Source organism: Gymnodraco acuticeps, unplaced genomic scaffold (genome assembly GCF_902827175.1).
Source record: "Gymnodraco acuticeps unplaced genomic scaffold, fGymAcu1.1, whole genome shotgun sequence".
In the NCBI taxonomy this organism is placed as follows: Eukaryota; Metazoa; Chordata; class Actinopteri; order Perciformes; family Bathydraconidae; genus Gymnodraco; species Gymnodraco acuticeps.
In genome coordinates this window covers 886,202-958,290 of record NW_022989867.1, presented here as the reverse complement: position 1 = coordinate 958,290, position 72,089 = coordinate 886,202, and the positions used below count along the sequence as shown (strand labels likewise).

At 41.2% G+C, this 72,089-nt stretch overlaps 1 protein-coding gene across 3 annotated transcripts; it reads left to right on the top strand.

The window, feature by feature from the left end:
• Positions 1-31,419: 31,419 nt before the first annotated feature.
• Positions 31,420-58,682, top strand: pard6a (par-6 family cell polarity regulator alpha). 3 transcript variants are annotated; one of them, XM_034196841.1, is made up of 7 exons: positions 31,420-31,438; positions 33,101-33,228; positions 39,499-39,721; positions 54,718-55,007; positions 55,830-55,955; positions 56,133-56,332; positions 56,826-57,123. In XM_034196841.1, the coding sequence occupies exons 2-7, from the start codon at positions 33,133-33,135 to the stop codon at positions 57,121-57,123; spliced, it is 1,233 nt and encodes a 410-aa protein (XP_034052732.1). In that variant the 5' UTR covers positions 31,420-31,438; positions 33,101-33,132. The 3 variants fall into 3 exon arrangements, with proteins under 3 accessions (XP_034052732.1, XP_034052731.1, XP_034052728.1); XM_034196840.1 differs by lacking the exon at positions 31,420-31,438 and adding an exon at positions 32,794-32,993; XM_034196837.1 differs by lacking the exon at positions 31,420-31,438 and having other exon boundaries at positions 33,085-33,228; positions 56,826-58,682.
• The last annotated feature ends 13,407 nt before the right edge of the window (positions 58,683-72,089 follow it).

Sequence of the window (72,089 nt, the reverse complement as noted above, 5' to 3'; positions counted from 1 at the left end):
CCTTGTTGCGTGCTTACTGTACTGAGCTAGATGGAGACTGGGAGGAAGGTCTTCCTTGGTTGATGTTGGCTGCAAGGGAGGCGGTACATGAAGGTACAGGGTTTAGCCCTAATGAGTTGGTTTTCGGACATGCTGTACGGGGTCCCTTGGCAGTGCTGAAAGAGGGTTGTGTTGACACTGAGCCACCACGGAGCTTGGTGGATTATGTGAATGGCTTCAGACGTCGTTTGGGTGTTGCTTTGAGTATGGCACGGGAAAAGCTGTCAGTGTCTCAAAGTAACATGAAGAAGTTCTATGACCGTTGTTCGGCACGACAGGAGTTTAATCCAGGTGACCAGGTTCTATCACTTATGCCTATTGTTGGTTCCCCATTTCAGGCTAAGTATTCAGGTCCGTACACTATCATTGAGAAAACTTCTGACCTAAATTATGTTGTGGCAACACCAGAACGAAGGAAGACCAAACGCCTCTGTCATGTAAATCTTCTGAAACCCTACCACAAGCGGGAGGTTAACACAGACACAGAGGTGGAGAAGGATAAAGTGCAGCCGGCTGTGGTGGTGACACATGGTTTGACGCATGAGGGAGATATAGTGCCCGAACCTGATGATAGTTTGCTCTGTGGTCGTTTGAGAAATTCGGAATCGCTAGATAATTTAGACGGGTTGTTGTCTCATTTGACGGCATCAAGACGTGAGGAATTATCAGCATTGGTACACAAATATCTGTGTCTGTTTGGAGACACTCCTTCGCAAACTGACTGGGCTGAGCATGATATTGATGTTGGGGACGCTCAGCCGATTAAGCAACATTTTTATCGCATGCCACCAGTTAAGAGCAGTCGGTTGGATGCAGAGATTCATTACATGGTGGAGAATAAAATTGCTGTCCCATCAGCATCTAGTTCTAGATTCTGTACTGATCTAAGAAAAGTGAATGCGGTGACAAAATCAGACTCTTTTCCTTTGCCACGGATGGATGACTGTATAGATCAGGTGGGGTCTGCAAAGTATGTTAGCAAATTTGATTTGCTTAAAGGGTATTGGCAGGTCCCCTTGTCTAAGCGGGCACAGGAAATAGCAGCATTTATCACACCATCTGGACTTTATTCATATAAGGTAATGCCGTTTGGGTTAAAAAATGCTCCTGCTACATTCCAACGTTTGATGAATCGCGTGGTGTCGGGTTTAGAGGGCTGTACGGTGTATCTAGACGATTTGGTAATTTGCAGTGATACTTGGACGGCTCATGTTCAGCGCATCGAGAGGTTGTTTGAACGGTTGACAGAGGCACATCTGACTATTAATTTGGCCAAATGTGCCTTTGCAAAGGCCACAGTGACATACCTTGGTCATGTGGTGGGTCAGGGTTGTGTGGCTCCAGTTCTGGCCAAGGTCAGGGCAATATCTGAATACCCACAGCCCACAACCAAAAAGGAACTCCAGAGATTTTTGGGTATGGTGGGTTACTACAGGAGGTTCTGTGAAATGTTTTCCACTACAGTGTTTCCTCTGACGGAACTTCTTAGGGCTAAGGTCAAATATACTTGGTCGGTCGACTGTCAGAGAGCGTTTGATAGTGTTAAGTCTCTATTGTGCTCCTCTCAGGTGTTAGCGGCTCCATGTTTTGATCGTCCTTTTAGTCTCCAAGTAGATGCAAGCCAGGTGGGAGTCGGTGCGGTTCTGCTCCAGGTTGACAAGGGGGGGGTGGAGAGACCCGTCAGTTTATTTTCAAAGAAACTTAACAGTTACCAAAGGAATTATTCGGTGATTGAGAAGGAAGCGTTAGCACTCATTTGGGCGTTGCAGCATTTCACTGTATATGTGGGAGCAGGAGGACCAATTTTGGTTTACACAGATCACAATCCCCTGACCTTTTTGCATTCAATGAAGTGTCCCAACCAAAGGCTGACTAGGTGGTCTTTGTTTCTTCAGGCTTACAACCTTGATGTTAGGCACATTAGGGGATCCGACAATGTTATTGCTGACGCGCTGTCACGTGCTCCATGGCACTAAGCAGTTATTAGTTTGACCTTGATGTGTATATATATGGACTGTCATACTGTGATAACTCTTTCTCGCTCTGCCCATGTTTTTTAAAGTGCTTCTCAGATACTGGTGTTGCTAAAGGTGTGGCAGGGTGCTGAAGGCGAGGATTGCTGTGTGAAGGTGGTGTATTTCATTGGGGTTCTGGGGGAGTGCCATATGTGTGGTTTTGTTTTCCATGACTTTTTCCTTTGGGATGGGGTTGGTGTGTGGTGCCGGTGGCCCTGGGGACACCGACTAAGGGGGGGGGGTGTGACGACCCCTGCCTCACTATCTCTGGTGGTGGGTATGCGTGTGTGTGGCCCTTTAATGACTCCCCCTCTGTGTGTGCTCACGGGAATTGAGGACACCTGGCGGCTGGAGCTAGCCGGATAAAGGACCGGATCTCTCTCTCTCTCTCTCTCTGGCAGGAGGACGCAACGTGAAGAGCCGTCACGACCAGCTGACCTTTTGTTTCGCCTGTTTGTGTCCTTCAGCAGCAGCCAAATAAACTCTTTTTTTTCTATTCACGCTCTCGTTTCTGTCGCGCGTTTGTTGTGGCTGAGAGCCAAGCCATGACACCAGCAAATATCTGCAGCCACCTGGTGGAAGGGATATGAAGGGCCGTGTAGGCCAAAATTCAAACTCACCTCGCACACACACTACTGAAAACATCTCGCCTTGCACACACACACTACTGAAATACTCTCACATTCACTACTGAACACCTCACACACACACTACTGAAAACATCTGGCCTTGCACACACACTACTGAAATACTCTCACATTCACTACTGAACACCTCACCCACACACTACTGAAAACATCTGGCCTTGCACACACACTACTGAAATCCTCTCACATTCACTACTGAACACCTCACACACACACTACTGAAAACATCTGGCCTTGCACACATACTACTGAAATCCTCACACATTCACTACTGAACACCTCACACACACACTACTGAAAACATCTGGCCTTGCACACATACTACTGAAATACTCTCACATTCACTACTGAACAACTCACACACACGCTACTGAAAATTAACGTCATACACACACTATTGAAATCCTCTCACATTCATTACTGAACACCTCACACACACACTACTGAAAATTAACCTCACACACACTCCTGAAAAACATTTTACTGAAAGGTTCTCAGTAGGGAATGTGCATGTGTTTCACCTATGTGTGTGTGAGGGGATTCTTGCTGTAACGGAAGTCATTCTAATGTAACGGAAGTCATTCTAATGTAACGGAAGTCATCTGCTAGTGGTCTCTTTGCTAGCCCCGTTAGCTTCATTAGCTCCAGGCTGCTACTCGGACGTGTTTGTTGTGTTGATGCCTGGTGGAGTATTCTTCATTGAAATATCGCACTTATCTTATGGCTCTGCGGTTCAAACAGACCGTCCATGAATGCAGTTTATTCGGTAAGTGAAATTCAAGCACTTTATTTCTTACTTGTCTTTTTATTCAGCTAACAAGCGAGACGAAGCTACATCTATGCTAACGATGCTATCCGTAGCATACAAGTTAAAACATAATGGAGAAGTGTAAAACATTAAGAAGGATTATACTGTAAAACATAAGGCTTCTCGGTGAGGTTGGTAAAATAAGGTCATGCTTGTACATTAGTTAGTTTGCTAGTTAGGTAACTGTATGCATTGTTATTGTTAATTTAAAATAGCTATGCTCGACGATGCAGACAGCTAGCGTCACATTAGTGTTGAAGAGCAGAGTACGGTATGAGATTAACCCATAGATTAACCTCACTATAAGATATGTGTATCTGAAAAATATGAATCTCACATTTCCAGTTGGTTCCAGAAATAACGTTGACGTAGATATTGCAATATGGTTTGTTGAGCTGGAGTTGATTGTTGAAGCTTACTGGTTAACGTTCATCATATTAAACGAACGAACCCAAACGTTGTTGTTTTTATTAATATTATTACCAATACTTACTTAGCATTTTATTATCATAACACTGGAGAAACCGATTTATTGTGGCAGCAGAACGTGAACATGTAACTTAATGCCTGCATTTGAGGACGAAAAATAGCTCAGTCAATGCTTTAGGGACAAGGAAATGATTTGTTTAAATATTAGATATGACGTTATGTGTGCTTCTGTGACAATGAAGCTTATTCATTGCATTACATTTGTTGAAGTTGTTTGTCTTTTACCCTTACATGTGTGTGGGCTTTGATATCCAGCACTTTTTTTTAAGGATAACAAAAAGATTATCACATGACATTTGCATGTAAAAAAAAGTCTGTGACCAACACATTGTTACTTTACATATACATCTGTTTGTTTAAAGTTTCCAGGTGATGCAGACAGACCAGAGGATGCTGACCACGAGAGACAGACCTATTCCTAACATCAGTGAACTTCAGCATGGACTCAAGGTACAAAGACTCCTTTCATACTGTACAAAGAATCGAGAAACGTTCTGGTTTAAATAGATAAAGTAACAACTATAATCAGCTTTCACATTTCAATGTATTTAAGGCAATTATTATTTTACATTGTGAGAATTGCTACCATTTGTCTCTACATATTGTCTGTAAAAGACGTGGTAAAAGTGGTTCTTGCAGTGAGACAACCGAGCAGTTGAATATTATTTAATAAGATATTTTAATGTTGATTAACTGCAGACTGTTCATTCATAATCTGATTATCTTTGTAGTACAAAGTGATGAATTAAAAAAACACATTAAAATTAAAAAAATACATTATTTCTACAGCCGCTAAATAAACAAACCTTTCATAAATAACACACTTGCTCTGCAATAATGTCATATGTTTGTCATTTCTGTTAGGAAAGGACATACCTGAAGGACACAACTGCTTCACCGTTTTCTCAGAGGGGCAAGAAGAAAATGAAAAGCTGATTTCAGATTAAAGACCAATACAGGACATTCACTAAGAAACTACACTTTTATTGTGAACACAAAGTCAAACAGGACCATCATTTGTTTGTGACAGCTGAGCCCAGTATGTGCTCACAGATGCAGTTAGGGGGTTTCTTCATCAGGCCTGGTCCTCCTCCCAGAGAAAGACCTCTCCACCTCAGTCCTCTCCAGCCAAACCCACAGACAGGACATCCGTCATGCTGAGGTTTCTCCCAAAGTCTCTGCACGCTGTCTCAATTGATCCACACTGTGAATATGAGGGGGAAATGTGTGTCATAAATGCTTTAGACAATAAGAAATATGAAGTTAACTGTAAGGAATGGCTCATTGTTTTTTAAATAGACAAAACTATTACTGTATTTCAATATCTCATGTCTGAAAGTTTAATTTAAAAGAAGAAGAGGCCCCAAAAATAAAGATTGGTATATCAATAAATGTAGTTGATTTTGTCTTTTTAATTGTTTAAAGTAGATAGAACTGGTGCTTAAGAGTTTGAATACAGTCTGGTTGCGGAGGAGGCACACAGGTAAGAGCATATAGCTACCATCACATGTAACTAAGCTTGACTTGAATTTATTAAAATTAAGTAACAGCAACAAATCAATAACAAATCATGCAAAAATGTGAATCTTTGCTGGGTCCACTGTTGAATTTACCACATATTGTATGTTTTAGAAACCTTAAGGCATTTATAGATTTGTATGCAAGTAACATCCCAAAACTCAATACCTTAGATTATTATTGAACGTTTTGCTGACTCACTTTGGGGTCCTTTTTATTTTAGAATCGTTTTTCATGAGACAGTCAATTTAAATATTTGTACTATGCCATATTCACATTCATTTGTAACACACACGTAAGGGTAAAAGACAAACAACTTCAACAAATGTAATGCAATGAATAAGCTTCATTGTCACAGAAGCAAACATAACGTCATATCTAATATTTAAACAAATCATTTCCTTGTCCCTAAAGCATTGACTGAGCTATTTTTCGTCCTCAAATGCAGGCATTAAGTTACATGTTCACGTTCTGCTGCCACAATAAATCGGTTTCTCCAGTGTTATAATAAAATGCTAAGTAAGTATTGGTAATAATATTAATAAAAACAACAACGTTTGGGTTCGTTCGTTTAATATGATGAACGTTAACCAGTAAGCTTCAACAATCAACTCCAGCTCAACAAACCATATTGCAATATCTACGTCAACGTTATTTCTGGAACCAACTGGAAATGTGAGATTCATATTTTTCAGATACACATATCTTATAGTGAGGTTAATCTATGGGTTAATCTCATACCGTACTCTGCTCTTCAACACTAATGTGACGCTAGCTGTCTGCATCGTCGAGCATAGCTATTTTAAATTAACAATAACAATGCATACAGTTACCTAACTAGCAAACTAACTAATGTACAAGCATGACCTTATTTTACCAACCTCACCGAGAAGCCTTATGTTTTACAGTATAATCCTTCTTAATGTTTTACACTTCTCCATTATGTTTTAACTTGTATGCTACGGATAGCATCGTTAGCACAGATGTAGCTTCGTCTCGCTTGTTAGCTGAATAAAAAGACAAGTAAGAAATAAAGTGCTTGAATTTCACTTACCGAATAAACTGCATTCATGGACGGTCTGTTTGAACCGCAGAGCCATAAGATAAGTGCGATATTTCAATGAAGAATACTCCACCAGGCATCAACACAACAAACACGTCCGAGTAGCAGCCTGGAGCTAATGAAGCTAACGGGGCTAGCAAAGATACCACTAGCAGATGACTTCCGTTACATTAGAATGACTTCCGTTACAGCAAGAATGACTTCCGTTACAGCAAGAATCCCCTCACACACACATAAGTGAAACACATGCACATTCCCTACTGATAACCTTTCAGTAAAATGTTTTTCAGGAGTGTGTGTGTGAGGTTAATTTTCAGTATTGTGTGTGTGAGGTGTTCAGTAGTGAATGTGAGAGGATTTCAGTAGTGTGTGTGCAAGGCCAGATGTTTTCAGTAGTGTGTGCGTGAGGTGTTCAGTAGTGAATGTGAGAGGATTTCAGTAGTGTGTGTGCAAGGCCAGATGTTTTCAGTAGTGTGTGTGTGAGGCTTAATTTTCAGTAGTGTGTGTGAGGTGTTCAGTAGTGAATGTGAGAGGATTTCAATAGTGTGTGTGTGAGGCTTAATTTTCAGTAGTGTGTGTGTGAGGTGTTCAGTAGTGAATGTGAGAGTATTTCAGTAGTGTGTGTGCAAGGCCAGATGTTTTCAGTAGTGTGTGTGTGAGGTGTTCAGTAGTGAATGTGAGAGTATTTCAGTAGTGTGTGTGCAAGGCCAGATGTTTTCAGTAGTGTGTGTGTGAGGTGAGTTTGAATTTTGGCCTACACGGCCCCTCATAAAGGGACTTTGTGGATCTGAGGCCCTTGCACCTGTAGCCTCCATCATCCTCCAAATCCCACCATCATCAGCCGCCTCCGAGCGCAACTGGTCACTGTTTGGGAACACACACACAAAGGTTTGCAACAGGCTCACAAATGTGAGAGTGGAAAAACTGGTTGGCATCCGGGCAAACCTAAGGGTCTTTGAGCCTGACACAGAGCCATCCTCAACCAGGCTGGACAGTGACACTGAAGAGGAAGACTCAGAGTGTGATGAGGCCCAGGAAGAGCCTGTTGACTGTTTTTGGTCTTTAATGTAACAAATAAATGTTCAATAAAATAATTAAAACTTGTTCTGTTCTACTTAAAAAAATAATTTAAAAAAATCTGTTTAATTTTGCATCGAATATTCCAAAATTCCCCAGCTTAACTTTCCATGGAAACTTTCTGGAAATGTACCGGAAAGTTTTCGCCCCTTTGCAACCCTACTCTCAAAGAACATCAGGTGAAGCAGACACTGAGGTCTGTGAATCCTGGAAAAGCCGCAGGCCCTGATGGAGTACTCGGAAAAGTACTCAAAGCTTGTGCTGACCAGCTTTCAGGGGTCCTGACCAGGATATTCAACCTGTCCCTGTCACAAGCTTGCATTCCATCCTGTCTGAAGACGGCTACCATCATTCCTGTCCCCAAAAAGACACCAGTCAGAGAGCTCAACGACTACAGGCCCATAGCCCTAACATCGGCGGTGATGAAATGTTTCGAAAGACTGACATCAACTACATCAAAGCCAGCCTCCCACCCTCCCTCGACCCTCATCAGTTTGCTTACAGAACTAACAGATCCACGGATGATGCCATCGCCACGGTCCTTCACACAGCTGTGAGCCACCTAGAAGGTCCAGGCAACTATATAAGGATGCTGTTTGTCGATTTTAGCTCAGCTTTTAACACCATCATACCTGACATACTAGTGGATTAACTGTCAAGCCTAGGTTTCCCCTCCATCTTATGCGCCTGGATAAATAATTTCCTAACAGACCGTCCTCAGACAGTGAAAATAGGCCCTTATTGCTCCTCCACCCGCACCCTCAGCACTGGCTCCCCGCAGGGCTGCGTGCTGAGCCCGCTACTCTGCATACTCTACACACACGACTGCTCTCCCATTCACCCCTCCAACTCCATTATAAAATGTGCAGATGACACCACTGTGGTCGGCCAAATATATAAGGGAGACGACGAGTCGGCATACAGAGGCGAGATCCTGAAGCTGTTCATCAAACAATCTGTATCTGAACACAAGCAAAACTAAATAAATCATCATAGACTTCAGAAAGCACCGTCCAGAACACGCCCCCCTTCACCTCAATGGAGAGAGAGTGGAGAGGGTCTCCACATTTAAGTTGCTGGGGGTTCACATTTTGGAGAGCCTCAGCTGGACATCACACACCACTGCAGCAGTTAAGAAGGCCCAGCAGCGACTACACTTCCTGAGGGTGCTTCGGAGAAACCGACTAAACAAGAAGCTGCTGGTGTCCTTCTACCGGGCGACCATCGAGAGCGTGCTGTCATACTCCATCTCGGGGTGGTATGCAGGATGTTCAGCTGCGGACAAGAAAGCCCTGCAGAGAGTGATCAGGATGGTAGAGAAAACCATCGGCTGCCCCCTGCCCTCTCTGGAACACATCTCCACCTCCCGCTGCCTCAGCAGAGCTAACAAAATAATAAAGGACAGCTCTCACCCAGGTCACAGACTGTTCTCTCGCCTGCTTTCTGGGAGGAGATACAGGAGCTTCAAGTCACGGACAAACAGACTCAAAAACAGTTTCTACCCCTGGCTGCCGACGCAGACAGCGCGCTAGCTGGGAGAGATAATATATTTGTTTGTCTGAACACCTTGTTTCTCTTGTGCATTAAGAACACTTGTGTTAGGGCATGATTTAACAATAAATAGGTTATACAGTATAAAATACCACGTACTGTACGTCCTCCCATGCCACCCTGGCATGACCTCTTGCCCCCCCTTTGCCACCCCATGTAAAATGTTCTAGAACCACCAATGGATACAGCACATAGCTTGACATGTCCTTTCTTAAGTGTTTACCGCTAGAACACTGCCATTATATGTATTATATACAGTGGCGTAACAAGGTTGTGATTGGCCTCGGTGCAAATATTGTTTTGGGCCCCCCCCCCCTCCATCGCCCCAAACATAAGGGCACGCTGATGCGCTCACACACACACACACAGACATACACAACCACTCAGAAGCGGAATATGTATAGGCTATCAACAACAGCCTGCCCTGGTCTCAGACCACCACAGCCTGACAACGGCACAACGAACTAAGAAGAGGATTAAACCTGTTTCCTTGATGTTTGTCTCTGGGGAATGGGCCGGTAGGCCTACATAGACCGGTTGCTATAAAGCTATAGCTTTTGATCTTGGCGTTGGGGGTCTCAATAGCGCCATAGAGTCCCTTATCGGTTGGGGCCCTTGGGGGAACTGTTGGACCACCGCCGGGCACAGCCAAATCCAGCCTCTCCTGCTGGCTGGCTGGAGAAGAAGGTTGCACAGCCACGGCCACCGATACAGCTTCACTTGTGGAGCTAGATGGCAATGATGGTGGTGAGCTATCGTTAGCCTCCGGCTCCGGCTGCCGCTGCACGTCAACATTGCTAACGTTAGCGCTTGTCCTTTCTCTTTTGAGCGCTGCTCTTGTGCTTTGGTTTGCTGTACATTATAAATGCAAGCTATTACATTTTTTATAATGCTACCGAACTTGCTGCTGCTAGCTACAGTACAGTACAGTTTGATTAAACGGTTCGCTCGTCACGCAAGGTATCACATGACATGAAAGGGAGCAAGGTCATTGGACAAACAAATTAATATAGGTTGCTTGGTTACTTTTAAGACTGCGTGAACGGGTCAATGCTATTGGGGCCCCAAAAAATATATATTTAAAATAGGGCTGTCAAACTATTAAAAATGTTTAATCAGATTAATCACAGCTTAAACATTTATTAATCATGATTAATCACCATTCGAACTATGTCCAAAATATGCCATTTCTTTATGTATATTGTTGTGGGAATGGAAAGATAAATGAAAGAAGGCGGATATATCCATTTAACATACAGTATGTATTAGGGCTGAACGATATACCGTGTCATGGCGATAACCGCGGTATGCGCATGCGCGGTATTCACACCGCAGGGACGTGCGGTTTTATTCATTTTTTTTAAAAATGCTAACGCACTTTAGCACAGAATTCTAAATAAAGATACCCTTATTACTTATCGAAACTGCACATACAATATATCCGATTAAAGCTGAGACTCCACAGATCATTTAAGTATAGTATCTAAGCGATCCGATCTCGCAACAGGGGAAGCAAACACAGACATCACAACACGTACCTTTTACGGAGCTTTTACGGGAGATCGTCTCACCGTAGCTGTCAATCTGATCAAAAGACGTGTTCAATGGCATTAAAACGAGAAAGAAAAAATGCGGCTGAATCGGTTGATCCATAGGTTGATAATGTATCTGTGGCTTTGAAGCAATTGTTTATAATCCATAATTCCATTTTTATGTAAAAATCGGATCACAAAAGTTAGCTGCTAATGGTAGCCACCTTGGTGGTATGCAGCTTCCGGTCACTCTCACTCCTTATTTGTTCATGTGTTGGTGTGTGTAGAGCTTCCCCTGATATTTGACCTTTTTAGACAGATTTAGCACAACAAAAAACCTCTTTTGGGGCCATTTGGGTGGATTTTCCATATCTCTGGCCCACCTTGCTGGATTTTGACATGTGACATCTCTTTCTGACCGTCAGAGCCAATGGAAGCGAGGGGAAATCACACAGTCCTTATTTGGTAATGTGTGTGTGAGAGACTTCCGCATTGACCGGAAGCAGCAGCCACTCTGGTAGCTACCATTAGCAGCTAACTTTTGCTCTGCGATATTTACATACAAATGGCATTATGGATTATAAATTAAATCATTTTTTTATACAGAGACGTTAAAAACCTATGGATTAACCGATTCAGCCGCGTTTTTTCTTTCTCGTTTTAATGCCATTGAACACGTCTTTTGATCAGATTGACAGCTACGGTGAGACATCTCCCCTCGAAGCTACGTAAAGGTACGTGTTATGTTGTCTGTGTTTGCTTCCCCTGTCCGAGTTCAGATCACTCAGTGATGATACTATATACCTAAATAATCTGTGGAACCTAAGCTTACGGCTACGATAAGTAATAATAAGGGTACTTTTATCTTGAGTTCTGTGCCAAAGTGCGTTAGCATTTTTCGCTCAGGGGTCATTTAGATGCTTCTTATGAGACTTGTGTTTTGTTTTGGTATAAAATGGTTTGTATCGTCAGTTAGCTGAGATTATTTCCATTAATCTGGTATAACACATTAATAGGTTCTTAAATATTACGATCCCCTGAGACACTGTCGTGAAAAAAAAAAGTAAAGTACCCGCCGGGACTTTGGGGTTTAACAGGTTAAAAAAAACGCAATATATACCGCAGGGGGGGGAAAAACCGCGATGTCAGTTTTTTTCAATACCGTGCAGCCCTAGTATGTATGTTTATTATAACATGTGTGTCAAAATGAAAGACAGCCCACACACCTATCAATCATCAAACCGTGGGGTCTTAATTCATTACGTGTTGATTTCTATCAACGGGGAGTACTTCAGGAAAGTCGACGGGGGGGGCTAGGGGAGTACTTCGTGACCACAGAGTGTGAACGTTGTGATCAGCTGTTTTAGCGCAGTTCTCCAGTGAATGGGGGGGAGTCTCCCTCCGCAGCCGGTTGGCGTAGTTTTGGCACAATTCCGTTGTACAGACCGACGTTAACAGCAGCCCTGTCTGTGCACACGGAGACCGACTCTGTCGTCCGGTGATCTAACCGCCTTTTGTGACACAAGTGACGGTACGCATTTCAGATTACGCACATAACCTGCGTACCAGTTATGTGCACCCCTGTACTACAGCAAAAGTATTCTCCGTCGGGTCTTCCTGCAACAACACCACGCCGTTATCTTGATTCTGATTGGCCAGAAGACATTATCAAAGATGTTCTATTGAGAAGACGATCACTACGTGACAAAAGTTTTCAAAACTGTTTCTGGTCTTCGGTATTTCCAGACAAGTGGCTACTGAAATCAATCTTACTAACTGCTGTCTGTGCAATTTACTCCGCGCGAGTTGGCGGACTTTATTTTGCTTACTTTAACATAATTTTTCATGGTGGGGCTAAGCCATTTCTTGGTATGGGTGTAGCCTACCCAGCCATACCCTGGCGCTGCCACTGGTGGGATGTATGGGGCGGGCCATTCTGCACATGCGTTAAATGCGTTAAATATTTTAACGCAATTAATTAAAAAAATTAATTACCGCTGTTAACGCGATAATTTTGACAGCATTAATTTAAAAGAAATATATATATTTCTTTTTTTTCATGGGCCCCTAGCCGGCTCTGGGCCCCGGTGCGTTGCACCGGCTGCACCGTCGATAGTTACGCCACTGATTATATATAACTATAATTAAATATGTTACGTGTACCGGAGACGATAGGTTGGGACGTGTCACGTCGGCCGGATGTCGCCAATGACGTAATAGGAGCGAAAATTCTGGATCTCCTTGTTAGCACCTGTTAGGATTTCTTAAACCCCGAGACCAGGATTAAGTGAAAAGAGTCCAAGGAAGCTTATTTAAAAGTTAACAGCATTTAATTTAAACAAATTATATGACGATACAAATGAAATGTGCAAGAGCGGCTGCTTCCATCAGCTGTCCCTGTCGCGAGGGGTCAGCCGGGTGAAAGAGGTTGATTTCTCTCTTTCTTCACGGGTTATCAACTGTAGTCTTCTCCTATTGGCCGGCGTCGACGGGGGCTGGTCCAAGGCACATCCTGTCGTTTCTCTCATGTTACATTTTACAATATTCTAATGTCTGTGGTTATTTAAACATTCCCTAATGATAGTATTTGCAGCGTCAATAAGTAATGGTTAAAGACATTGTGTTGCCAGCGTGTTTTAGGAAGGATTCCATGTTGTTGCATGTGGCCTCCTTGAGATACAGTATGTTGATTGATTGAGCGTCTCCTCCTGCAAGCAGACAGTTAGCCAACACAGATAGCAAAAAAGGTTTGGCCCAGATTCGACCCACACGAAACACCTTCATCTGGCCCATATACCGCGTGGAATGATGGCACTTGGGCGCTCTGCTCCTGTTTGCCAGATCTGGGCCACAAGCAAGCCGTAGCAATGCCACATGTCAACCAAAAACGAACCACATAAACCATAACTGGCCCTAATCTGGGCCACGGTTAGTTTTCATTCTGGCCCAGATCCGGCCCACATTCCATATCCTTATCTGGCCCAAATACTGCATGGAGGGATGGCACTGGGGCGTTCAACTCGTTGGCCAGAACTGGCCCTATTCTGGGCCACAGTTAGTTTTATTCCGGCCCAGATCCGGCCCACATTCCGTATCCTCATCCGGCCCAAATGCTGCATGGAATTATGGCACTTTGACGGTCGGGTGATGTTTACCAGATCTGTGCCACAAGCAGGTCACAGCATGGCCACATGTCAGCCAAGAATTAACCAAATAAACCAGACCTAGCTCTAAAAAGCCATTACAACTTTGGTGACTCAGTAACTGAATATCAATGACACTGTGGATTCTGCATCAGCAATATTCAACATACAGTAAATACAAATGTCAAAATGGCCTCCCAAAAGTTGCATCAATAAATGTTCAAATAAGTTACAACAGATGAACCAAACTATTTTTTTAATGATTGTATCATCATTTATTAATATTGGTGATGAACTAGTCACTGCATCATTACATTTTCAAAATAACTACTGGGATACAATCCAACCATGCCAAAATAACAGAAGAATAAACAAAAACAAAATAGCTGTATAGTAAAGTAACTTTGAAAAAACTTAGCTCCCCAAAAATAAACAAACTCTTCTGCAGACTATTTATTTTCTTGTGAAAACAGAACTAGAACAGAGTAGTTACTTGTAAAACAGTTCTTGAGGGCATCCCAAGGGAATTGATCCTATGCTAAACCCCTTCCAGAACACCAACTTTATAATACCTTAGAAACTACAACTAGGCGTTGGCATGAATGTAATGCTTCAGCTTCCTACAACTTTAAAGCTGTGTGGATGTGGCTCTATGAAGAGTCGTTAATTTTTTTCTCATTCATTTCATAAGTTTAGAAGGGGGGAACATAGTCTAACAACAGTTCGCTTTTGTTAATGTTACCTCGAGCCAAACTTGTGAGACTTGTTTCTGAACTCCCTTTCTCTTAAAGTGAATATATACAACAAAAAAACACTGGATTGCTTGTCTAACATGACCTAGTCCATAAATGTTGTAAGGGTGGGAACAATCAAACGTACCCTCCCAGGCACTGCGTGTTAGCTAAGTACAACTGGAAGAGGAATATATACTTGGTAAATTCTTAATAAAAAAGCAAAAGTAACAAATTGAGCACTTGAGTTTTCATTAGCAGCGCCTAGCTACAGCTGCGGAGCTTCGGTCAACACCGCTAACAGCCTATTTCCTTAAAATGGTACACATCGCTAAAACTACATTTTCATTTTCAGTTGATGAAATCTTCATAATGTCCCTGTACAATAAGATTTGAGCATTTTGTAATCCAGTGAGGAAATTCAAGACCAGTAAATATTGATTGATTAAACAACACTAAATAAAATGTTAGTGTTTTCTTCAAACTCAGACTCTCTGCTGCGGCTGTACCTTAAAAGACAAAACAATTGTCTGATGATCTTTGTTGAACAAGGTCTGATTGTCCTGTACTTGTACAATGTGGGGTATTTGTAAATACTTTACTAAACCACATTCAATATTATGTTAGACACAAGTTAGTTATTACTCACATATCAAGGTCTTTTCATCTGCAAGATGGAAGAATAGCTGGGTGCTGCCTGGAGAGACTGATGAGGGGACACAGGCTGGCTTCAGCAGCTTTCCACACAAAGCCATCACATCTTCTCTTCCATAGTCCTCACTGTCCACTAGTGCTCTGTCAAAAGAGTGAACATCACAGCTGTCATGTTAAACCCTTTGTTACACAACAACCAACATGCGTCAAAAGTGACCCGAATTAGTTTGTAAATATCTTTGCAATAAATTACTTTAACCATTCAGGATTCCAGGTATTCCTCAATTAACATGTTTCTGATCCACACCAATTATAATTTTAACTTTCTTACTTTTTGAATAAAAATCATGTTTGTATCACTACACTTCTAAGGCACAACATGGGTCAAAAATTACCCTGATTATTTTCCTATGTTATTTCATGCATGGCTTAGTGTTTCTTTACATTTTCAAATCTATTTCTTTAGTCATTGATATTAAAGTATTTAAATACCTTGTTTTTGATTACCACAAATCATTATTTGCATTCTCCCGTTCTTAAATTGATTAACTAAAATAGTTTATGCCAAGTGTGATACAAATGCAAAAACAAATAGGCTACATAGGCTACTATAATGATAATTTTGTTAAAAATAATGATTTTAGCAGTGATTTGGACCAAGCATGTATGATGTAGTAATAAAAAAACTATTTTAGTTCATACACTGTGACATTAGCTAGTCATGTTAGCTTGTAATATATAGAGCAGAGCTAACTAGCAAGTTAGTCAAACGTTAGCGGTTAGCCGTTTATGCTATGCTAGCTGTTGGCTACTGAACATTAACAAACTGGATTCCGCTGTACTGTAAGAAAGCTATGAAACTTTACAATAAACGTGGCGACAACACTGTGACACCCTGCTGCAGATTTATGTGTAATTCTCCCGTGTTGGAGACGAGAGGGTGGGGGCAGCACAGCAAGAAGCTGTTAGATAACGTTAGCAGTCACCTTGTTAATTCGGACATAAACGCGTGTGACGTATAACCAGATGCGAGAGAGAGAGATCAGCACCTGCAGCTTTGCCCGCTGTGAGGGACCGGTGAGGCACTGTGGTATACATTGAATTATTCCATTTGATAATATGTAATCAACTTAGGCACCCCAACCATATACAGTCTATGACCCCAACCAAAACAATTAAATAAAAAGAAGAATACAAATATTCATAACTCATATTCGAATACCTGAATAATCTCGAATATTCTATTAATCGTTCCCATCCTATGTACGCACTGCTCTGGTATTAATACCAAATATAATTGTAAAATGTAAGCCTCGCTCTTGTCGTCGTTCAGGCTTTGCATTTGAACTCCTATGACTGGTTGCAGACTTGAAAGGGCCTTCCTGACATCCAGGAAAATTGTGAGATTCTAATCCATTTCAATGCCAAAAGCAAGTTATTGTTTTTAACTTTTTTAATATGATTTTTTGGGGGAATTTCAGTTTTATTGGACAGTAGAGATCTACATGCATGCACGTGCACGGTTAAAATAAAAAAATAAAAACAGTGGAGAGGGAGGAGATGATATGCAGCAAAAGGCCCAGCCGGATGGTTGCTGCTCCGTGTGGAACGTGTTCTATCAGGTAAATCACTGGTACTCAGTTATGTATGGTATTGAGTTTGAATTTAGCCTTTGGAATGTAATTTCCAACAGTGCATTGTAAAGACTGAAAAAACAGGCTCATGTTAAAGCTCGACATGATTTGGTATTTTACTTAAGAAGATGTTTGTCCTCCTGTGTGGTCTTATTTCCTTATCTTTCTTTCAGGTGTAACATCTACCAATGGTTGTACATGACATATACCTCCTCCACCTCTTTGCTGTCCTACTAGTCAACCCTTCTGATCAGAGCCTTTCCTAAATAGTGGTAAGTTGTTTTACAGTTCAGTGAACTTGCTTTACTGCTGTTGAATAAACCCTATATTGCTAGTGATTTTATTAAAACTATGATTTGCAATCTTTTTGATTCCAATTACAATAATCTTTTTGTTATAATTCTAAAACACATCTTAACATCCATCATGTACACTAGCTCTATTTGTTTTTGCCATTGTAATTCACCATAAGTAATTGTTGATTGTAACGTCTATGCCAACCGACTGTAATTTGCAATGTATTTTACCATGCTTTAACGGTCAAGTTCGAGCAACCACAGCAGCCCAAATGTCAACGTAAATGTCAAGTTTTCTTTTTACAGTGTACTTATATCTGTACATTTATTTTCAGTTTGCTTCAAGAAGTGGCTTCAACAGACAGAAATGCAGGCCAGATTGGGAAAGGCTGGACGCTACACAACGGGAACCATTATGGACATGAACAAGGAAAAACAAAAAACACTTTCTTTGTTGGCTTTTTCTTATCATACATAGTGTTACTGTTTTTGTTACCATTTAAATATCGAATTCTATTTATTACTTTTATTTTAAATCAAATGCACCTGTTTTAGATAATATATTTATTTTGATGTGTAGGTTTATTTGCAGGTTGGTTGTTATTTGTTATTGTTACTGTGTATTTTATTATATTAACTAGCTATTTATTGCTATTTATTACATTACAATTGTTATGAACTCTATACAATGTCTTTATTTTGGTAGATACCAGAATATATGACACAATGAATCTTTGTAATATATTTATGTTCTCTGGTTTAAATAATCATACCAGTATTTAAACAATGTATGCTGGTCACCTGGAATCCTGGTAAGCTTCCAGCATGGTATATTTAATACTATTATTAAACATAAACTGGTGATAGATGGATGCTGGTGACAGGCCAGGATGGCTGGTTTAGCTGGTGCCCAGTTTAGCATGGTTTAGCTGGCACCAGCTAAACCAGCTAAACCAGCTATCCTGGCCAGCTAAAGTGTCCAAAACCCCTCTAAACCAGCCAAACATTCCAGCCTAATATCTACTGGCTGGTCAGGCTGGTTGGAAAACTATCATTTGTTATTTTGTGTCACAGCTGACATTGTTAAAGTCAGCAGCACTAATTTGAGAACAGTCAGGAAGTAGCGGTACATCAATCATACATTTAAAACAAATATTTAAAATGTGATTATTTTGTGATTTAATTGAATGTTAGTTATGTTTGAAAGATTAGAGAAATTGGGTAAAATAACAGACTCTCTTTTTATTGAAATATTAAAATATTTCTTTGAAATTATTACATTTTTGAAAAACTAGGTGATTTTAGACCAATTAAGACAAAAACAATAGTACAAACATACAAGATTACAGCTGGCAATGCCACGATACAGTTATTCAGATATTAGGGCAAACAGGTTTTAACTTCAATGTTGCTTCTCAAAGGATTTTGGCAGTGGCAACACCTTAGTCTTTATTGCTTGTGTTATTCATTTAGCAAATTGCTGAACGTTTATGAACAAAGAAAATGTCCAGCGTCTTCAACAGGTCCCTGTTTTTCATCAATTGGATGGAATGAGTTGGACTGATAAGCACACTCCAGACTCAGAGCTGCAGATGTGGCTCACGGCTACAGGCTGCTTGTGGAGGAGGTCTTGGTTTCCACCGATGCAGATTTATCTTTAGACCAACGCTTTGAGCACTCACTGCCCACATTGTTTCACCGCTGATCTTTTGCTCTGTAGCACAGTGCACATTTCTTTCTGCAAACACACTTTTCCTCACACAAAACTGATGTTAGCTTAGCAGAAAGAGCCAATGTGGAGAGTGTGCTTCCTCAAAATGTGTCATTATTGAGCTCAACAGTGGATGTTTGACCAGTGGCAAGCTTTCAGGATTTAAAACTGAGTGTGACTCATTATAATGATTGCTGAGCTATGGAAGTCCTTTAATCCTCTAATGACAGCACGCTGCACCTCTACATTTTCACTGTCTTTCTGAAGTTCAGTTTGCTATATCCAGTGGTGGAATGCTATTAAGTGCATGGAGTTAACTTAATTGAAGTTCACTTTCTTTGGTACTTCAGAATCAGAATAACTTTATTCGTCCCACAGAGGGGAAATGTACATTTGTTACAGCAAGTAATATAAAAGATAGCTTAGTAATTAAGAAGCATGCAAAAAACATTAAAGATAAAAGTATAGAAATTACACAATTAGCAAAATACACATCCAGTGTACCAGTAACAGTTTTAAAATATAGCAGTCAGTTGAAAGTATTAAAGATGGAAGTATATAGGTGTCTAAACTTAAGTTCAACCATGTTATGCTTCTATATACTTATACTCCACAACATTTTTTAAGCCAATATTGTCATTTTTACACCTATACAATTATTTGACAGCTTTATCTACTTTACAGATTACGATAATTATCAAATACAAAATATAAATCAAAATAAATGAACGTATTGATGTATAATTATATGTAGGCTTGTGATTTTCAGCAGCAGTATATAAACTAACTAAAATGAAATCCACATTTACCAGCTGTGATGAACACATCAATGCATTGATAATAATAATAATCCAGTCATTCAATATATATTAAAAGATGGACCATAGCTCATTATAAGTAGTTTTACTTTTAGCACTTTTAGCATATTTGATGCCAATATTTTTCTACTTTTACTTAACTTATGCTTTATACTGTATATCTTGAAGTCTGAGAATGTTTTGTTCGCTGTAGCCTTTGATTAGATCAAATTCATATTGTAATTCATTACTATTCACAGTGCATTGTATTTTATTTTTTTTGTCATACCTGTCTTTTTCTAGTTCAGCTTATTTGTAGTTGTATTCTCTTTCCTTTTTAATGTTTCTTTTTCTAAATGCTATCAATGTGTTTTGTAAAGCACTTTAAAATGCCTTGTTGTTTCTTTACAAATTCATTTTTCTTGCCTTTACAAACAGCTCTCAGAGAAAGAGGTGTGTACATTATAAACACTGCAGTTCCTTCTCTCTCCTCATGGTGGCAGCAATACTTTAATGACCAGTCACTGTGGAGCTCTGTGTGGATGCTGCCACTGAGCAGTCGGTGCTGGGATAAAATTGCAGGGAGGAGATGATGATAATACTGTTGATAATGATAATGGTAACTGATCATAATCATAAAGGTGATAGTTGTAATGCAGTTTTGTGTGTGTGGTGTGTATACAAAAGTGTGGAACAGCAGCGGCAGTTTCACAGTTGGAACATGACATAGTGTTGTTCAATGTGCATCCACCTGCAGCAGAGTCTCAGCACCAGAAGGGTTTATCCACTAAAAGGTCTATGTCATCATTACTAAACACTTCTCATACGTGTGTGCTTTTGAAAACCAGTTTAAATATGTTGTAATATCACATGATATCATTGTGATGGCGCTGTTAATCCATATTTTAATCCGGCTGAAGCTGCTATTCTTCTGTTCACACTACAAATGTGCGGAAGCAGCCTAATTAGTGCCAATGTTAAAGTATTATGCATTTTTCCATTGGAGGCAGATGATAGTCTTTGTCCACTTTGTCAAACATGTTTCCCTGTTCTACATTCCACCACTGCCCATGGGGGCATTTAAGTAGTGCAAGAAAAAAGACAATAGGGGATGCTCCCAATTTTCACTGATGCATTTAAATGGATAACAAAAGACAAAACAGAGTTAATGGAAACCATTTAAATACGTCAACAGTCCAATGCAATAGCAAACAAAAAACACACGACATGGAGTACATATTTCTTTCTTCCACTCTTTGTTAGAGCAAATGTTGTCCCAATGTTATGTTGTGTTACCTTTCTCCTTTTCTTTCTTTCTTTCTCTTCTATTTTTCATGTGATCCTGTGTCCTGTCTTATTATTATTCCCCTGTCTCACTTATTCACCCTCCTGCAGGGGACGTATACAGTCACTGCTTTAAATGGAAACCACTACTCCATTACAAAGACAATATTTGGCATACTCGAGCGAGGCGAGACTTTATGAAGACTTTATTTAGTCCTGTGAGTCACACGCCTCTCAGTGCAAGGTGCGTTGAATCATGACCAGCTCATGTATGCCTGTAATGTTCGGTATGCCGCGGCCTCCAGTCAGGGGAGCTTGTTTTGTGTGTCGGGTGTGACAGGTGGTGACGCTGAAGGACAGGACAGGTTTTTATCTCTGTCAGGTTGCCTTACTAACTTCTGGTTAGCTTCCAGAGTAACAATACAGGGTGGATCAGACACACGCACACGTACGCACGCACGCACGCACGCACGCACGCACACACACACACACACACACACACACACACACACACACACACACACACACTGGAGCTGCATACCAGAGTGTCTGCCTGTACTAGATGACTGACAGATTGCTTTATTGGTTGTTTTAGAGGCCAAAAATGTGAAAAATAAAAATATGGAAGCTGTACAACAATGCTGTCTCTCAATTCGGATACCTCGCTTATATTAGTACACTTAGTACACTTTGCAGTGTGTGACTGCCGACCTTGTAGTGTCTGAAATCACACATGGTTGAAGTGACAAAGCATCTATTAGCTAGCAACCTATCTAGCAATGATCGTTCGATGTAGAACTACATCGAACAATCCATTTTATAGGATTTGTTTAACTTTACAGACTGCTAAACTAATCCTATACAATTAAGATAGGCTTCTTTTTGACACCACTATAGTGGAATGTTAATTAAATAGTATTAAAAAAATCACAAAGGTTTACTTTTTGAAAAGTGCTGTGTTTACAGGAGCAACCACAATCATAGCTAGCCTTGTAGCCTCCGTAACGTAGCCATGATGGGGATGGCTTAGTATTAGAAGTGTCCACAAGAAGTGTGTTTCACACTCAACTGTGTTACTGTTATGAGTACATCTTTCGGGTACTCTTAGTATATTGCATTTTTCTATACTTGCCATAAGAAGGCACAAAGTCAACTTTATTCTCAATTCCTCTATTTGTGTTTCACAGATCGAAATTCTGTTTCTCACCATCCCAGAGAATACAAATATATAAAAATGTATATTTACATACTGTATGTATATATATATATATACATACATACACACCTTTACACCAACTTAAATATATATACTGTATATACACATACAAGGACACAAATATACATATACACACATTTAGAGGTAATAAAAAAATATCACAAACGTATATGCACTGAAATCAGAAAAAGTAAGTACAGAATATATGCATATTGACACACTGCACAATTCAAACTTGCATGGGCATGAGTGTATTGGATATGATCAGGTTTTTTAAGTGTACTGAAACTTTCAAAGTTCTGAAATAACAAAAAAAGTACAATTGATTAGAATTAGAACAATTGATGTATATGACGGCATTTAACTTGCACTCTGTAAAGATTTTCTTTTTTTGAGCAAAGTACATGGACAAACCAAGTTAATAAAAGGGGGGGTGGAAAAGAGCTTAAAGATGGGAAGTGAAATAACGATGAGGAGATGAAAAGGGGAGCAGAAAAATAACACAAAGAGTGTTGCAAAAAAATGAAAGAGATAAGTAATAACATTAGGAGCAGAGCATTACATTAGAGCAGTAACAGGTTGGCTCAGTCACTGGACTGGTTCACATAGCTCACATTCCTGCTCTCTCTGTCTCTCTCTGTCGCTCTCTGTCTCCCTCACCTCCCCAGAGGAAGAGGCAGGAAGAGCTGAGGTGTGTGTCAGGTTTGAATTCATTAAGCCTGAGTTAGCTGCTTTCCTGGGTGTGTCTGCAGGTTACACTACCTCTTTGTCCCGTCTCACATAGTAAACATACTTATTTATGTATGAAGTGTGGTAGTAAGAACAGATGTTACTCTATTTCTGGTTAAAAAACATGTTTTTGTAGTGTCTCGTGCACCTATTCATAATTCAATGCTTTAACAGAGACTGCAGTATTGTAGTAAAGGCTGGATTAATTTGCGAGGGGGCCAAAAAATACCTTTGCCTGAAACTAAAAACACTGTGGACCCCTATTGATCCCCCTATACCCGCCACTCTCAGTCCATTATGTATGTGTCCTGGACCTTTAAAGGGGCAACGACTCAGCATGCTAAAGGACGTTTTGATCAGTGTGTGAAAAAGGTTGCTCTGCCTAAATCAGAATCAGATCAGGATTATTGCCAAGTATGTTTACATATAGGCTACAAGGAATTTGCTTTGGTGTATAATGGTGCATACATAAACACATTTCAAAAAGTTGTAAGAATTGTATGTCAAAATTAAAACTATTTTATAGCTATTTTTCATCAGGCCAAAATGTACTAAATGTCAGAGAAGCAGATAGCCATGAAATCTACTTTGTATCACTTGCTCACCAGAGGATGAACCTGTGTAAATACCTTTACCTGTGTAATTTCCTCTATTGTCAAAATGTAAACTTTGATTTCCTTTTATATTTGATGTCATAACAGGATGTACAATTTTACTGAGTACACTGCTGCTCTCCAAGTGACAATCCGCCTTATCTTTATCATAATTGACAGGCAAAACTACTTTGATATTCACCAGTATCCTCTCATCGTATTCCATTAAATATTTTCATGCTAATCAATTGTCAAACTTGTCATAAGCAACCATACTGTATGAGTAAATGTGAAAATGAGGAGAACCATTCTCCAGAGTTCCTTTTAGATTTCAGCTGCCAGCGGAATCTTGAAACATCATCAAGTGATTCAAAAATGAGTCTGAATCACTGCCATGTTTAATGATGCATATACACCCCCACACACACCTACTGTGTGTAAGCATCACAGTTTTGGATGGCTGTATGAGATCACCCTGTCAGTCCAATCCTCCCTTTCCCAACTCACATTCCTACATTCCACCATTGATTAGAGGAAGAGGGCAAAAGGTAGCAAGGAAGCAGAGAAAAGAAGAGGTGAGGAAAGGGAGGGAGGATTGTGAGAGAGGGAATCAACAGAATATTCTAGAAGACCTGAGCGTTTACAATAACATGTTTTGCTCTCTCCTCTTTGGAATGCATCCTTATCTGGAAGGCTTGCATGTTGTTGGTAGCTGCAGCCTCTTACATAAGCATTCATGTAGGGGTCCTGCCATGGCACACACACACATATGCACACACATATGCACACACACACACACTGGCCCCAGTACTGGCACCGGCTGGTACTGAAAATGATTAGAAGGGGTGAGTGCAGGGTACAGATCTGAAGGAAGTGGAGGGGGGGAGGAAAAACGGGGCTCAAACACAACACACATAACTCAAACTGTGCTCTTACCTCACAGTGAATCATGTTCACATCTAACAGTGTGAATGCTGATTATAGTATGACATGATTTGAGTGATGAACTCAGATACACTGGGTGTTACAAGTTAGTTTATTCTAACTTACATTCTAACTAATACATAATGTATGTATGCTGTATTTGTTCTTAAATGTCTTTTGCTTTTAATCTGTAAAGTACTTTGAATTGCCACGTGCTGAAAAGTGCTATATAAATAAAATTGCCTTGCCTATTCAGTGTGATCAATAAATCAGATAAATATTTCACAAACCCAAAGTTCAGAGAGAACAGTGCAGCATTGGTCATCATTTCATATTTTGCATGCATACCTGTTATCAAACTGATTGAGGTCTGATCAATAAAAGGCGTACCATGAGCCAAAGCACAGCCAGAGGAATGCATCAAAGACTGCAGCCATCACTTGGAATATCATTCATGTAACATGGACTAGCATAACAAGCTACTCGAGTTAAGCCCTATTCACAGTGGACTAGTATTACAGCAGCTTTTCTCCTGTGATTTGCTGAATTATTGAGGTTTTCTGTCGTCAAAATCATGTTTACAGCAGCAAGGATTTTCTGGGTTAACTTCCGTAACCTGTTTTGCTGGCAGAGGAACAGTAATTGTTTCTATTGTTAGTTCCCAATCTTGTGGATTTGGTTAAGGAATTTGACAAAATCACAGATGGGCCTTAATTCCTTTGCCCCCAGGGAATTCTAGTCAAATTAGAGTGAGCCCTAAAAGTAATAGTTTAACACATTGGGAAATATTCATATTTACTTTCTCTCTGGAGTGAGATTGTCAGATGGATCACTCTCATGTCGTTGTGTTAAATGAAGTTAATTTGTTAACTTAGGTTCAGGAGCATGGCCACGCCTCAACCCCATCTCTAATCAAGGTTGAGTCTATTTATATCCGGCCAGACACTTGTCTCCATTCTCTCAACCCACCCTCCCTTTCCCTTCCACTCATACATTCATACTTCTACTTCATCCTTAGCCAAACCCCCTTCATCCCTCCAACCATCGACCCCTTATCGATTCCTCCCTGCATCCATTCATCCCTCATCCTTACATCCCGACATCCTATACCCGCTTATCCATTCAGGAAGGACGGATGGCGGCGTGTGTGCATCGCGAGGCTCAGTGTCTGACTAGTTTTTGCAAAATAGTGCTTTTGTACCTAATTATCTCGTGTGTGTTCGCTCGATTCAGCTGGGCGAACTACTCATACAGCAGACAGTCACTTCTGGATATAAATCATCGATGTATCAACACAGTTTTGGACTATCAATTCAACTTCGGCGAGCTACCACCGGAGTTGGTAAAACCACCGGGGAGCCGCAGAGAAATCCATCCGACCGGAAGTTCCCGGCGCCGGCGTCGAGATCGTAAACAAAGATGGGGGAAACGCGGAGGTCTGCGTGCTAAGCTAAGGCTAAATCCACACCGGTCAGCACTCCCGAGCATTTCCCTCGCCAATGTACAGTCTCTGGCGAACAAGCTGAACAAACTCAAGGTGTGGTGGACCTACAGGGACGCACTGTCTTCAGGGCAGACAGAGTAGCAGCAGCTACAGGTAAAAGCAGAGGTGGAGGAGTGGGCATGTATGTGAACAATTCATGGTGTACGGACTCTGTCATTCTTGATAACCACTGTTCTGCTGATCTGGAGTTCCTGATTATTAAGTGCAGGCCCTTCTACCTACCACGTGAGTTTACTTGCATTGTTGCTGCTGCAGTTTATGTCCCTCCGGATGCTAATGCTAAAGTGGCTATGAAAGAACTGTGTGCTGCTATCAACAAACTGCTAACCATGCACCCGGATGGGACCTTTATTGTCGCTGGAGATTTTAATCACTGCACCTTACGATCTGGTTTCCCAAAGTTTCATCAGAATGTCTCCTGCATCACAAGGGGACAAAAAACATTGGATCATGTTTACACCAGTGTGGCTGATGCTTACAAAGCCACACCACTCCCCCACCTCGGACAGTACGACCATCTCTCTCTGTTCCTGCTCCCCAAATACAACCCGGTCATCAAACGTGTGAAACCCACAACAAGGATCGTCAAGGTCTGGTCTGAGGGTGCTGACTCCACTCTACAGCACCAATTCCAACATACAGATTGGTCTTCGTTTTCTGCCCAGGCCACCACGGACTCTCAGACAATTACTAATATTGACATTTTCACCAACTCTGTACTGGACCACATCAACAGGTGTGTGGACAAAGTAACATCATACAAAAAAATAAAAACGTTCCCCAACCAGAAGCCCTGGATAAACAGTGAGGTTCGCCTTCTGCTCAAAGCAAGAGATGTAGCCTTCAGGTCTGGTGACCGGGAGACCTACAGCCCAGCCAGGGCCATCCTGAGGAGGGGAATCGCACAGGCAAAATACTGTTATAAACAGAGGATCGAAGAGCACTTCAGCTCCTCAGACCCCCGGCGTATGTGGCAAGGCATACAGACTCTCACCAACTATAAATCACTATGCAACATGCCCCCAACAAGCTCCGCCTCCTTCCCCGAAGAGCTCAACCGGGAGAACAAGGAGGTCCCCATCAAATTCGACCTACCAACAGATGAACCGCCACTCACACTCTCCATCTCCGATGTCTACTCCACCCTGAGTAAGGTGAATGCTCGGAAGGCAGCTGGCCCTGATGGAATTCCCTGTCCCTGGCCCAAGCAGTTGTTCCCACCATCTTCAAGACCACCACCATCGTGCCAGTGCCGAAGCTCTCAACCGCTACGGCTCTTAATAACTTCCGTCCCGTTGCACTCACCCCCATCATCGCTAAGTGCTTCGAGAGACTAATTATCTCGTACCTGAAATCCTGTCTGCCTGCTACACTGGACCCATACCAGTTTGCCTAATGCTGCAACAGGTCAACAGAGGACGCCATCTCCACGGCACTCCACTTTGCCCTGACCCACCTGGATAGCCCCAAATCTTACATCAGAATGCTGTTCATAGATTTCAGTTCAGCATTCAACACTGTGATCCCCTCCAAGCTGATCTCCAAGCTTCGCCAGCTTGGTATCAATACATCGCTCTGTAACAGGATGCTGGACTTTCTGACTAACAGACCCCAGTCTGTGAAGTTAGACAACCTCTCCTCCTCCACTTCTACCTTGAACACCGATGTGCCACAACGCTGCGTGTTGAGCCCTCTCCTGAACTCCCTGTTCACCCATGACTGCGCTGCTGTTTATGATTCTATCACCATAATAAAGTTTGCAGACGACACCACGGTGGTAGGCCTGAACAGAGGTGACGACGAAACGTCCTACAGGGATGAGGTACAGCACTTGGCCTTGTGGTGTTCTGACAACAACCTGGCTTTTAACACCAAGAAGACCAAGGAGATCATCGTGGACAGGCGGGACAGGAGCCATGCACACACCCCCATCTGCATCAATGGAGTTGCAGTGGAACGTGTGTCGAAGTTCCTTGGCATTCACATCTCCGACGACCTCACTTGGTCTCTGAACTCCTCCATCCTGGTCAAAAAGGTGCAGCAGCATCTCTACTTTCTACGGGGCCTTAAGAAAGCCCACCTTGGTCCCAGGATCCTGGTGGACTTCTACCGTTGTACCATCGAGAGCATTCTCACTAACTGCATCATAGTGTGGTACGGCAACTGCTCCGCCTCAGACCAGAAATCACTCCAACGGGTAGTAAAAACTGCCCAACGGATCACCAGTTACCCACCATTAAGAACATTTTCCTCAAACGCTGTCCGGGCAAATCCAGGAACATCATCAAGGATGCCTCCCACCCCAACAACAGACTGTTCACCCTCCTTCCATCCGGTAGGCGTTACAGAGGCCTCCGTTCCTGTACCTCCAGGCACAGGAAGAGTTTCTTCCCCGAGACTGTGACTCTGCTGAACTCCTCTCCATTACTCACTAGCATCATTGCACTCACCTGCACTGATTAAATGTAATTAATGGACAATCGTGTTACTGTACATATAACCATTTTTTAATTCTTCTTATAATATCAGTTTGTACATAAAATCTGCACTTGCACTCTGTTAATACTCTGTCAATACTTACATCTGTATATTGTAGATTTTATATCCTCATTCAATGCTCCCTGTATTGTCAGTATTTATAATATGCACCTTGTTTTTATTTATATTTGTATTTATTTATAGAAGGACCATGCATACAAAAACATATATATATATATATATATATATATATAGCACATCTTGCATTTCTGGTTGGATACTAACTGAGTTTCATTGGCTTGTACCTGTACTTTGCACAATGACAATAAAGTTGAATCTAATCTAATCCCTAGATCCCTCCATCCCTCCCTTCCCTTATCCCTACATCCCCTCATGCTCTCCACCTGTCTCCATTCATATTCAACTTGTGCATATTTTAAAATGTCTCATTCTATTTATTTATGCATGTATTTAACAAGGACAGTGCACATTAATCAACATTTCAGTAAATGTGCCAGAGTTAGCCAAGAGGTTATTTTCATCTGTAGTCCCTGGACAGATTTTGTAAGTCAACCTAAAGACACATTTCATTTTAAACAAGTAAACACAATCAAATAAAAACATGCAACATACAGTACTGGAAATCTTAATAAGAAAAACTAAACAGAACAATAAAACAAAACAAAACAAAAAAGAACATGTTAAAACACAGGCAGTGTAGACAGACAGTAGGATGTAAGGTGCACACTTTTGTCAGTGTGGGGCGGGCAGAGCTGATTCCTCACTAACCAGGTTTTGAATTGGGACTAAATGTTGTCTGCTGGTCTCTGATTGTAGATGGGATTGAGTTCAATTGCTGAGCAGCTTTAACAGAAAATGAAGACTGACTGAAATACATTTTCCTGAGTGGAATAATGCAGTCTCCTCTCGCTGCACCTCTTGTTATCTATGTGCAGTTGTCCGTATGATGATAAACTGTCTGAGAGGAGATGAGGTAAGGCTATGGATAGTCTTGTAAAAAAGGAAAGCATTTGCATGTTTAATTATGTTTTCCCAGCTCAACAAGTTGTATTTTTTAAGTATTTGTCAGAAATACGAATAAACAGATTTCTTGTCCAGTATTTTGAGTGTTTGTTTGTACAATTACTCCAGTGGTTTTAAAGTAGTTGTACTGGCATGTGACCAGGACATTAAACAGTAGGTGATGTGAGAGAGAACCATAGAATCTAGGAACCGTATGGGGGTCCGTAATTAGCCAGAGTGGAATCCTTCTGGAGACAGAAGCCCCACTCTGAGTCTACCTCTGCCCGGACCATAGCACGTCCTCCCAGACCAGACAGTTGACATGTCATTCGCCATCATCTTCTCCATCTGACAGGAGGGAGCCTCGTTGAGCTGCGAGTGTCATTCCACTGAGTTCACTCCGTCACGGAGGGAGAGTGTGTTATGTAGGGATAGGGTGTAGTAGGGCGTAGGGTTTTGGGATTGGGCCTAAATCTACAAACATCATACTGTTGTGGCACGGTCCTTGCTGAAGTATGAAGTTAAGGACATTGTTAGCCTAGCTTAGCATAAAGAACGGACACATGCGGCAGCCATGTTGGAAGACACTGAGGTCAAGACCTTGTCACCCAATTTTCCCCAAAAGATTATCCTGAACCTCATAGCTGCACGAGGCTGTTCTCCTAGAATGCCATGCAGTGCAAGAAAAGTGTATTTGCATAGTGCAATATTACATACAGAATAGATCTTTTTCCCCAACTGTTAACATCTTTTAGCCCAGCTGAAACTGTCTGACAAGACGAATCAGGTGCCCCGTTTAGATGAAACCAATCCTGAAGTGCTTTAAAATGCAAATTCCATTCTCTTCATTACTAAACTGTGTGTTAACTTTACAGGATTAGACATTACAATATGCAATAAGGGGGACAGCTGGGTGCAGTTGGCTGTTGATGTAAGTGACACAACATGAAAAACAATTGATGAAAAATGCTTTAAACATAAGCTTTTTCATGTAAAACACAAGGAATGCACCTACATATTTGTTATTTTGGGCGATTTTTGACACAAGAAAATACACATTTTATGGTGAAACATCCAAATCAAAACCAAAATGCTACATCAAACAAACAAGTAGCAAAGCATATTAGTTGAATTTGCTTACAAGAAGTTGTTGCTACTTCTGTTCATTATTATGAATAGGCAGCAGAGTAAGTAAATAATTACACGTACTGTCATTATTGCAACAAAGTTCTGTGTGTTCGTGTTGTAGGCTACTTCAATACATTTCAAGGGGCATCTGACAGTATAGAGGTCCTTTTATTTTGTAGCCTAATGGTGTTCTTTACTGTTTCTTTTTAAATTGCCAACAAGCCCTTGTCTATATTGTTGCATTAGTGTCAATACAGTCTGCTTTACCAACATGCATCCTGGGTTAACAGTTAATCTCACCTCCAAAACTTAATAATAACACTTCCAAATAACTTTATAAATGTCTCAAAATAAGCACATTCTCTCTCAGAAAGCATACATCGTCAATTATAACTAGGGATGGGTATCGTTAGGATTTTATCGATACCGATACTGCTTATCGATACCGGTATTTTTCTATACTCTTATCGATACTTTGGTGCTCAAAATTATAGACATGATTACAAGATGTGAACAGTCATTTTATTGTAATTTATTTGTATTTATTATTTAATGTAACTTTTTCAATGTCATACCAAGCAGGTATAAGTGTGTTTGACAGTGTGTCTCTGGAAGGGGGGCGGTAATTAGGGGCAGTTCATAAATCCATGTAAACATGACCATTATTCAGTTAAAACGAGACGCTGCATGCGCACCTCCTGAACCGGAAGCTCCGGTCGGCTAACCATTATAATCCGTTTATTATTTATAATTGTAATGATGGATTATCAGTAATCATTTTAAAGTTACACAGAGACATTGGATTAACTGTTGTTATGCCCTTAAACACAACTTTTGATCACAAAACAGCAAAGGTAAGACATAACTATCATCATGGCTATGTAAAGTGAAGATGTTTTCTTGCTCTTTCCTGGCTGCTAGTTCAGTGAGTTTTGGTCGTACAGTGATGAGACTTACACCAATGGAATCAGCTTTCATGTGATATGTTGTTTGTGCAGATACAATTACGTAGAAAAGATCGGTTTTGCCAGTTATGTGCTAAAGTAGCCGTTAGCCCCGTTAGCCCATTTTGCTAAGTGTTGATTTAGACTCTTGGTGTTGGACTTCTGTTCCGTGTAGGTAAAATGGTTAATATCGTCTGTTAGCTGAGTTTTTCCCGTTAAGTGGCTATGCATCATTAATAGGTTGTTAAATGTTAAGAAGCCTTGAGACGCTGTTTCTAGCAAGATGTTGCGTCTGCCCCTATGGTCTGCCCCCGGGAGTCTCACAATAATAAGAGCGCTGTTAGGAGAGATGACGAGTGGCATTCACAGTGGCCAATCAGTGGTACTCAAGCCGGATACGTCACACGGGATGAGGGTTCCCAACCAACCAGAATTGTTTAAACTAAGGAAGTAGCGTAATTCATACCGATAGCAGCACCGTTTGTCCAGCGGCTTAACGGTATACCAATACCGTCCAATCAGGTACCGGTACTGACTTAGTACCGGTTCTCGATACCCATCCCTACTTATAACACACTGACCTAAGTGTAAAAGCATTGATACATGATTGAACTAGTTCAATTGCCAATTTCTGATATCAGTAATTAAATTGTTGATATCAGAAATACAATTTGAACTAGTTCAAAATCCGTTTTTGATATCAGGAATTCAATTTCAACTAGTTCAAATTGTATTTCTGATATAAACAATTGGCATTTCGACTAGTTGAAATTGAATTCTTGATATCAGAAATTGGTATGTTTACTAGTTCAAATGTAATTGTAACTAGTAACAAATGAATTACTGATATCAGAAATTGGCATTTGAACTAGTTCAAATTCCAACTCCCATTGAAATGGATGAGAAAAACTATTTAAATCTCACTATTTAAAATCGCATTTCTGATATCAGAAATACACATTACAACTAGTTACAATTGAATTTGTGATATCAAGAATTTGCATTCAAACTAGTTCAAATTCAATTTTTTATATCAGAAATAAACATTATTACTAGTAAGAATTGCATTTTTTATATCAAGAACTCGCATTCTTACTAGTAAGAATTGATTTTTTGATATCCTCCAGAAATGAATAAAAGCTAAATCGGCTTGCCATACGACCCTGCCTCCAGCTGTAATGTCGTCATGTCCCGCCCCCTCCGCTGTGTCCTCCGTGTCGTCACTCGTCAGTCTGGAGGGGGAGGAGAGGAGGAGGACAGGGGGACGGGTTACACCGGTACCTCACATCCCATACCGGATTTACCGGACTCCACCTGTCGCGAGCGCTGTTTTTTCCCTGTCCGTGTCGTAACCGAGTCATAACCGCGCGCGCTGTGAAGCTGTGACACATGACGGCACGAGACACAGGCGCGAGACCTGGCTCTTGTTTATTTTTTTGGGAAAGCAGGGGAAATTAACCGACAGGTGAAATGACCGCTTCGGCTCCCTTCGCCTGCTTCATGTTTTGAATTGTTCCCAAGGACCGAGGAGGAAACGTCGACCATAATTCCGGTGGATGTTTTTATCCGCAGTGCCCCAGCCGAGCAGCCAACCGGGGAGCAGAATGTCAAGACACCAGCAGCAGCAGCAGCAGCTGCAGCAGCAGCAGCAGCGGACGACGTTAAGACTCACTGACAACGTAGTGGAGGTCAAGAGCAAAGTGAGTGGTGGGCTAATGGGGACTCTTCATTACAGCGTTAATGAGAGGACACTGCGCTCACTGACGGTGCACTGACAACACAGATAACCTTCCGCTGTCGTTCAAATAACATAGGGCGACGTGATGTCTCCCCCCTCCGCACTCTCTCCAACACACGAACCGACACTACGTTTAACCGTTTCCCACTGCTAATTCAGGGGGATATTCTATTATGGAGAAGCTATGGGGGGCCTAGGCTACCCGACCCCGGGCCGCTGCTACTTTATTCCGCATCTATTCTGTCTTCCCCCCGGTGTCAAAACACTGACTCTGCTACTCAGCCTCCACAATCTGTTCCTCTCTCTGCTGTTTCCCTCTCTGTCCTTACACTTCCATCCAATTACTGCTCTGTAACAGACTCAAGGATACGCAGTCACCTCAATTAGTAGTAGTATGTTGTTGGAAGATCAGAATCCTTATCAGGTTTATTGTAAAGTAGTTTTACACATAAAAGGAATTTGCTTTGGTGTGTAATGGCGCATACATAAGGCAAGGCATTCACACATACAGTAAAAGAGATTCATATAAAGAAAGGTTCAAATAAAGCTATTATAACAACTATTTAGAAAACATAGATCTACAAATAAAAATACATGTTAACAAGACATACACATAAACAAAAATAATGCATTAAAACAAAGTAAAACAATATTACAACAAGTTATAAGGAAAAATACAATGCTATTACCAGAACAGAAATTAACAGAAATGTGCACCAAAAAAAATACAAACGAAATTGTATCCAATAGAAATGAGTGGTAGCCATGTTATTCGATTAGGCTTATTTCTGTTAGTATTGACTAATTTGTCCACTTATTGAGGACATCTGGCAGCTGTATATTTGTATTATTACAGACAGAGCACTGTGCTGATAGTACTGTGTCAAATAGTTTTGATTTTCATACTATGTCATGATAATAAACACTAAAATCACTACAAGCAACACATATCAGTATATTGATACGGTGGTAATTGTATTTCTTTGCTTGATTTCTGTGCTTGAAGTTCCATAGAGTCTCAACCAAAGACAGCACAGATATTGTGTCCAAACAATAAGACAGTATGTTCCTCTTGTAGAGACTTATACTTAGAGCAATGACAGGATCAAAATACCTATTACATACAAATGCCTTAATAATGTAGCACTGTGAAAAGAAGCCTTCTTCACAGCGAGCCTACTTAAAGTTTCGAGTCAAATATTTCAATGACTTAGGAGCGAGAATAAATATGGTCAACAAATATGCAGTATTTGTAGGTATGGAGTATAGTCCTTTTACTTTTTGGATATAACTTAACAGGTATTTTGAACGCTCCAAATCTGAATGTTAAATATAGCTTCATAACCACTTTGTCATTTCTGGGGTGAAAAATAAAAGCTGAAGGAGGATCCTCATTTGAGCCCCCCCTAATAATGTTCAGAATATGTATTGTTTTGCAGCTTTAGGGCCCTTACGGAGTGCTGCAATTGTTTTGTTAACAGTTTCTTACAGTGAGGAGCATGTACATGAAGAAAAGTGTTGAGAGGCAACCTGTATGACTAGTTGTGTGACTAGATTGTGTGAGAATGATTCGTGGAGCAGTGCTGCTCTCTTGTAGGGAGAGTAGATCCTTTCTCTGTCATTGACATTTACACAGTGTGTTGTTGACATGGCTGAAACCGGAAGTGGTACTGTAGTGAAGCTGTGAGTTTCTCCTGACCTGTGCTCAATCTCTTCTAAAGGATCACAGCTGCATCGTGTATAGACTTTACTGAAATATTGAAAACAAATCACTGATCTGATTCAGATTGTCAATACTTGCTTTATCACCATCTGAGGGAAAGATTTTAGGGTGTGAAGGGAATAACTTTCTCAGTACCAATTCACTATGCATGGGACAAACATGGGTTCACTCAAAGTCCGTAATGACATCTTTAATACCCTATCGTTGATAATCTCATACACAAAAATATCAATTTGAATACTTACAAAACAATAAGATAACTTTGTCTCAGAGTCTCTCTCTCTCTTTTGTCACTTGACTTTCCTGCATCTTTATCAGAAAAAGTATTGACAAAGAAATGTATACAGTACATTACAATAACAGCTAGGAGTTCCTTTAATGAAAGATACATTAAAGTAACTGGAGCAGATTTCAGTGTTAAGCATAATTCATTTTTGCAGGCAATTAAATAATTATAAACGTAATATATATAAATAATATTCTTAAATTGATATTATGCAATGCTACAGGATAAAATGCAGCCCACTACATCATTGTCATTGCTTGTCAGTAAATCCTTTATACTTACCTGTAAATATGTCGTTTTACTTGTTTCTCTCAAGTGGAGTTAAGTGGTGACTATTTTGGTGAATACTTTGGCAAGCCCATTTGTGTTGTAACCTTTTCTAACAGTATCTTGCTGTGGCAGCTGTTCATAGAACACAGGTTGTCATTGAATTTACATAAATATATTAACCTATCATTATGCATTGAGCTAGACAAAAGTATTCCCAGTGTTTTGATTGCTAGTTTCAATCTCCCAACCCTAAACAACATATTTCCTTTGTGGTACAATCACACCTTGTCAAATAATGATGAGCATTTCTTTGCTCTAACATCACATCATTGGATTGGTCTCCAAAGGCCTCTCTCTACTTCAATCACTAAACGCTATGCTTCACTTTTCATTTTAAGGAAAAGTGTCAAAAAACAGATGTTTAGAGATTTAGAAAATACGTTTAGAATGGAGCTGTGTACTTCAATATTCAGAAAATACCTTAAACAAGGCCTTGTACTTTTTTGAAAGAATTGTGCACAAGAATGAATCAGTCATGAGGCATAGTAAATTGTGAAACACAATTTGATGTCAATTGTAGGCTATACATGTGGTACCTGTCCAGCTAGCTCCACAGAACAATAGACATGTCACCACCTGGAAGGACAAACCAGCTTGTGTCTTGTTAACAGCTGTCACAGATGCTTTCCAAATTCACCAAGATGAGCTAAAAACAGGCCTAACCTGACCAGAGTTTAATCATGTTCCTAATAGAGTGGTGCAGGAATGAGTCCTAACACCTGGAAATGAGTTAGCATTGTACCACTTCCTATTCACACGTCTCAAAGTTTTAGATGCCTGAAATAAGGTCTGTGTTTAACACAAGCTTAGCCAGTTGAGCCCCAAGCCTGTTTTTCAGGCCTCAGGCATGAAAATGATATTCCCAGAACAAATGACTATAACTTCACTTCTAAAAGGGGTAAATGAATCATCTTTTTTCTCAAAGCAATGATAAACCTGTGAGTTGGATGTACTCACAGTGCCTCTGATGCCTGAGAAGTACCCGTGTGTGCGCTCAGAGCATGCGCAACTTTAGCCACGCCCCCCAAAAGGCTTGTTTACATCAAGCACGTTGAACGAGGTGGCCACGGCAGTTAGCAGCTAGCAGCTAGGTAGTAATTATGCTAATGTTCACATAAATCGTTATGTACTTTTATATTACGCTGATAACAGGATCTAGTGATATATAAAAGCATTTATTTTAATTGTGTAGCACTCAGTTTATAATTTTGGCAGGACAGTTGAGCACTTTGAAAATGTATTTTCATGCCTCTGTTCAAGGCAGAGTCTTTCTATCTGTATAGCCACTGGTGTAAAGTAACTAAGTTCATAAACTCAACAAGTACTATACTTGGGTAAAATGTTTAGATACTTGTACTTTATTTAAGTGTTTCAATGTTTTGCTACTTTGTTCTTCTTCTCCTCTACAGTTTAGAGGTACATGGTGTACTTTTACTCCACTACATGTATTTAATACCTTTAGTTACTTTACAGATCTGGATGAATGATGTGAAATATAATCAAGTGTTAAATCAGACTTTAGTTCCACCTGGAGTAAATCCACAAGCTACCCTGCAGTATACAAAGTCATTCAAACTAGCTGCACCTTTACCAGCTTTGAGAACACTTTTATGATCAATCATTATAAAACATATCATATATATTATTCTGAAATCTGCACAATGACTACTTTTACTGTCGCTACTTTAACAATATTTTGATGATAATACTTTTCTACTTTTACTTGAGGAACATTTTGAATGCAGGATTTTTACTGTAACAGAGTATTCCTACACTCTGGTACTTCTACTTTTAATCAAGTACAAGATCTGAGTACTTCTACTTTTACTCAAGTACAAGCTCTGAGTACTTCTACTTTAACTCAAGTACAATATCTGAGTACTTCTACTTTTACTCAAGTACAATATCTGAGTACTTCAACTTTTACTCAAGTACAACATCTATACTTATACCACCTCTGTTTATAGCCTATGAAAAAAACTATTAGAAAACGAAGGCTAAAGCTAACGTTAGCAGATAGTGACAATGTATGCTAGCTAGCTAGCTAGCTCAACGATTCCTTAAATAATATTGCGACAGAAATATTTTTCTGTTCACATCACGCTCTGCCGCTCCGACAGGGAGCTCTGCTCTGAACACCCGAACGGTAAGGCGATATGGGTCAGTTCTTATTGTGCATCCATGGGTAAAGGTAAAACACATGTAGTACTGAACACGTAACATGAACGCGCCGGGCGGCGCGGTCCCGTGGGTTAGATGCGCGTTCATAATGCCGAGGAAAATAACTCTCAGAATAACGTTATTAGCACATTTTCCAACTTGAGGACCGAATGTTTTTAATAAGGGCTATACAAACGTTCATACTGGGTAGTTTATTTAGTTTAAAAAAAATTATCCAACGATTTACAGACCACTCTTTCCCCATGTAAGTCAATGGGAAAAAGTGTTTCCGGGCCCAGCAACCTAACGGAAGTGTAGTACCGCCGTTTGGCCACGACGAATATTTTCCTCAGAGTCCGGCGCACATCCTGGGGGCTTGCTGAAAAGGGGTGAAAAGGTTCGCAGGAACTAGGTTCTAGTTCCAGATCTTTTGGTGTGAAAGCAAAATCCCAAGAACTATCGGAACTATTCCTGGTAAAAGTACTCCGGTGTGAAAGCGCCTATTTGTAGGCCTGTCGCGATAAGCAATTAATTGACTTATCATACGATAAATAAAAATGAACTCGATAACTTTTCTGACCTCGATAAATTACCGTTTACATGCGTGTTTGTTTACATAAAGATGTGACCGGCCACTCTACCGGCCCGGCACGCTGTGTCTGCCGACCAGGCGCGCTGTGAGGTAGAAAATAATCCCATTGAAAATAGCTGTCTCTGCGTATCAATATAAAAAACCCAGTTATTTGGAGAAAGTTATCCTAGTTAAATATTTCATCTTGGCGTGGCTTTTTTTTGGCTTTCTCTTATTTGGCATGTGATGTGTTTAGACGGTGTGAGTCAGAGCCCGAAAGCAGGTGTTTGACGCCAAGTGAGAGTTGTCTTTGTTATCCCAGAATGCTTCTCTGAGCTGGGATACATGATAACACTTCCACACATGATGAAGGGTGACGTAGGGATGATGTATTTTTGTAGGACGACCTGGAAGTAAGCAGCGAAAGGGCTCTCTTGAAAAACCTCCAATGGGATTTCTCATTGGGTTTTGTAATTTTGCAGAAAATAACATCTGTGGCATTTATGATACTTACACACTTTGCAGGATCATTTCCACATATAAACGCCACTTTTATGATTTTTTAAGCGTAAATGTAATCACCAGAAGAAGAAGAAAAAAAACATTAGGCTATAAACTACATCAAGGCTGCATGACTTCACATAACCACTGCTAAGATAAAGGTGGCTATAGGTGTGATGACATTTAGTAGTGTTATTTAGCATCTTATTTAGCAGCAACAGCCGCTTTTATGACACACAAGCTTCAGACATTCACTATTGGTGTATTTACTGACATATTTTATATTGTAGATCAGATGTTAAAAGCTCTTCAGTTTGTGTAAACCACATGTTCAGGCATCTAGCCAAAAACATTTAAAAAACACTTTTGACCTTGAGAGGTGGGAACAGAAAGTGGTAAAATGCTAACATATTTTCGGGTCTAAGGACTCATGTCTGCCACACTTCATTACTAAAAAAGTCATCTGAAAGTATGTATCTGACAGTTTTTCCGTCCTGGTAGCTGCTAGATACACATTTAGATCAGTATGTTTACTTTAAAACGGCTTTATCTCTTTTGTCTCAGCTGTCTGTGTATTAAATTACACGTCGATCATCTCCTAAGCTGAGAAACTGCTGAGGGGAAAACACCATCTGATGTTTGTGTTTGTTCTCTTCCTCAGTTTGAAGCAGAGTACCGTCGCTTCGCTCTGAAGAGGAACGGCCCGGGAGGCTTTACAGCGTTTTACCGCCTCCTCCAAACCATCCACCGCATCCCTGGTGTGGACGTGCTGCTGGGCTATGCCGACGTCCAAGGAGACCTCCTTCCAATCAACAATGACGACAACTTCTACAAAGCTGTGTCGTTAGCCAACCCGCTGCTCCGCATCATCATAACCAAGAGAGGTAAGACCATTAGGGAGGGACTGAGGGAGGACATGGAGAAGATATGAATCAGAACCCGGGCATCTCTTTGTATTAACCACTCACTGGAGCTCTCTGAAAATAGATGAGTATTGTTTTAGATGTGTGAGAGCCAGGGGTTTTGCACAGCTGCAGGGAAGGTCCTTGTTCTCCACATCAAACATGTTTTATTCTTTATACACAGCACCACCTGAAGATTCTCCGCCTGCCTGCTTCTCATTTCTGTTTTCATGTAGTTCCTCCTCTTGGTAGGCCATGTTGTGTGATGTTTCTTCCACTTCATTAGACACAGCTGTCTAGGGAAGCAAAGAGCGATTGAAAAGAGACTCTTTTACACATTGCAAACACATCACTTCAGATGATTTCACCGTGTGTCAGAGGTATAAATCCCTACTCTCCTGGGACTTCATTCTCTCCTGGTAGTACTGATGCTACCCTCTGTCTCGGTGGGTCGCACCAGGACATGCTTTCTTTGGTACAGCATCACCAGTGGTGGAAAGTAACTAAGTAATTCCATTTTCACTACACTTTAAACACCTACTACACTAATGACATAGTTGACAGAATGTGATCTTTTTCAGTCACAGTAGAGGCACAACATTCAATTATGAACCTGAAAAGTATCCTTTTCAATTCCATATTAAAAACATTTGTCCATGATTTTTAACCATTTCCACTCAAATACAGCTAGCTTCTGTTTTTTAAATCGACGTGTATGTCCAGTCCACAAATTGTCTTTATCCGTTTGAGTTTAAACGAGCTGGGTATACTTTTAATTACTTTTAACAGTTCAGCCCAGTGGAATTGAAAAAGCAGAAAATAATTGTACTTATCCGATCAATCCCTGGTTTATAAATCTACTTATACCACCAAGGAAAGAGTAAAGTGGCATTTGACTTTAATGTTAAAAGTTATTCTGTCTCTGCAGGGTCACTTCTATATAACCAATCTTATTTTAAAATGAGCACCATGTACATAATCTGTTGCAGATATGGTACAAATATAATCTTATTCACATGGAGACGTTAAGGTAGTTTTAAATAATCATAATGTCAGCTGAACATATTATTTAATACTTGGACATACTGTGCGTTGGATTAGATAAAGAGTTCATATCTAGCTGAATAAGTGCACATGCTATTATGTATTATCTGTGTGATAATTATACTGATGTATACTGACACTCTGTTGTGGGAGAGTGCTCCCTCTCTTGCTGTGTCTGTATCTTGCATAATTCACAATGTTATGATGCTAATCTCCTGATTAGCAAGGCGCTATTGTTGCCACAGAATCACAGCTGCTAGTTTAATAAGATTAACTCAGTGGTCAGGGAGAGGGAAGGAGAGGAAGAGAGCTAGGGAAAGTGAGATATTTAATACACAGAGGACTGAGAGAACAAGAAGAAATACATTTATATATTTTTTAACATTGTGTAAAGCAGGGTGATTTATTTCATTTGCTAACCCAAGACTCATACCAGAGACGAACCTTTCAGGAGTTCATCAAATCCATTTCTTAAACACACTCACACATGTTGCATTGGGAGAAATGGGGTCATTTCATCTCCAGTGTGCATTAGCCTGCACGTCATTAGTGAGGATTAGGCCAACTAAAAATCTACCCACCCAATCAGGTAATCTTTCACCCCCGAAGTGTAATCCTGTTTATACGACACGTCCACGTGAACATAGACACTCTAACAGCTGATAGAGTTCAGGCGCAGGCTGTTCTCTCTTGGTTTGGGATGTTCAGGCTACAGGAAGACACTGATAGAGTGAACAGGTTGTGCTATATTTAGAACCATCAATTATTTTAGTCTTAGGGACGCTGTGGCTCAGTGGATAGTATGCTGGACTTCGAATCAGGGGATAGCAAGTTTGAGTCCCACTGCAGTCAGCATGTCGTTGTGTCCCTGAGACACTTCACCCCAAACTGCTCCTGTGGGGATTGTCCACAGTACTGAATGTAAGTAAGTCGCTTTGGATAAAAGCGTCTAACAAATGACATGTAATGTAATGTAATCTTAGCAAGATAGAGGGTCACTGAAGTGGCTTATTGTAGTTTTAACTTCCGACACACATTTCCCAAAAAGCACGGATGGAGAAGTTGTTTAATATAGCCAAGAAAATTATTTATTTAACAATAAACTCTGGTTAACTCAAAATATTGTGTAAAATAATGTGTATAGTTGTGCATATAATAATTCAACCAATAGTATATTGGTTGAATTATTATATGCACAACTATACACATTATTTGAAACATTATTTTTACAATAGATTGCATTTACTAATTAAGTAATATTTTGAGTAAAACTGTAAAACTGTAGTTTTCTCACCAGCTAACTCGAGGACACCTGTCTATTTAAAAATCACACTCACACAAAACAGGTTGATCGCTAATTCACAAAAAAGGTGTCTATCATCTAAATATATTTACATAAATAGCTTAACACTTCTAAATAATATATATCAATAAATTAAATCATTATAAATCATATGTTCAACTATAACTTAAAGTATATATTTTTAGATCAAAATAATACATGGCGCTAAAAGTCACTATTGCACTGAATTATGTCGGGTTGTGAGTGTGTGTTTATGTACGTCCTCACAACATGCTGTGGGACCACGGTCCTCACAATTACAGCAAAGTGTGTACAGTATGTGTGTGTGTGCTAGTGTATGTGTGTGTTTGTTTGAGTGAGAGTGGAAGAAGCCCATATGCCATAAGCCATTATCCGCTGAGTGGGATCATATTACTTTAAAAGACTTCATCAATCATATCAGCTCCACACACTGACACCACTGTGTGTGAGTGTGTGTTTGTATGTGTTTCATGAGGTCTGAAAGCATTACATAGAGGAGGTTGATGGTCTGATACAGTAAATGAATTATGCCTTTCTGCATCAGTAATGCAGCGATAGCCCAGGGAACAGTCTCATCCTGTGTGAATGAAAGAGGTAACCATGGTAACTGTTTGAATTAATACAACGGTGGTGGTTTTTCACGTATTGTAGTACTGTAGTACTATTACCATGGCTAACACTATAGAAGTACTACATTGTAAGCTGTGGTAACGATGATGTGTTATCCTTACAGCTGTAGCCATAGTAACATTCCAACAAGAGTAGTACAGTGGTAGTTTTGCACAAACTATCCATAGCCACAGATATTCATTAAAGAGGCCCTATTATGCTCTTTGGGTTTCTATTGGCTAGCGCTCCAACAAATGTTACATGATAGGCTAAGTGGTTGACCAATCACAACAGAGCCGGCCAGCTAACCAATCAGAGCAGACTGGGCTCTGGTTTCAGACAGAGGGTGAAAAGAGGTGCTGCAGCACAGGCAGTATGAGAGAAATAAAGAGCTTTTTGAACATTAGCGCATGGAGACATGTCACAGTAGAGGAACAAAATACTAATATGAAGCTGAAAAGTAGCTCTTTAAAAACATGTTGTACATTAGGTGCAACTTTCCTAATAACTGCCTTAAAGCAAGAAATATGACATCACTTAAAATGTATAAAATGATTAGGGCTGAGGCAGTGAACATGGAAATATTTCAAGTTAAACGATTATCCTGGATACCTCCTTATAGTCTATTTGTAATGTTAGGGACTAAAGAGGGATCTGCATTTCCATAACTGTTGCCGTAATGTTTAATGAAATAATCCATGATATGCCGTGGCTGGTAGAGTATTATTAGTGGGTAGCCTACAGTTCCCAGCATGTGGAGGGTGTGGAAATGAGCAGGTGGAGGGAGGGAAGGGAAAACAGAGTAAGGGATGAAAACAAATTGGGGCCTTATCTTCTCCCTGCCAGAGGCTGCCACAGAAATGACTTTCCAGAAATAAACACACACAATACTGCCCCAGTTGCAGACAGGCTTGGTTCTATAGAATGTTCTCGCTGTGAGTGGCAAAGCTCCTCCAGTCCTGTGAAATCTCAGAGCTGCGGATGGAGCTGGCTTTAGACGTCTGAAGATATCTGTGTGTAACATGATGAGAGGAGGAGGAAATGAAATATGAAAGCACAGGCAGCGAGATGCAGGGATGTAGAGAAGGTGAGAGAGTGTGAAACAGAGAGCTGCAGAAGAAGAGGCTTCCTGTCAGCCTTCTGTCCTGATACCCCCCCCCCCCCCCCCCGTCGCAGTCTCTAATCGAAATGACTCATTTGGAATGAATCTATCCTGTAGGACTTGTAACATAAGGAAGACAGTCAATGTTGTTGGTGGGGCTCTGTCACTGCTGGCACAACAAGTGCACACTGCTCACTGGAAAAAGACAGGAAGTAGAGGATCTGATGCTAAGAAACCTTACTATTTTACTCCAAATAAGGCAAATTGTGTACAAAGTGCAAATGTTTTGGTACAATACAGCTACAATACATCATAATCAAACTATCGTGTTCTGAAAACTCAACAAGTAACACTTTATTTGTGACATCAATGCTAATGAATAAGGGGACTAAATTATTAATAATGCATTTAAAGATAGGAATAATACCTGATTGGGCTGCAGGAACAATTATTTTCTTGATTAGTAGAGTAATCGTTTAGGCTATAAGCAGGACTGTGCGGTCCATCGGCTACCATCAGCTAATAGCTAACAGCTAAGGCTAAACATCTCTTCTCTAGCCAATTTCAACACAAATGTGATGATCATATTGTAGCATTATTAATGATTCACTCAAACAGAGGTTGCTGACGAAATCTCATGGTCAGGAATGAAAGATTTGAACAGTTTGATTTGAACTAGCAATGTTGTGGTATGGAGAGGACAGGATGTTTAGATGTTGTTCTGTGTCATATGACCTTTGCAAAACAATAATTGCATGTTTAACTAAACCTGTAAAACTGGTTTAGTATATTCTAATTTAGTGGGCTCCAATCCAACTTGGCATCTTGTCAGTGCGTTGGCAGAAAAACAATGTGTGTGCAAATGATTAAATGAGATATATCCTTTACTCTCTATCAAATGACACTTTGTGATCTTCATTTACTTAATGTATTACCTGCTTCACTATAAACAATCCAAATGGGCCGCCAGATAGCTCACCTGGTAGAGCTGGATGCCTATGTACTAGGGAAGTGGTTTTCAACCCTTTTTGAGCCATGGTACATTTTGTACATTAAGAATCCCAAACAGTTGTAGCCTATATGAGTTCAGCGGCTAAGGAACTAGCTTTGAGAGCTCTCTCACTGGTGTGCCACGAGTCCACGACACAGTGGCTGGAAATCACTGCACTAGGGTTCAGTTCCCACTGATTCAATTCCAACTTGGGGGCCAGGTACGCCTGTCATCTCCCCTTCAAATCTGTTTTTATAATAAAGGCATTGTGGGTCCAGAACAAATCTTTAAAACATTGTACTGTAGCACAATGAACCAGGCTGATGGGGCTTTATAAAATGATGTCAACCGGCAGGAACAAAAATACAATATGATATCTTAAAGAGAAGTGTGGAATTGTATTTCCCAGTTGTTGTTTTTTGTTGTTGTTGTTTTTGTTGGTGACTAGATGGTAAGGATTAATAGCTCAAAGCCTCACAGCATGATGTGTGCACTTTAGGTCATGTCGTGCCCTGTCTGTGTCTCTCTGTTTTACACAAGCCCATTGTAGACCCTCACAGTATTCAGCCATATGGCAGCCTACTGGCTCCAGATGGTGGGCACTACAGGGTGAGGCTACTGTTACACACACACACACACACACACACACACACACACACACACACACACACACACACACACACACACACACACACACACACACACACACACACACACACACACACACACACACACACACACTCGTATATGATGCATTTGGGACAGACATACATGATCCAAATTAATATTTTATGAATGATTATCTATTAGTCTGCACCCATTGTTACAGTCAGTCACTAAATCACTCTCTAAGCTGCAGGAGCCTGTCTAACTACATTCATTCTTACTTTTATACAGATCAGCTGGCCACTATAAAGCTTACGTTTCATTTAAGTTATTCCCATACCCTGTTCTTTAATAAATTGCAGTGTAATGTATTGTCACAATGTAAAATCCAGTAAGACTGACAGTGAGCACAGTCACAGGCTGCGTGTGTCAGACAGATATAGGTCAGACCGTCTGTCAGTGTATAATCCAGGCAGTAGTTATTATTGTTAGTACTTATTTATTGTTCTCAGTGTCTGCCAGGGAAGAATGGCCTTCATACCAATAAACCAAGCTCCAACAGTTATAACATAGAAACATCTCATTATGTTTTCTTTAATATCCTTTGACGCTGGGACTTTAGGCTTATTTAACAAAGAGCTTATTTATATTTTGAATATATATTATTATTATTCCTTTTTGCTGTCCACAGTGCGTCAATATACTACTGAATGTGTATTCACACATGCATAAACACACTTTCTAATGTGTGTTACCTTATTTCGGTTGTACATTGTCAGCATTCATTAGCTATCCCCCTAATCTAACCACCAACTACAACTTCATGAATTTTCATCTTACTATAACATTTGAATAATATGTAGGTTTAAAATGAACACCAGCACAATCTCTTCTCTTCAAACTCAGGTTAAACATCATTGATTCACTTAGAGATGGAACAACACACACATCAAATCTATAAACATACAATATCAAGTTTCACCTAAGCCCACATGGAGCGTCTTGTGCTGGCAGACTGCGTTCACATGGGAAGACCCTAACCCAACATTTACAGTTATTCTCTATCCATTCACTGGCAACACCTTATACAGTAGTGCGGTGTAGGATTGTATCCAATAGAGTTGTGCAGTGTTAGTGTATTTCTATTTTTGTGATACATAGAAGCTTCAGATATTCACCAGTGGGATATTACTGACGTTGTATATGACAAAACGTAGTAATCTCTAAAGCTTGTGTTAAACACGGACCATTTCTCAGTCATTTATCCAAAACACATTCAAAAAGACACTACCTTCACATAATGTCATTGTGTTTCCTTGTTTAAGTTCTCGCCAGAATACATTTGCAAGATTAGAGTTTAACACAGTAAAACCATTATAATTGACCTTCGATTTTCTCTCAATAGAGCTTTAATACATCATAAGATAACATAGAACCTCATTTTGGCTCTGTTGACTGTGCTGTCCATGGGCTGCTAATAGCTAACAGCTAACAGCTAAGCCTAAACATCATTGTAGGCTGACCCCAACAGTTAGCATCACAAGGGCTCCCTTCGATTTTTGACCAATGTGATTTTTCCATTGGAATTTTGGAATATTGCAAAACACGTATTCATCATTTTTAGTAGTCATATTTTTAGTCATGTTTTTATGACACATAGAGCTTCAGACATTCACCAGTGGGGTATTTACTGATGCATTTTATGTTGTTAAATAAAATGTGAAAATCACTTCAGCTTGTGTTAACCACAGATCTTATGTCATGTATTTCACCAAAAACATCTTTAAAAAACATTGACTTAAGGGGAGGGAACAGGAAGTGCTTAAATGCTGACTTATTTCTGGGTTTTATAAATCCTCCTCCACTCTATTTGGCGCGAGTTGGGTTTATAGTGGAAGTTGCTAGTCAATCATCAGGTGGACACAAAGAGGCAAACAAGCATCCATCCTTTTTGTGTGTGTGTGTGTTTGTGTGTGAGAGATGGGGCTTAGCAGTGTCTGTGCCTTGAGGCTTCAGTCTGGCTCTTTCTACCTAGGATCTGTCTGTCAGGAAATACACACACTCTAAATGGAGACAGTGTGTGTCAGAGATGTGTGTGCATTGCTCTTACACTGCTATCCGTTGGTCGATACTGCTTCTGTGAGAGTGACCTAATGAACACACACACACACACACACACACACACACACACACACACACAGGCAGTGAGAGAAACAGTGTGTGTGACAGAAAGAATGCTGTATGAGGAATGCAGCAGCTCAGGTATTTGTCTCCAGCAGAGAGGCTGTCTTCACTTTGTTCCTGTGTGTCTGTGTGTGTGACGTGCTTTTTCTTGCCCTTTCTTATATATTTGCCCGTTTATTGTTAAGAGCAGTTTCATTATTGTACATGTACTTTGAGCAAGCCATGCTGCCTCTGAGTGAGTAAAGAGTAATTATAGCAGGTGTGTTTACCACAACCACTAACACACTTAACAGCTTTCTTATGCTTAAAGGTAATCCCGCTGTGATTGCAGTTACACTGAACCCTTTTAGCACTCTGTTTATATGAACAGACAGATGCAAACACACTCCTTTACTCCGATGTATAGCCTATTAGTGCACAGCCTAATGTCCACTCCCTTTGTTAGCCATACATGAATTTAGGTCTTAATACAACTGTTTTCATTTAAAGGATTCTGCATGCTCCTTAAGTCAGAACAACAATACACACCTGAAGGTATATATGTTTTGCCCATAGTTAACAAAAATAAATAAAAGTATTGCTCCTTGATCCCCAACTACCCCTCTTCTAACACCGCTATGTGTGACTGGGCCTCGCTAATGCTAATTTGTTGTGTCTGCAGCTCGTTGCTGTTCTGTGAGCTTATGGTATATTCTCTTTGTCGGAGATCTCCTTCATATCGCTCTTCAGTTTGTCTTTAAATGTGGATACCTGGTATCATAGCTTATTGCTAAAGGTGGCTAGCCCGACACGTAGCGTTTCTGCGTTATCCTGTAGCTCAAGTTTAGCCGTTAGCTCTTTCTAGTGTTCGCTAGCATCGGAGAGTTCTTCTATTTCAGGCTGTTCTCCCGCGTTTACTTACTTCTTCTTTCAAATGTTTCCCCCTCTCATAGCTTACTTTCTTTGTTGACTAGTTGAATTGTGTGGGTTTATTTGAACTCACCATCATACCTGAAGTCTTCCCCTATAGTTCAAAGAAAATTAAAACAATGCATCATGCACCTGTAAACTATTTATGGCAGTGATATATTTGTTATAAATGTCCTCTGTAATGAAAAAGGACGTTGACATAAGAAGCTTAGCAAACAAGAGCCGCTGAAATATTAATAATGTCCTTTTATTAGCATCGTCGTGGCAGTCTAGCCAGGAAAACATGATCATTAGTAGGTCCGTGACGGAATGACAGTGGCTGTTACGGTGTGCAGGAAGCAGGACCCAAATGCAGATTAGAGTAACAATAATTCCTTTATTTCAAGGCTAGATATAGGCTACACAAAGACAGCACGGAACACTCACCGATGAACTGGTCATAACACAAGACAACCCGACAAAGAGAGACAGAAAACCCAGAACTTAAATACACCCAGGACTAATCACATAAACACGAGACAGGTGAGGAGGGAGGAGAAAACACAGAGGTACCAGGTGAACACAATCGGGTAATCGGGGAGGGAAACAGACAGAAAGCAAACAGGCAGGAAACGGGGGTGAACACTTTACAAAATAAAACAGGAAACCCAAAGATAGAAAAAGACAAGAAAAACACCAACACAGACAGATCCTAACAGACAGGAAGTTGGGAGGCATGTCATTATATAGAATGTGGTCGTACAGGTGCTGCTGAAGGAATGTGGTTTAGTTTTGGTGACGTACTATAGTTAGGTGTCATTATAGATTTAAAACACACTACACACACTCTTCAAAGTATAGGTTTTCTCATTGAACACTTTAACTGTAAGTGGTGATTACAGAGAAACGTTTTGATTGTTGACATAAAGCCTCCTCCAATGGCTGGGTAGCAGAAGCCCGGATATACGCCGTGTTTTAAACTGATGTCGAGTCGATCCTGGATGTTCCCTGTCTCACAGCAGTCTGCTTCCTTTCAATGAACACTGACTCACTAACAGCTCCATCAGTGCTCTTCATGAGCAGAAACTCAGCACCCTGCACTTTTGGTCACACCCCGATCAATGACATCACAGCAGGTCCTCTCCCTCCGCCGGCACAGGCAGATTTTATTCAAATAGTTTGCAAAGGCTGGTATGCAGGCTATTAAATGACAGGTTGGTTTGTTTGCCTCTGGATTCATAGCAACACCACAACACACAGTTGCCTGTCTGCATGCCTAGTTAGACTTTGCATGCCCTATATTGATCTTGCAATGCCACAACAATTACAATGCGTCAGACTGTGGATTTCTAATAGTTCATAAGTACAGTGATAGAAACATATAATTACCAGTTGCGACACTGCTTCTGTTTTTTCAGCTTGTGAGTGTGTGTGTCATCATGACTACAGGTGCTCTTGGAGACACCTTCTGTAGAGTTGGTTTCAGTACTTTGACAGGTGCTTTTTACCCCCGTACATCTTGCATGAAGATGGGCTTTGGTTGATCGGATTGCAATGGAATAGGGCTTCCGTCATGAAAGAACAGGTATTGATGACGGGTTTTAAACAAAATCCAGAGTTGATCAGGGACACATTGTGAAAACATTGAACATGTATAACAAGTGTTAATGCAAATGTGTTTTCAACCCTGGGTTCCTTTGTTTTGAGCTTTGGTAGCATCAGAAAATAATCAGCAAGACCAAGAGCAAGAGCATGGTCAACCCTGCGCTCTTCATCCCTCTGTGTGTGTGTCAGACTGCGAGTATAGAAACATTTATGATCCCTCTACCCCTAAACAATGTCTCTGCGTGTTACGCCCCCCCCCCCCTCTTTGTTGGTGATGCAGCTTCCAATCAGCTCTTTTGGATAGATCAATCAGATATAATTTCAATCTCAATATGAAAACTGGAGACACATATTAGCACCAGGAATATGTAATCAGGTTGAATAATATCGAAATAGAAAAGAGATTAATTTGAATCCGACTGTATATTAATTCCCAGTCTGTCTTTTTGTGGATACATTTTGTCACCAAGTTAGCTTCACAACCAGGCAAGCTACAGTCACAGCACGTAATACAGTAGGTGTGGAGTTGAAATTGAAGTTAAGGCAAAGTTTGACTATGGGTGTAAACCTGAGCAAGGACTCTGGAAGTAGAGATGGAGGAAGTGGGGGAGGGGGAATAGGCCTACTTTATGCCCCTGGCCAGATTTGACATCGAGGCTGATCCCATCACAGGGTGGTCTCTAATAGAACAAATGTTTTGTGAAGCCGTATAAATGACCGTCTGACAGTCAAAAACTGGCAAAAGTGTTCTGTGTCCTGACTGTCTGCTGAGGCATGGTTTGTCAGACGTTATAGGTTTCAGCCACACTTCAGGTTTGATCAAAGCTTCAGTGGCGTATGGGGGGAGATAGTAACCCCTGTCTGTGGTCAGATGGTGTTTGATCTCCTGGATCTTTCTTGATTGATTTAGGATCATGTGGGGGTTGTGATCGGGCCAGCACTGCTATTAGAGAAAGATTAGAAGGATTGACATGTGCAGAAAGCAGTTACAAAGCATGTGCAGAGATTAGTTTCCACAACAGCAACATGTAACTAACATTTGTTCCACCACAAGTATCAGTTACTATGTATCAGCTCTCTGCCAGAGAGCTTCAGCAAGCATTTAGGAGTATAATTAAAAACCTGTCACTCTGTCAAGTGATGGGGATGGATCATTGTCTTCGGAAAAAGGGAACATTTGTGATTCGTATCCTGCCTCCTCATAAAAATCTGATTTTAAACCCCATGTTTAAACCTTATACGTGTACGACAACATATCACTGGATGATAGGTTCACATCTGATACCCAGTAACTCCTAACCCTTTCAATCCGACCCCCTATCATCCCTGTCAGTTCAGCACAGAGATGCTTCATGGTGCTCAGATTACAATTAAGGCTGCCATTCATAGGGTTCCCCACTAGGGCTGTTTTTGTCCCGAAAAACGGATATCCGAATAACGAAATTGAAACCCGAATAGTACTCCAACGAACGGATATTCGGGTACAGCCCTATTCCCCACTGGTAATAATCCAGAGTGTGTATGCGTGCACACACTCCGACAGGCAGCTGATACCTCAGAGATGGAGGCCAAAAAAGAATCATCAGCTGCTGAACAGCGATGGGATTATAGATGAGATTAAACGTTTAATCTGAGTCTGAACCCTCCACAGCTTGCTCAGGCACAAATATTTCTAGAAATCTTCTACAATCCTTTGCTATTAATCTTTAATCAATCTGGCGAGTTAGTACGACTACAGTAAAACCTCAGCATGAGGATGGGACAGTAGTTTCATAGAACAATACACAAATTATATTGTAATATTGTTGTGGAATTGTAAAAAATATTAGCGTCAATTACTTAGGTAGAAGAGTTTAATGTTGCCTCCCCCCGTGATATTATACATTGCATAGTTTTCTGGCACTAAGTCAGACTTCAACTACAGCCCCCTTTATCAATAACCCCCCTGTTTCATAAGGTGTTATACCCCACCATTAGGCGGCTCTAAGAGGCTAACAAAGTTCCACCAGAAACACATATATATATATACGTATATCAAATATACCATGATAAAGGAAACACATACAGCCGTGACAAAGGATAAACTCATGTTTTAGTAGGACCTGTTTTCTGATCTGCTCATGTTTTCATTCGCTGTTAATGCAAGATCAATACTCCTATACTGTTGTTATCTGTCTTGATCAATTCTGCAAAAGAACATCAAATTAGGGTGTATTGCAAAGTAGCTTTAAACATACGAGGAGTTTGCCTGGGTTAAAGTGCATACATAAACACAGCAACAAGAACTAGAAAGAAAAAAAAGAACAATTATAAAAACTATAATACTAAAAAATAAATGTTACTAAAAAATGTTGGAAGAAATATAGATACACTAAAAATATACAAATATATAAAAAATATACAAATATATAAAATATATGCGAATAGGACAGATGACTATGAAAAGTACAATGTGCAGTGCAACATCATTTAAAGTGGAAAAGACTTACTCTATCAATTCAGCTCTAATTTGATGTTTTTACAGAAAGACTTTTCTCTTAACAAATGATGACAATAGTTTTCAGTGTAGCTTTTGTTTCTTCTACTTAAATACTATCAATCAGTCTCAACACGTCACATTAAAAACCTCAGTGGCTTTTCATCTGAACCAGAGAGGAAAGGATTACTCTGCTGAAGGAAGTATAAGCGTTACTGACGGAGAGAAACAGAGCAGCTGGAGGAAATTAGAGAATAGAAACTGGATCTAAGCTAAAAAGAGAAAGTGCTGTGGAAGTGTTCATCGTACAAAATGTACAGTTTTCCTCAAAAATAAATGTTTTTTTAACCTTATCAGCCATTATATAAATACGATCTTATATTTAAGAATATATGGTATATCACCATAGGTTATTGGGATTTTACCTGGAATATGGCTGTAAGGGAAACTTCTGTGTAGCAATGCAGTGGGAGTCACCGACTCAGGAAGGAGACACGGGAAGAGCAGGAGCTTTGATGTCAAACACTGATGGTTTATTTGGAGTTTCGGCCGGAGGATTCCCATCACAAGTCACAGCAGCCACGGTCTGACTGCACGGGAGAGTTGCCACGTCAATTCTAGAGCGCCTCTCTCTCGTTAGCCCAACTGGTTTCACAGAGAGTAATCAACATATTTTGATAAGATAGCTTAGACAGTTGGGCACACTGAGTTACTTGCGTCCGTCACTTATGGCCTCGAAGATTTCATACCTTGGAGTCCACAAACACCGAAAAGGAAGTGTCCCAGTGCACCCACAACAATAAACCATCTGTGACCTAGTGTTGCCCGGTCATAGAATGGGAACAACAACATTATGGCTGAAGCAGCCTATCTCCTTAAAGGAGATAACAGACGTCAGGGTTGGTCATGCACGTCATATCTTGGAGTCTAGGACAATTATTTCCCTAACGGTGGCTATTAATAAATTAGTCCTCAATTTATTAAACGTAATCAACAAATGATTCTTGAAACAATCAGAGCAATGCTGCTTATAATAATAGTAGTGTTTGAATTACTAGTTGTTCCTCGTGTAGTTTTATTGTAGTTATTAGTGTAGATCAAGTCTTAGAAGTAACACTTTTTACTTCTAAAAGTTAATTTTTTTTTTCTTGTAACTACTGTAGTGTACACCTCCATTGGACTCCTTTGTTTACTTCAGTAACATAGTGACATCACTATGTAACACTTACGCTTCTATTTGCAAGCGCTTTAACACATTGTACGGGGGCGGGACATCTCTAGCGGTTGACCAATCACAACAGAGCCGGCCAGCTAACCAATCAGAGCAGACTGGGCTCTGGTTTCAGACAGAGGGTGAAAAGAGGTGCTGCAGCACAGGCAGTATGAGAAAAGTAAAGAGCTTTTTGAACATTAAAGCATGGAGACATGTAGAGACACTACATACTGATATGAACCTGAAAATGAGCAGAATAGGGCCTACTTCAACTTTAAGGAGTTGGAGTAGTGAAATTGGTTGTAGAAAAAATAAGTCAGGGATATTCATTTATTATTCCATCTTTCTTGTAATCTAATATGTTTCTGGTGCTCTTGCAAAGTGCGAGACATGTAAAAATAAACAAAAGAATGGAAGAGGAAATAGATATGTGCACATGGTGAGATAAGGACATTATGTGAACATATAAATATCCCCTTGCACGTACGGTCCAGATATGAAATTTGACCCAAAATAATAATTGTGTTAATCTCCCTCCACATAAAAATTGAAGGAAAAATATTGAAAAGTACTGTTCTACTTCATTAGATTATGAAGATAAACCTGCTCTGATGTGTGTGAATAACCTTCAGCAGTCTCCTCATCTACACACACCTCTATATTCCACACTGACTGATCACTTCTGAGACTGAGCTTTAGGCTTCAGTTGATAGAAGTTTGTCAGGTTTCATTTCTCAGACAGTATTATATCCTGGATCCAAAAAGCTGGTCTACACATCTTCTGTCACAGCCTGAAAACCCACCTGTTACCACGGCACCTTGGCTAAAAACGAAAACCTTTGGCTTATTGAAAGCTATGTACTTGCAGGATTCTTGCTTAAACCTACAATATAAATAATCATGTGTTCTCTCCCTCTCTTTGTTTGTCCCTTGCAGAGGATGAACCCATAGTTTTTGCCACCAACTCCCTCCAGAGGCGTAAAAAGGGTCTGGGCCTAACCGGCCTGCGCTCCAGCGGCTTCGACTCCACGCGCTCCAAGAACAAACCGGGCCTGATGATCGGCCTGCCTCAGAACTTCAGACAGATCTCGTCAATCATCGATGTTGACATCTTACCTGAGACACACCGGCGCGTACGACTCCACAAGCACGGCACCCACAAACCCCTGGGCTTCTACATCCGGGACGGAGTGAGCGTGAGGGTGACACAACAGGGCGTAGAGAAGGTGAGAGAAAATGTTCAGGATTAAAGGTCTTTGATTCATATTAGTTATAAGATTTTCATGTTTTCTTCTAAGACATAAAATAATGTGAAAAAGTTCAGTGAACGTGTGAAATGTTTACATGTTTTAAAAACAGACGTTCTAACAAGTGGCTAAATGAGACTGTGTGAGTCACATGATTGTTATGTAGTTTGTTTATAGCCTAACATTAGCTACGTACTTTTGGCAATCCCATTAATGCTTCAACTTTGTAACAGTTCAAACAAAATGTGTTTGCCACAGATCTTATTTTCTACAATATGCCAAAATCCTAGATATAGAGAGATGGGTACCACTTTACAATAAGACTACCCTTATAAAGGATTCATAAAGGGTTTATAATTAGATTATGAATTAGGTTGTAAACACTTTATTAATCATTAAGAACCATTTATAAACCACTTCTAACATAGTTTTCATACGTCAACACAGGCTCACTATTTGGCAAGCTGACTAAGCCTTATATTGGCTACTTAGCGAGAATCAACTCAGTGAGCAACAGATACCAAGGATGCTGGCTGATGAAGAAGACAAAGTAAACTAGCCAATATAAGACTGAGCTGTACAGATACATGTGGGCTCACTATTTGGCAAGCAACCGGTCAGTTGCCCTGTTTATCTCATGTCTTGTAAAAGCTTATTAATGATTTGTAAAGTGTTCACAACCTAATTAATAAATGAATTACAAAATATTCGTAAACCGTTTATAAGGGTAGTCTTATTGTAAAGTGGTACCGAGAGATGTATACCTGCAACATTGAGGTTTTTTTCTCCGTCCTCCTGTAGGTCCCAGGGGTGTTCATTTCTCGTCTGGTACGTGGGGGGCTCGCAGAATGCACAGGGCTGCTGGGAGTCAATGACGAGATACTCGAGGTCAACGGCATCGATGTAGCTGGGAAATCCTTAGATCAGGTACATTTAAAATGTGTTGGATTGAAGGTGCAGTTTATTTGTTACCGTGAAACAGACTGCAAATACCTTTCCTAGGGCTATTTGCCTTGGCGCTTTGGAAAGGTGTCTTTGTTTTTAAATTAGTTAGGGTTAGGGGTGGCTGTTACAAGCTAAAAACGACAAATGCTTTGATTTCAGGTTACAGACATGATGGTGGCCAACAGTCACAACCTCATAGTGACCGTCAAACCGGCCAACCAGAAGAACAACGTGGTGCATCGTGGGAGTAGAACCTCAATGGGCAACTCTGGTTCTGTGGGCTCAGCTGGATCTGCCGGCTCCGCTCTGTCACATGACTCACCAAGCCCCGCCTCCCAGAGCAACCCCATCACAGCGAGGTATGGCATTGAGAGGACCCCTCACTCATATTTCATGTTGAATGTCTGCATTTTGTTCATGATCACTTGACACATTGCGCACATTTTTCTGCTTTGATGTCGGCTATGTTCCCATCATTTTCAAAAAACGCATGAACATCTGTTGAGAAGGTAGTTCAAAATGTGTTAGCATTAGACCTTACATATTTATAAGTAACTTTTAAGGTGGTTCAACTAAAACTGTTTGGTGTATAACAAACAAACAATATTAATCATGGTTTGGTTTCATTGGCTCGGTCTTCTCCAGTGTAAAGTCAACTTTGTAACCTACAATTGAACAACAACTAAATACATTTTTTACATACAGGCACAAATATATATACATTAAGTAGAAAAAGACACAGATATTTCTCTCAGGAGGTGGTGGAGACCTAAAAGACAATATTTGGACTCATAAAAACAAAAGTCTAAATGTAATCCTTATTTTTTGCCCTCTGGTTTTTTGCAACCACAGCAACAGCATCGCCGAGGGCGACAGTGATGACGACGATGACGAAGGCGACCTCATCCTAGAGAATGACAGCCTGACACTGTACGACTCCAGCCGGGTAACCAACAGCAACAACACTAACCTCAACAGAGACTCACCTAGCAACAGGCCCTTCCCACAGAGCGTCTCATTGCCCAATAGCGTTGGGGCTTCCCTGAGCGACAGCTCCGTCTTGATGTCCAATCACAACGGAAACCCCGCCCACACATCTAGTAGCAGTCAGGAGAGCATGCGAGAGGACGGCAACATAATAACACTGTAACCATGGCAAAACTGAACGCTACATTAACAGTCAGGACTATGAGGGGCTGTAACCATGACAACTACAGATGGCTGTGCTCCAGTCAGACTCAGCAGGACAGACGGCTCTGCCACACGTTGCCGGGGTTACTGTCAGGTTCATCATTTATTGATTAAATGCTAACGTGTATGAACTGATCACTGTAGACTTATAGAGAGCAACATGATTGAACATTGAAATGCTCCTGTAAAAGCCATACGTCAGTTTGATGTCTTAAAGAAATCATGTCATATCCAAAATTGCTTGTGAAGTACTCGATCTGAAACATCACCATCCACTGCAGGATGTCTGACTCGTTCACCATGAAGAGAACATTATGAAGTTAACCATGAAGGGCTCTTTTTGCTTGTCAGCACAACGACCAGTGCAAGCAGCGCTCGGACAGTTTGTGTTTCCTGTCGGCTGCCAATCTGGGGTGTCATTGACATGAGCAAAATACATATTTGCAGCAATTGCACAACAATAATGGAGTTATAATTAAAAAATGTAACAACCACTTGCTTTTTCAACATTGTAAAATGAAAGTTTAATGTGGATAAAGCAGGAGCATTGATCTAGAAATGAAAACACTGTAAGTCTCTTTCTTCTTCAGTATGTGCTGTTCATAGCTGTTTTATACTGTGCACAAGGTTTCTTCTTCGGGTCTTTAAATCCCTGCAGACACCTGAAGGCAGCACGACTCATGTTGATAGATCTGCAGCCTCTACAGCTGTTTGAGGCAATGATGTGATTGGCTGAGAGCGTATTTATTAAGTGCATATTAAGAGAATATCATCCCACCCTTACATTTATATTCCACTACAGACTGCGCCTACATGAAGCAGAGGTGGAGACGCCACACACTGACCTGCAGCTCTGCACTGGTTGTTGCAATTGTAATATTAAAATAGCGCCCAAGTTGTATTATAAAACATTAAAACAACAAAATATATTGAAGACAAATTCAATGGGTTGAACGTTTTTAAAAAGGGATTTGATGATATTTGCAATACTTTAAAAATGTAGATTTTGTATAAACTAAATCAGTCCAATCAGTCATTAGTTTCAAGGCTTTTCATATACTTTAAAAATAAATGTATACAAAAAATTAACATAAAACAACATTATTTAATAAGGTTGGTCAGTTCTTCGATATTGATTGGCTAAGATTTTTCTCTTTGCAAATATGGGAAAGCAATCACTGTGAATCACATTTATCATTATTCAGATTTACAAATCATCTCGTCAACAGTTGTTCTGATAGGATGTGCATAAGATGGAAAAGATTGTTAAATGGAGGGTGTAGAAACACAGTTAATATTCTTTATGGACACACACACTGTTAACTGTGTGTGTGTGCATGAGGCCTTGTCTTTGTAGCTGGAGCTCTGGGGATATTGCCTTACAGTCAGAAATGTGGGCAAACAGCTCTTTCTGCTTCACATTCTGCCTCCAATGACCGCAACATGTTTTCGTCTGACTGTCAAACTGAGTCATTGTCATGGTTTTGTTTATGAAATAAAATCAGCTATATGATGCAACAGAGGCTCATTCTCTCTGTCAACACGCTACTACTGTTTTATCCTTTAGTTTATCACCCATCAGAATAAGAATCACAATAACCTGGTTGAAATACTATACAGAGTGTGCTTGTGTTTAGTGACCTCTGACAGTAGAAATGCTCTTTAACTGACCCCGCTCAGAACAGCCCTGGTGCCCTGGGGGGGCTGCAGGAAACCACGTTTGTTTTCTCTCTTGAGCGCAAGTCAAGTAAAACGTTGACATTGAAGCCATTAACAACTATCGAGAGAACTAAGACTTACTTCAAAGCAATCTTTGTTGTTAGTAGTTGTAATTATAATGACAGGTTAGCTGCCTTCTTCAGTGATGGTTGTTCCCTCTTGTTCCAGAAATAATTGACCAATCAGGGCTTGGTAGGCGGGATCACAAATGTGTACATAATCGTCTACATAGAGTGGTGCACGAATGAGTCTTGAAACCCGGAAATTTGAATTAAAAAGTTAGCATTTTACTGCTTCTGGTTCCCTCATCTCCAAGTCAACCTTTTTTGAACGTGTTTTCAGTTAGATGCCTGAAATAAGATCATTGGTTAACACAAGCTAAATAGATTTGTTCTACGACATAAAATACATCGGTAAACACCCCAACTGTGATGTCCGAAGCTTCTATGAGTCATAAAAACAGCAGTGGCTAACAAGTGACTAAATGAGACTACAAAACGTCATCACGCCAAACATTAGCCACTTTTAGCTTAGTTGTGCTGATGCGCAGCCATGTGACTGTGATGTAGTTTGTTTATAGCCTAATTTTAGTTTTTTTATTCTGGTGATTAAGAGTAAGTATCATAAATGGTATTTGCCACAGAGATTACTCTGCAATATTCCAAAATCCAATAGAAAAACCCATTGCTTTTTGACGAAGGAGCCCTTGCGAAGCTAACTGTTGGGCTACGTCATCACTGCAACACTCTATAGCTTCGTATGTGAAACAAAGTGAGAGGAAAATGGCAGCAGAAATGGTGACAAGCACTGCAGAGAATGTTATCAACATATTTATTTAATGACCAGTTAAGGCAGACACATTTCTGATACGCTGTTATTACAGAAAGGTCATTGAGTTCCTCCTTCAGGAAACAAGAGTTAATTTAAAGACTCACGACATACTCAAAGTATCATGATGCTCAAAGCTCTCCAAGCCCTAAAAATGAAACATGGGAATGTGTGGGTGTGGGGTTAGGGTTTGGTTTAGCTAGTGTTGGACACATTCAGATAAAACAGCTGTCATCGTATGAATCTTGCTTGTCACACATTCCCATATTTGTAACACCTAAACCACACATTACATTGATTACCAAATTGCTACAGTCCCTAATCCCAGCCTAGTCTGTTGAACTGCTGAGTCAAAATACAGTTCAAATCAAATACAGTTCAAATCCAATACTAAATTGTTAATGGCGCCACTCTTCAATTGATGTGCTCAGTTTGGAAATAAAAGTAATACACACCGTCATGCTGTAACAAAGTTACTGAATGAGGTCCTCTGAGGCTGAACTGGATATATTTAGTCAAAGTTTGATGTCAACAACTGCTCACACACGCACACACACACACACACACACACACACACACACACACATGCTCACACAAACACACGCACACACACATACACAAACACAGTCACTAAATGTATGTTGATGTTAAAAGTACATTTACGGTAATGAAACATGGGAGATTTTCATTAAGAAGTTTGTAATTAAGAGAACATTTTATAATAGTGTAAAATATGGAGAGTATTTTATTATTCTTGTACTTTTAAAATGGTATATGAGAGAAGCCGAAGGTGTGTGCGATGCGTTAACAGGCACACAGTGTTCTGTTTGTGTTAGCTTAATGAAAAATGAAGGATGTCTTTACCACATACTGGTATATCTAAGGTTCAACTGCATTTTTAATGAATGCATACCTCAATGTTCATGTTTTTGATTGCTCAAAAGTCTTGAAAGATCCCTCTATTCTTGGAAGAACCAATTCAAGGTTCATATGTTATCTGCTTGTCATGGCCTAAAACTTTACTCATAATTGTATAAATAATTGACCGTGTTGTTGTATGATTGACATCTGTATATCTAAGCATAAGGAATAATGGAGATACATTGAGCTATTGATAGACATTTGAAAGCAATTACTGAGCAACCATTCCAAAACTCAAGTGGATGACAACCAGGCAGTGGCGCTGGAAGCAGGGGGGCCAAGGGGCCAATGGCCCCCCTGCTTTACAGCCCTGCCCCACATTTTCGCAGCGGCAGATGCCGCAGAACACTACATCCCCTTTCAATAATTCCCCTCTACTCTAAAGTTGCATCTAAAATGAACGCGATCTGAGAAGGATTGTTCGTGTGAACGACGGGAGCCGGCTCGCGCCCGAGCCATTTTTTGGGGGGATTTTTTTTTAAGTAATACAAGACAGAATGATATGATGATCTCCGTGCTACGGGTGCTCCGTGCATGCATGCAGTGACATGTAATATCCAAGGATTAGAGACTGTTGGATGCTGCTGTTTTGAGCATTGCAATATATTTATTTTCACTATGTTATTTATTTATGATTATCTTTAGGCTCAGCAAAGATTTGATGTCAGCTGTTGCTGTCTTTTCTTCTTTAGTTAATACTGAAATAGAGCCCTGCTGTTTTGTTAGGGCTTTTTCTTTAAATACATTTTTAAAATGTTGATACAGTAGCTGTCCTTTTTTAAATGTCTCTGCTTAAGTTTTTATAGGTGTTGCTATCTGCTTTGTGTAGCGTGGTTCTACAAGCTAATGCATTCATTGGGTGGTATTAGAGCGTTACAAGGGTCTGTAAATGCAATGAAAACAATTGGCCACAGTAAATCATTTATATTAAAAATGTAATTTTTACTTTTGCATACTTCAGCACAAAGGATGTATTGAATAATTTGAGTGAAATATGTGTACACATATAAATCATTAAGTTGAGTTAATAACTGGAAAATGTGCCCAAGCCTCCTGGACAGCCACGAAAAGTCTTATTTTCACAGTGTGTTCAAAAAAAGTGCACTTACTTCAGTCAAACACCAGTCAACATTCAACTTGTCAAACAAGAGCGTATTGAGCAGGAAAAAAGGAGAGATGGAATGATGGAGCAACTGCGCTGTCTGCAGTTTCTAACCCGACAGGGCCTAGCAATCAAGGGGCATCAAATCAAAATCAAGTTTTATTCATAAAGCACATTTAAAAGCAATTTTTGGTCGAGCCAAAGTGCTGTACATGTAATAAAAACACATTACTACAATCACAATAAAAGACAATAAATTACAACAGATATATAAAAAAAACGCAGGGAATAGTCAGGTGTCATTCTCCGCTCTGACTAGAAGTCCAGGGAGAAGAAGTGTGTCTTTAGTGAGGATTTAAAAAACCCTAATGTCTCGGCTGACCTCACATGGAGGGGCAGAGTGTTCCAGAGCCTGGGGCATGAGGATAAGGAGAGCAATTTCGAAAAGCTAGTCGCACTCTGAAAAGCTTCATGCTCACCGGGAAATATGCATCACACGAGACAATCAATGAACGTATACATGAAATGTATCGGGAGTCTCTCACCACTCTCTTAACTGAAATGAAAAGCAATGCAAAACACTATGCAGTTATTGTGGATGAAACTCGCGATTGTGCCGGGCATGAACAGTTGTCTCTGACTATATGGGTATCAGCTGATTATACAGGCACTAGCGGAGCCACAAAACATGTCAATAATGTTTTGTGGAGAAATGGCAATGGTCCTGATATATATGATCGGATCACCACTCACAAGCTCTCCTTAACTCTGACTATGTTTCACAGCTTCTTCTGGTCTATGGAAGCACTATCCCAACTTCGAGGATGTACGCTGGAGAGGACGCTGGCGCTTGTTTGTTTGCCGCTTCTCATACGCCTCAGAGTTTTTATCTCCTTTTAAGCTATTTTTCTGCTTTTAAACTATAGTTATATGGCTAAACTTTTAGTCTGTTTAACAAGTGCTTTTATATCTTAAACCTCGTGATTATTGACGGTTTTGGACCTGACGGCTGTCGGGACTCACCTGCTGTATCGCCCAAATTCGCCGACTATCTCCAGGTGACTGCTTGCCTCTCTCCCGCTACTAGTGTGATAGCAGGCGGACTCCCAAGCCTCTGTTTCATTCCCAGACGTGAGGTATACTAACGGGATAGCCTTCCAGCTGTCTCGTTGCTGTTAGCCCTCGCTGCTAAGCACCACTACCAAACTTCTTCGGTGCCCGACCTGTTGACATGTTGAGGTTTTCTATTCCCCAACTCCTGAGTTTCAACCAGTCCAACGCTCCAACCTGCACCTCAGTCATTAAACAACTTGGACTTCTTCGTCGGCATCGCTATATCCACCGAAGCCAAAGAAGACGACAAACTGTATATTCCCAGCACGTAGATGCAGTGTTGTGTCGCACATCTGACGCGTCATCAGAGCCCGGTCATGGCGGGGTCAAATCACGCCAGAAACAGCTGCGGAGAATGAAGACAGCTGGGCGTGTCCTTGAGCGGCGGCTCAAGGCCTCAGGACTCACTGTTCACCTATTAGCCTATCGTGAACACCAGAAGGCCTACGCACAGTCCCTCAGAGATGCACGGTCCCAGTATTACTCCTCCATCATCAACAACAGTACTGGAAACTCCAAGCAACTCTTCTCCACCATAAACCACCTCCTCAAACCCCAAAGTCCTCTACACTCTGACTCCACTGAGAAGCAGTGTAGCAACTTCACCGCCTTCTTCATAAACAAAGTTGACACCATCCGCTCCATCCTCTCTAGCCCCTCTGCACCTCCAATTCCAACTGCTGACCCACAGCCTGGGACAACCCAGCCTCTTCGCTGTTTCACGGACATCTCTCAGCGAGAGGTTGAGGGCATCGTTAGGAGGATGAAGCCCTCCACCTGTGTCCTGGACCCCCCTTCCATCATCTCGTGATCTTGTGAAATCGTACATCTGTACCATGAGCCCCATGATCACTAAGATCGTAAACCTCTCTCTCCAGGCTGGCCATGTCCCCTCTGCCCTAAGAACCGCTGTCTTCAAACCTCGTCTCAAAAAACCCTCCCTTGACCCGGGAGTCCTGGCCAACTACAGACCCATTTCCAACCTTCCTTTTCTATCAAAGGTGCTGGAAAAACTAGTTGCTGCTCAGCTCCAGGACCACCTAAACTCCAACAACCTATTTGAGAAGTTCCAGTCTGTTTTCCGCTCAGGCCACAGCAAAGAAACTACCTTGGTCAGGGTCACCAACGACCTGCTGATGTCGGCTGATGCTGGCTCTCCCTCTCTCCTCATCCTCCTCGATCTCACTGCAGCTTTCGACACCGTCGATCACGGCATCCTCCTCCATCGTCTGCACTCCACCATCGGACTCTCTGACTCTCCCCTTGATTGGTTCAGATCATACCTCACCGGGAGAACAGAGTACGTCTCCTTGGGCGAGGCAGAGTCAGGTTCCCACAACGTCACCTGTGGTGTCCCTCAAGGATCAGTTCTCGGCCCCACCCTTTTCACACTCTACATGCTCCCCCTTGGCTCTATCATCAGCCGACATGGAGTATCATTCCATTGTTACGCTGATGACACCCAACTGTACCTCAGGATCAACCCTACCTCCTCTGCAGCCCTGCCTTCACCCACACTCACTGCTTGCCTGGAGGAGATACAGGTGTGGATGAAGCAAAACTTCCTGAAACTCAATAGCTCCAAGACCGAAGCCATTATAGTTGGCACCCCACACCAGGTTCGGTCATCCACCATCACCACCATCACCTTCTCCGGCCAGGACATTACCCTCTCCTCAATAGTCACCAACCTGGGTGTGAAAATGGACGCCCATCTGACCTTTGAGGCCCACATTAAACAGCTGTGCAAGAACTCCTTTTATCACCTCAGGAACATCGCCAAATTCCGCCCCATACTCACTCTGTCTGACGCCGAAAAGCTAGTCCACGCCTTTGTCTCCTCCAGGCTGGACTACTGCAATGCACTCCTCATCGGGATCCCTAACAAAAGCATCGAAGAAGCTCCAATACATTCAGAACAGCGCTGCTAGGATCCTGATGAGGGTACGTACATATGATCACATCACCCCCATCCTTAAAGCACTACACTGGCTCCCCGTGGAACTGAGGATCGAATTCAAGGTCTCCGTCCTCACCCACCAGTGTGTCCATGGAACTGCCCCTCCCTACCTCAAGGAACTCCTCATCCCCCATACCTCCTTGCGGACCACCCGCTCCAGCAACTCCAACTTCCTCAAACCCCCCAGGACTAAGCTCCGTACTATGGGAGACCGGGCCTTCTGCTCGGCTGCTCCCAGTCTGTGGAATGCTCTCCCCGACCACATGAGAGCACCACAGACCGTGGAGGCTTTTAAAAAAAGCCTCAAACCCATCTTTTCAATAGAGCCTTTGCCTAGACCTTTTTACCACCTTTTTATTTTATTTTATTTGTATTTCTATTGTTTGTTTTTGTATTGCTTTTTATTAATTCTACCGTGCTGTGTAATGTTTATTTATACTGTTCATGCTCACTGCTTGTAGCACTTCGGGATTTGAAATCAAATATGAAGTGCTTTATAAATGAAACCCATTATTATTATTATGGTACAAAAACACTAGCTAGCTTACACACCCTGATGCACAGTGAATCAAGTGATGTGTCTCAATTTGAGGACTACTGTTTTACACTTGCTATTTTGAGTGCACAACTAGCAGCGTCACAATTGGAAGTATGGCTAAATGCAGTGAACTATACCCGGATGGTACGGCTGGACACTTCTCACACTCAACGACCACCATCGTTGCTAAATAACAAAAGTTATAAATGTGTTTTTTCAGAAACATACTACTGGTGTCAAAAAGTAGCCACCATAATTTCATAGACTTAATTGAACAGTCTGTGGTGACTTGTTACTGTGATTTAGCTCACTGCTACTGTAGCATTTCACTTTAAGCTAGCTAGCTAGTTAGCTAGCTAGCAATAGCAACGTACAGTGAGAACACAGCACCAGTGTGTGATTATCATTGTGCTAAGCTATAGAGTAAATATGTCCAGAGACTTATCTGACAATAAAAGGACTGCTCATGGAGCCGAAGGATCAGTGTAATACTAGTTACTGTGAAGAAGTAGAGGTGACAGGGCTGCAATCCAAAAGCTTGTTGTACATTTTGTTCAATGACAATAAAGGCTTTCTATTCTATTCTACTAACAATAAACCTTTCATGGGATTCAAAATGGCACTTTCGGGAAGAAAGATCTATGGTGTTCTAGCCTGTATGACATCTCTCTCCTCTCCGATGATGATGATGATGATGATGATGATGATGATGATGATGATGATGATGATGTCCTGCCCTGACTGTGGGGGCTTATAAAAAATAAAGGAAGTGCCTTTCTGATGATTCTTGTGTTTCTTTTGTTCTGTGTGATGTCAAAGTATCAAATGTATCATTGTATTTATTTTATATTTTGACATCAGGAGATGTTATACAGTTCTGTATTGCCTTTTATTGATTGTGATTCAAACACTTTCTTATTATTTATTTTAATATTTTCAAGACATTCTTTCTTTTTAGTTGTACAGCTTATTTAACCTTTTTGTTTGACATCAGCCATTATAAATAACATGGCCATCTGAGTGTGTGTGTTACTGTTTGTGGTTTGTTTTTAACTGTGTACTACAGTTAATGATTCCAAATGTTAGAGTTCCTTATTTTCATACCAAAACTTGCACTACTGTTAAAAATAAATAACAGCAAAAAAAAAGTATGCATTTGGGACTTTTTTTTTGCTTTTCCTCGTTGTACCGAACCCGTACCGAACCGTGACCCCCAAACCGAGGTATGAACCGAACCGTGACTTCTGTGAACCGTTACACCCCTATACCCCACCTTTAACTTTGTCAAATGAAGAGATGATTATCAAAACTGAAGTATAATTAAAAGCCATAATGTGTGTTTTGATATTGCATTTAAGCCCTTCTCCTTTTTTTATCTTGTCTAATTTTTTTCTAACTTCCGTTGTTTTCCTTTTTTCTTTCCACTCTTTCATTTCTTAAATGGTTTTATTTATTTTCTGGCAATATTTTCTTTGTGTGTTCTTTCCTTCCTTCCAGGAGACGTTGCTGTGCGTCCCTGTTACCAGCAGAGAACAGCACATTTACTCTGTGTCTCTCAGAGCTTCATCAGGTGATCATGGGGTTAAGTTAAGACCTCGCACTCTCAGCCTCCTGCTAATGAAAAAGGAAGAAATGTCTAAAATGATTCCAGCAGCAGGGCCCGTGTGCAGAAATGTGATTAGTTTAAACAGAGGTGATATCCATTACAGGATTAGCTAAAACAAGCACTGCGGCTGTTTGTTTAACTGCAGCTAATTGAGGCTGTTTATACGGCTGGAGGAAATGGGCTGTGAGAGGTGGAGGTGGTGGAGAGGACAGAGAGAGAAACAGAAACTAAGCATCCTCTCAACCTACAGCTGTGCAGAAAGAAAGCCTTCATTCATACAGGGCTGTGGTGTCAACCTGCTGCACATGAACCCCCCCACTTACAGTACAGCCTGTGAAGGCACACATGGATCTAATGAGCTCGCCGTGCTGCTAATCTGCTTGAGTGTGTAGTTTTAGTTGTGAGCATAAGATTACGCAAATGAATCACATTTGACCCCAATTTCCACCCGTAGTTCCAGCCCGAATGATTAACAGGAACTGGCTGAATCTACATGTATGCACCAACTGGAGACCACTGGACACGGGCATCCAACCCAGTCTCACAGCATTTCGTGTAATAGTCACGAAATGTATTTAATCTATTGGTTCGTGTTCACCAACACGAATTTCCCTTTTTTTTTTTCGTGTCACACAGAACGATTTTAAAAGCAATGTATTTATATTGGTAGTATGTTTCGTGCCTGGAAGACCGGAAGCTGTGGGGTTCATAAAAACATGTTCTTACTCAATATCAAGCCACGATTATTGTTTTTATTTTAAATCGTATAATGTCAGACTTTTTTTGTCGTCTGTGAGGAAAAGAAATGGGGCTCAGAGCCTCAGAATATTGAAATCTGTATTTTCTTTAATCTTTTTTTCCTTCTAATTTGTTATTCTTTTCTAAATAACACACACTGTTATTTACTCACCAATAACACACAATTATCCTTGTTACCAGTTGGATCTGGTTGGACTCACCTCTACGCACAGCGTCGGCTCTGGAACCTTACTTCTGGATAGGGGTTGGACTCTATTCTTCTCCGGAGTTGCTCAAGGTGTGAGGCGCCGGGCGGGTGTGGGGATACTCACAAGTCCCCGGTTGGGTGCTTCGTTGTTGGAGTTTACCCCAGTGGACGAGAGGGTCGCCTCCCTACGCCTGCGGGTTATGGGGGGGAAAACTCTGACTGTTCTGTGTGCTTATGCACCCAACAGCAGTTCAGATTATACAGCCTTCTTGGAGACCCTGGAAAGAGTCCTGTATGGGGCTCCTGAAGGGGACTCTTTAGTCTTGCTGGGAGACTTCAACGCACATGTGAGCAATGATGGAGACACTTGGAGGGGCGTGATTGGGAGGAACGGCGTGGTGGTTTGTTACTGGACTTCTGTGCTAGTCATGGATTGGCCATAACAAACACCATGTTCGGACATAAGGATGCTCATAAGTGTACGTGGTACCAGAGCACCCTAGGCAGAAGGTCCATGATCGATTTCGTTATCGTATCATCGGACCTGAGGCCGTATGTTTTGGACACTCGGGTAAAGAGAGGGTCGGAGTTGTCAACTGATCACCATCTGGTGGTGAGTTGGGTCGAGTGGCGGGGGAAGCCTCTGGATAGACCTGGTAAGCCCAAACGTGTAGTTCGGGTGAACTGGGAACGTCTGGAGGAGGCCCAAGTTCAGGAGGCCTTCAACTCACACCTCCGGCGGAGCTTTTCAGAAATTCCTGTGGAGGTTGGGGACATTGAACCAGAGTGGTCGGTGTTCAAAGCCTCTATTGCAGAAGCCGCGGCGGGGAGCTGTGGTCTCAAGGTCCTAGGTGCCTCAAGGGGCGGTAACCCTCGAACCTCCTGGTGAAGAAGGAGGCCTTCAGGGATTTGTTATCCCGGGGGACTCCCGAGGCAGTTGCAAGGTACCGACAGGCCCGAAGGGCAGCTGCCTCATCCGTGGCCGAGGCAAAGCAGCGGGTGTGGGAGAAGTTCGGAGAAGACATGGAGAAGGACTTTCGGGCGGCACCAAAGTTGTTCTGGAAAACTGTCCGACACCTCAGGAGGGGGAAGCAGGGAACCATCCAAGCTGTGTACAGTAAGGATGGGACGTTGTTGACCTCAACTGATGGAGTGTTAGGGCATTGGAAGGAACACTTTGAGGAACTCCTGAACCCGACAACTCCGCCCTCTATGTTAGAGGCAGAGCTGGAGTATGACGGGGGATCAACACCAATCTCCCGGGGGGAGATCACTGGGGTCGTTAAACAACTCCACAGTGGCAAAGCCCCGGGGGTGGATGAGATCCGCCCAGAAATGCTGAAGGCTTTGGGTGTTGAGGGATTGTCATGGTTGACACGTCTCATCAACATTGCGTGGAAGTCGGAAACAGTACCGAAGGAGTGGCAGACCGGCGTGGTGGTTCCCCTTTTTAAAAAGGGGGATCAGAGGGTGTGTGCCAATTACAGAGGCATCACACTACTCAGCCTCCCCGGGAAAGTTTACTCTAAGGTACTCGAAAGGAGGGTCAGGCCGATTGTCGAACCTCAGATTGAGGAGGAATAATGCGGATTCCGTCCTGGTCGTGGAACGACGGATCAGCTTTTTACTCTCGCAAGGATCCTGGAGGGGGCCTGGGAGTACGCTTATCCGGTCTACATGTGTTTTGTAGACTTGGAGAAGGCGTATGACCGAGTTCCCAGGGAGTTACTGTGGGAGGTGCTGCGGGAGTATGGGGTGAGGGGGTCTCTACTCAGGGCCATCCAATCTCTGTACTCCCAAAGCGAGAGCTGTGTCCGGGTCCTCGGCAGTAAGTCGGACCCATTTCCGGTGAGGGTTGGCCTCCGCCAGGGCTGCGCTTTGTCACCAATCCTGTTTGTAATATACATGGATTGGATTTCGAGGCGTAGTCATGGGGGAGGGGGTCTGCAGTTCGGTGGACTAAGGATTGCACCACTGCTTTTTGCAGATGATGTGGTTCTGATGGCTTCATCGGTCTGCGACCTTCAGCACTCACTGGATTGGTTCGCAACCGAGTGTGAAGCGGCTGGGATGAGGATCAGCACCTCCAAATCTGAGACCATGGTTCTCAGCAGGAAACCGATGGACTGTCCACTCCAAGTAGGTAATGAGTCCTTACCCCAAGTGAAGGAGTTCAAGTATCTCGGGGTCTTGTTCTCGAGTGAGGGAACAATGGAGCGTGAGATGGGCCGGAGAATCGGAGCAGCGGGAGCGGTACTGCAGTCGCTTTACCGCACCGTTGTGACGAAAAGGGAGCTGAGCCAGAAGGCAAAGCTCTCTGTCTACCGGGCCATTTTCATTCCTACCCTCACCTATGGTCATGAAGGATGGGTCATGACCGAAAGAACGAGATCGCGGATACAAGCGACCGAGATGGGTTTTCTCCGCAGGGTGGCTGGTGTCTCCCTTAGGGATAAGGTGAGAAGTTCGGTCATCCGGGAGGGACTCGGTGTTGAGCCGCTCCTCCTTCGCGTCGAAAGGAGCCAGTTGAGGTGGTTCGGGCACCTAGTTAGGATGCCACCTGGGCGCCTCCCTAGGGAGGTGTTCCAGGCACGTCCAGCTGGGAAGAGACCAAGGGGTAGACCTAGGACCAGGTGGAGGGATTATATCTCTTCACTGGCCTGGGAGCGCCTTGGGATCCCCCAGTCAGAGCTGGTTGATGTCGCCAGGGAAAAGGACGTTTGGGGCTCTCTGCTGGAACTGCTACCCCCGCGACCCGACCACGGATAAGCGGGAGAAGATGGATGGATGGACACTGTTATTTACTCACCAATAACACACAATTATCCTTGTTTTTATTTATTTGTTAAATTCCATAATCTCTGGCTTTTTTGGCGTCCGTCAGGAACTGAATTTCAAAATAAAAATAACCGGAAACAGACGTAGCATCATTGCGATACACAGCCACTGAACTGATTACCCAAGATCCTCAGCTATGGTTTAAGCTCGCTGATTGGATGTTTTAGCCGCAATGCATGTGTAACAGAGTTTTAATGGTTGGTGTAAAATCCAGGATAAATTGGAGAATTACGCCATCTGGTGTTACAAACGTGTGCCTGCATTGCTGTAGCTTTGTTACCGTAATGGATTGTGGGAGGTTCTCATACCGCGTGAGGATCTGTTGAGAGTAAGGTGCTATTGTATTATGTCTGTGGACAAAATGTATGTTATTATTTTATTAGGACAATAACGTTCTGTTGTGTTTGTTTAGTTTAATGTTAGTCGTTTAATGCTCACAGCAACATGTTTTTGTGTGATTCGCTATTTGTGTTATATGATTTATTAATGTGTTCGTCAATAGCTAATTTGAGCTAATAGGCTAACGTGAGCGTGGTGCTATCTCTCCAACAGAACCCAGCTCACGTGTCCATTGTATGTGTCCATTGCAACGCAGGTATGTGAGTTTTGTACACCAGTATGTTTATGTTTAATGTTTCACATTGTTATACTACCACTATACGATCATTGTTGTGTTGTTGATTATTGGATTGTAAAGGAGATTTAGATACCGCGTGAGGATCTGTTGAGAAACCCAGCTCACGTGTCCATTGTATGTGTCCATTGCAACGCAGGTAGCCTATGTATGGAATAAACTGAAGTAATCACCAGCTCTGAGTGGTCTGTTGCAGAGGGGACATTACACAGGGGTTACACATGTAGGGATATGGTGTTCATGCCATATCAAATCCGAAAAACGTTTTTTTTTTTAAAGAAAATAATACTTTATTCCGAGTGTTTTTGCTTTTCTCTTTGAAAGTCATCACATAACGGCATTGTAATACACGGTTCGGCTGCATTACATATTACAGATCTGCAGTAGTTCTTTATTTATAGAGCCCTGATGAGAAGACCTTTGGAAAAATTGGAAGAAATGCCGAAACTGAATACTTGACGTGGATCATAAATATATCAACAATTAAACAACATCTTCAATTTCTCTTTACACAATACGTCTCCTTGCAGTATCAACACTAATTCGGCTGACTTTTACATTTGCTCTAATTCGTAGATAGGTTATATTTACACCATAACGGTGCACAGCTGATATAAAAGGACTTGTAGTTTTTAAAGATATTACTGATTTTCTTTGAATATAAGAATGTAAATACTGAGTCTGAAATAATATAGCAATATGCTGTAAAATTATGTGAAA

What these genes read in the sequence shown, in the direction of transcription:
- pard6a (XM_034196837.1), top strand. Translation starts at nt 33,085, where the DNA reads ATGTTTTTATCCGCAGTGCCCCAGCCGAGCAGCCAACCGGGGAGCAGA. An exon ending in CATCATCATAACCAAGAGAG is followed by an intron (nt 39,722 to 54,717) that starts GTAAGACCATTA and finishes TGTCCCTTGCAG; the next exon opens with AGGATGAACCCATAGTTTTT. An exon ending in AGCAACCCCATCACAGCGAG is followed by an intron (nt 56,333 to 56,825) that starts GTATGGCATTGA and finishes TTGCAACCACAG; the next exon opens with CAACAGCATCGCCGAGGGCG.